The 70,264-nt window shown below is 41.9% G+C and overlaps 2 protein-coding genes and 1 long non-coding RNA gene across 6 annotated transcripts; 1 reads left to right on the forward strand and 2 right to left on the reverse strand.

Moving 5' to 3' along the window:
* Positions 1 to 3,892: 3,892 nt before the first annotated feature.
* Positions 3,893 to 5,354, reverse strand: LOC142158046 (uncharacterized). The gene is made up of 4 exons (XR_012692713.1): positions 5,296 to 5,354; positions 5,145 to 5,216; positions 4,978 to 5,028; positions 3,893 to 3,948 (listed from the first exon to the last, which is right to left on the reverse strand). It is a non-coding gene; the product is annotated as an uncharacterized LOC142158046 (long non-coding RNA).
* Positions 5,355 to 25,558: 20,204 nt separating this feature from the next.
* Positions 25,559 to 60,621, reverse strand: OPLAH (5-oxoprolinase, ATP-hydrolysing). 4 transcript variants are annotated; one of them, XM_075211631.1, is made up of 28 exons: positions 60,461 to 60,621; positions 56,126 to 56,188; positions 53,979 to 54,166; positions 52,678 to 52,869; positions 51,952 to 52,066; positions 50,749 to 50,872; positions 49,388 to 49,583; positions 48,320 to 48,485; positions 46,493 to 46,631; positions 46,066 to 46,133; positions 45,382 to 45,647; positions 44,573 to 44,685; positions 43,959 to 44,129; positions 42,818 to 42,955; positions 42,181 to 42,319; positions 41,815 to 41,927; positions 40,637 to 40,788; positions 38,972 to 39,132; positions 38,620 to 38,721; positions 37,272 to 37,446; positions 34,609 to 34,793; positions 34,066 to 34,212; positions 32,278 to 32,412; positions 32,033 to 32,182; positions 30,224 to 30,381; positions 27,977 to 28,137; positions 27,790 to 27,887; positions 25,559 to 26,902 (listed from the first exon to the last, which is right to left on the reverse strand). In XM_075211631.1, exons 3-28 carry the CDS (start codon positions 54,144 to 54,146, stop codon positions 26,753 to 26,755), a joined length of 3,882 nt encoding a protein of 1,293 aa, XP_075067732.1. In that variant the 5' UTR covers positions 54,147 to 54,166; positions 56,126 to 56,188; positions 60,461 to 60,621; the 3' UTR covers positions 25,559 to 26,752. The 4 variants fall into 4 exon arrangements, with proteins under 4 accessions (XP_075067732.1, XP_075067730.1, XP_075067733.1 ...); XM_075211629.1 differs by lacking the exon at positions 60,461 to 60,621 and adding an exon at positions 60,151 to 60,395; XM_075211632.1 differs by lacking the exon at positions 56,126 to 56,188.
* A 3,302-nt stretch (positions 60,622 to 63,923) lies between these two features.
* Positions 63,924 to 69,993, forward strand: EXOSC4 (exosome component 4). The gene is made up of 3 exons (XM_075211207.1): positions 63,924 to 64,195; positions 66,513 to 66,719; positions 69,221 to 69,993. Exons 1-3 carry the CDS (start codon positions 64,025 to 64,027, stop codon positions 69,590 to 69,592), a joined length of 750 nt encoding a protein of 249 aa, XP_075067308.1. The 5' UTR covers positions 63,924 to 64,024; the 3' UTR covers positions 69,593 to 69,993.
* Positions 69,994 to 70,264: the final 271 nt, after the last annotated feature.

The following is a 70,264-nucleotide window of genomic DNA, read 5'->3' on the forward strand; positions in this document are numbered from 1 at the left end:
CTGATATTGACCTAATTTTTTCTTTTCTAAGATCTCCTACAAACAAAGCAACATGGATCATTTGGATATTGGACTGAAAAATATTACGCAGAGAGAAGCAGTGTGGTGTCCACTAGAATTTTTTTTTTTTCCTATGACAATACACAATGAAATAAAAACTACCTATTCGAAAATGTATTCATATATAAGTTTCAAAAAGTGATCACTGCAGTACCTTTCTGAATAATCATTCAATAAAAGTGACTTAGGTTTGAAATCTGGTTTGCCTTTTTTTTTTTGTTATCAATAAAAAAATTTTTTTGGGGCGATAGGCACTATAGCAGGGGAAGAGAAACGCAGTTTGGGTCCCACTGGCATAATTACTAAACAACCACAGACTGTTAAGTGCTGCCCTTGATTCCCTAGTGAGTGGTGTCCTCTGAAAAATGTAAGCGCGCCCCCCCCCCCCCCCCCCCCCTAGGGACACCCAGCCCAGTGCTGATAGCACTAGGGCTCTTTCTAATACCCCTGGCCTGTGGCTATTAGTGTAATAAATGGGGATTTTTTATGAGAGAAAAAAACAAAACATTTTGATTTGTGGAACTACAGGTTCCAGCCAGGCATGTTTTCTTTAATCCCATTGAAAATTAACACTGCAGATAGAAGTTTGAGATAAACATTCAACTCTTTCCTTGAAAGTTAATTAAATAATACTATTTCTTACCTAAGGACTACTACTTTTTTTTTAAAATTTAATAAATTATTATGTATGTAAATTTAACCTCTAATGAGTATATATCAGAGTAGGACTAATTACACCCTTCATACATGTATCAAAAAGTTTAGGGTACATGCAAAAATGTAATGTCTATTCTCTCTATTGTCATGTGCTGCATTTATTTATAAAAAAAAAGGATGCAGTACTACACAGTTAACAAGTGTACAACATCCTAAAATTTTTAAAATGGAAATACTATACCCAAAAAATATTGTGTATGTAACTGAATTTGATGAAGGTGTATCTATCTAATAAATAAAGAAACAATAAATTAAAAAGTTAAATTTTATTGTACAAAATACATAATAAAAATTTTAATATATTTTTCTACAGTTCAGTCAGTCCCTTGGATTTTCAAGCTGTTTCTTTAAAATGACATCCACCAATTCCATCCGAACATCTGCAAGAATTTTTTTTTATTAAAAGCTTATCTGTGAAATTAGTATTCCATTTCATATCTAAATACTGGAACATTGATAGTGCTAATGTTGATAAGGACACAATATATCCTATTGTTGTAATCTTGATAAGTAGATAAACTATATGTATACATTCAAATTTTTGACTGCCTTAACAATGTATGTCTAAGTCAATAGTTCTATAGTTTATTACCTGAAAACTCTAGTTATGGCTGTAATTTTCGATTCCATATTCGTGAAAGTTGTATCCAGCCAATATTTGGGTGCAATCTTAAAAAATTAAAAAGAAAGAAGTGTATGGGAAACCTGTATTTTTATACAAAATACAAACATAACTTTTGAAACAAGGAAGGATCAGTATGGACTGGAATATAAAATTTATATTTCATTGTCCATGTCACATATTATCCCTTACATTCTGGGAAAAAAAAAAAAAAGGTTACATTACAAATATAAAAAAGAATAAACTGAAACAAACTCACCGAATATTTAACATTGCTGATCATTCCTGATGTTGAAAGGTCTTTACATTTCACTTTTTTCTGTGTTATCATGATAAAAGAGTAAAAATATGATTACTTAAATCTTCTAAAGTATAAAAAAAATATATATATACATACACACACACACACAAACACACGAGGAGACTCACACTCACGGAGACTCAGACATACATCCTAGAAAGAAAGAAATAAATACCAAATAACATTGTAACGTAATGCTTTTGGATGATGTTATCCTCTTGCTTTCACTTTCTACGCATTTTGATCCACGATGCTTTGGTTTACCTAGAATTGAACGTAAAACATAGAAATTAGGATACATTCACATTCATATAAGAAACTAAAAAAAAATAAAAAATTAACAAGTCACATTTCTCACAAATATGCATTTTTAATCCTGAAAAGTAGACATTACTGTACATATGACATATTTATGTTTTAATGTCACTAACCTATTATGACTTATATACGGTTTTTTTAAAAAAATTACTTTCTTACCCTTCTTCCTCAGATGAGACGGGGTTGATGATTTCCTCTTCTGGATCTTCCTGTAACAATCTTCTCCTTGCTGACTCCGGTCTTCTTACTTCCACCACGGGGGTGTGGAGTGCAGATGACGTCCTCTGCTGGGGTGTTGGTGGAACAAATCCAGAAATGTTCCAATCGGGTAATGGGAGTGAAACATTACCCTGTACTCGCCGGACTCTCAGCTCTTCACTGATATTCATGACACGCATTGACAGCATTTGCAGATGCATTGTCTGTTGTTGTTGTTGCATATGCATCTGTGCCATGGATTGATTCATCTGGTAATACACTGCTGTATTCTGCTCCATTGCAACAGCCATTCTCGCTTAAATGTTGTTATTTACTTGAATAGATGCAGATATTTCATTGTGCACTGTGATGAGTCGCTCCAGTAACGAATTGTTGGTATTACGGGAGCTTCGTACCTCTTCCACAACAGACGTCAAACGGTCTACCGAGTCACCAATTCTCTGGACTCTCTCTTCCATATTTCGGCGAGATGTTTCCTGCCTACCTTCCATCTTTCTGGCAAAGTCTGTGATGGAATGAAACCGAGTGCGTTCTTCTGGCAGACTGTGCACCAGTTGTGTTGGAAGACTGGTGCCTGTGGAGGGTACCCTTGCTTGAGATGGACCTTCCCCTTCGGTGGTTGGAACTTGAAGGTTGGGGAAGGCTTCCTGTAGCATCTCAAATCTTGTTGCAGCATCTTCGTGGACCAAACTGTCAGCTGGAGAAAATGTCAGTGATTCACAGTTATGTTCTAATCGCTCTGTAAAACAAAAAAATATTTACATCAATTATTCAGATATTACATTATATGATTTTCATGTTTAAAATTAATTGAGAAATGCATCTATTCTGTTAAAACAAGTAAAAAAAATAATTATTCACCGGTTACTGAGCCGACAGGAGATGTTATTTCTTACATGGCAGCTTGAGAATAAAAGGTGGATACTGTGTTACCACCTGTTCCCTTGGGATGATGGATTCTAAAACATACAATAATAAAAAAAATAAAAAATATTGTCAATTAAATATAACAAACAAACATGTGAGACATTTCATTATCTAAAATGATACATATGTCCAATAAAAATTTGTATATTCCTATGGATCGGTAAAAAAACAAAAGAGAGAAAATATTGCTAGATGGTTATGTACACACAATTTTTCACATCTTCATACCTTCTGGACTATATATATATAGTATATATATTTATAGAGAGCGAGAGAGTTAGATAGGTAAAAAAAAAAATTACACATTAAAAAAAAAGTTTGCTAAGACCAAACAAAAAATGAATTCTGTGTAAACATTACCTGGCTGTACATTAGCAACAGGTTCTTCAGATGTGTACCTCAGTCACTCTTCTTCTCTTGTGAGCTGTAAGTTAATTTTAAAATACTATTAGATGCTATTATTAATTTTTTGCCAGGATTTAAATAGTGATCAAGAGTGACACACAGGAATAGCGAGTGAGAGAGTGTGATAGTGAAAGGGAAGGATAGAGAGAGATAAAGCAATATTAAGATAAAAAGAGGGAGAGTGACAGTGAAAGAGAGAGAGAGTGAAAGAGAGAGAGAGACATTGATAGACCTAAGAGCGACAGTGATAACGAGAGAGAGTTATAGTAAAAGAGAGAGATGGAGATATATGCATATTGTTTTACAATGCAAATATAATTACCTTTTTTAATTGGTTCCACACTTTTGGCAGGATGAGTAGACTTGGTTAAACGGCTTTCTTTTTCTGTAACAAATAATTATAATAAGCTTTGCAAAATGTACTATATTTAAAATATATTATATCAACTTGATCACAATTTATACCTTGATTGGAAGCCGTTCTCGCTACTTCCACTGCGTCTTGGCATAAGCAATGTCACACCTATAATAAAAATAAAATTTATTTTTATTTATATAGAAGCAATAACATTACATTTTAGTTTTTTGTCGATTCTATGGAAATATTGCATTCATTGCATACAGATAGCACCAAAAATATCAAATTACATTTTACATTGTAAGAATATTTTTTTGATAGATATTAATTGCATGCAATAATAATAGTAACAAGTGTAACATCAATTCCTGGTATTATAAGACAAATGATATACATTTCTATCTCACTATTACCAAATTATAAACATGTAAATATGTATGTGTATATGTAGATATATATGAGAAAATATATATATATATATATATATATATATATATATATATATATATATATATATATATATATATATATAGGAATTGACCCTAGTGTCTGTGTGTGTATATTAGTGAATTTAGACTGTAAGCTCCAATGGGGCAGGGACTGATGTGAGTGATTTCTCTGTACAGTGCTGCGGAATCTGTGGCACTATATAAAAAAATGGTGATGATGATGTATGTACATACATACATACATACACAAATATGTTTGATTAAATTTTGGTGTAAAACATTTAGAAAATAATAAACAAATTTCGGTAACACTTAAATAAAAAACAAAATCTTGTTCTATAACATAGGGGATATTTTTCATAAAAACTGTTATGTGTGAATAATATTGCTTTAGTTTCTAAAAGGTTAAGGGCTAGATTTACTAAGCTGTGGATTGGAAAAATTGGGGATGTTGCCTATAGCAATAGGCAACATCCACACTTTTGCTAACCCGCAGCTTAGTAAATCTAGCACTAAAGTGTTATCTGGGTGTAATGTGTAGTGTAAAATATGTAATCTATGGAGCATGTATACATGCATGTGTGCATCTTTAATATCATACCTTCTCCTTCTACTCTCCTCTGGCCCTTGTGTCCTTGAGAATAACCCAAATCTAAAATACATTAAAAGAAACATTTTTTAGTACATCTGTATATAAGATTTTAGCAAGGCAAGTAAAAAAAAAATAAAAATAAAACATTTATTCATTATTATACATTTGCCATTTACCTCCTGATTTGGATTTTCTCTTCCGGGGTACTGCTTCACTTTCATGTCTTCTCCTTTGTGCTGCATCTTGTTCTGCAAAATTGTCAAAAAAAATTTAGAAATTATTTTAAATTTAAGTCACATCATTACTTTTATAGACAATTATACATACCTCGTGGCTGGAAGGTGGATGGATCAAGGGTGTCCACTGTCCCTTTCACTCCTTCCACAAGATCAGCACTGAGAATTTGCCGCATCTTCTTCTCCCAAGGCTTAAATTGTAGGCGCAGTGGCTTGCCACCACAGGTTCTCCTGGAATGACGGGCAACGACTGCCATCTTCGCCTTCGTGGTGCGCTTGCAGTCCCGAAAGCATTTCATGCAAACCGCAACTGATCTGACTCGAACACCTACTGCGGACACAGCAGAGGCAATCTGGGACCAAATCTTCTGCTTATGCTTGAAGGACGCCTTCAGCGATTGGGCACCCTTCAGTGTCTCGTAATGTTGCAGTACCCCAGCGACAAGGACTTCATTCTCCTCAAGTGTGAAGCGCCTGGATCGTGTTACAGATGGTCCTTCGTCATCAGATCCACTCTCTGTAAGATGTTGCTGCTGGGTGCTTGTGCTGGCTTGCACGCTGCTCACAAACTGCTGCCGCCTTCTTTCTTCTTGGCGCTCCTCAGGACGGTCTCTCCATTCCTCGCCACTGCTGACAATTTCTTCTTGGGTTCCCTGTGTAGAAGAAGAAGAAGAATCCCTACGCTCCCTAGACATGGCTACTCTAATAAATTTTACTTGCTAAAACAAATAAAAACTATTGACTATTTAACAACACTTGCCTAAGGTTACAGTACACTAGTATGTTATAAATATACTACTACTATAATACACTAGTAATAACAATTAATTAAACTACACAAGTACTTGACAAAAAAAAATATGCAGTTGTATTGAAAATAAATTATAATATAATTTTTAAGGGACCGAACTAGGTTCAATACAATCTATGTAAACTACAGAAAAGTAAATGCTAACTAATTACATTTATTCAAGAAAAAAAGGACAATAATGCAATTGTAGAAATACAGGAAAAAAAATAATCTAACACTAATGAAAATATATGCAGTTGTATTTAAAATAAATTATTATATAATTTTTAAGCGACCAAAGTAGGTTCAATATAATCTATATAGACTACAATTAAGTAAATGCTAACTAATTTAATTTATCCAAAAAAAAAGGACAATACTGCAATTGTGAAAATACAGGAGAAAAAAACAAAAAACCAATACAAATATTTTTATGTGTGTAAATATATATATATATATATATATATATATATATATATATATATATATATATATATATATATATATATATATATATATATATATGTAGATATATATATATATGTAGATATATATGTGTGTGTGGTGGGTGCAATTTAATAAGTGTGGTATGTCTGTAGTATATTCTTGTGTGTATTTGTCAGTATTTTAAAAAATATATGATTATTATAAATGTAATTTTTTATAAAAGTTAGTTTTATGTGTGTGTAGTGCAGTGTACAGTCACCTCACTAATCCAATATCGAAGATTAAAGCAATGGAGAGCAGTGAGGAGTCACAAGCCTCAGGAGTCACAAGCCACAGCAGTCACCAACCAAGTCAGCCAACAGCTATCAGCAAATGACAGTTTGCTGATGGCTGCATTAATTTTTAATACTGAACTGGCTGCCTAAACCACTCCCTAGATTTCAAACTCGCTAGGACCAATAGTAGAGCGCGAGGGGGAGGATCCAAACTTAACATTTGAATTGAGCGACTTTGTTTTTAAAACGAGCGCTCGAACTGCAAAAAACGAGCGCAAAATTTTAACGCGTCTCGCAAACAATTGAATACGCCCCTAAGTATCTCCAGAGCATGAACTACTAACTGTCAGGAAACTGCAGCCAATCACCTACTCTGATAGTCAGAGTGGAATTTGTGAAAGGATATTACTGCCACCAGTACCCAGAACAACCATAAACAGTGATACAAGATTACGGTTAACGCTACTATGGGGAAAACAATAAAAAAAAAAAATAGGCCTCTAATATACAGATAAAAAGGAGAGATTGATGGATAGAACCAAGAATTATTGTGTGTGATAATCAGCATATCTTATGACAATCCTAGACTTCTGAGGAAATTACTGAGGTTATGGAAAACCATCAAGCTCAATTATTAATGTGTTTCTGACCGAGCTTCCCAGGGATGCTGCTAATACTAATCAATCAGGAATCTCTAATTTATAAGGAGAACTTCAGACAGAGCGCCGTTATTCTGAGGAGTCTAACAATGGGTTGTCTGTGCAATGGGGTCTCAGTGGGACCACGGCAATGTGATGGTGCAATATAAATATATGATTATAATAATAATTCATAATATTATTATTAATTTGGCTGGTAATTGTGCTGGGTAATTGCACTGGTCTGCTGGATCAATATTTACTATGCAGGGGGCACATTAATGATTTCTGGCCAGGACCCCATATTTAATAAAACAAGCCTTAGAGGTAATGTAGGGGTAGCGGAGTGAGACTTAGGAGTTGATATGTGTACATGAAATATCTGCATGATTTGGTTGTGTGTGAGGGTTATTTGTATGTCACCCTCTGCACCCCTCCCCTTATCTCTGCTCAATAAACTTCCTGTCTGAATTTCTCATAGACATGATGAGTATGAACAGATTGTTCTCACCTATTTCTTCATCGGGACAGCTCTGAGCCAGACCAAGGAATCCGAGCAGAGCCAAAGCCACCAGCAGATCCATTCTGGATGAAACAGAGTAATGTAGAGAATCAAGAGATTGTCATTAATTCCATCAAATGTGCAACAACACTGGAAATGAGATATTTACCACAGCAAGCTATGGGCCAGACTGTAAAATTCTCTTATAGTTTAAGTTAAATGATTTCAGCATTTATTTGATCGGTAGAAACACAGAGGTATGATGGGAGATAAAGCCCAATTGTTTGTTATTCATGTTTATTATTATTATTATTATTAATTTGTTACATGCATCCACCACTCTATCAGGATGACATTACTTGGTGGGATCCTTAGACATTCCAGTTCTGGAGTCAGCCAGGCGGGTACGGTGCCAGTACTGGGGTGGTCAGATCCAGTGAATATTTTGAAGTGTTCCTGGGCTACACATTATACTGACCCTTCTTTTCCCAGTCAGTGAGTTTATTGGACATGTTCAAATGAAAAACAAGATACATAATGAATGAAAAGACATAAATTTGCTGCTCGTTCATCTATTCAGACGACCAATGTTTAAAACATTTACTAAATAACCCCCAATCTGTTTATAGATCGGTGGTCCGACAGATTCTGAAGAAAAAGTATGAAAATGAAGATGAAAGAACAATCAAGGAAGTTGGAGATAAAGTAATAAAAATACATTGGTCCTGATTCATCTTCAGACATGGCGTGGTGCATCTTGCATGAAATAGCTCTGCGCATGCGCCAGAAAGGGAATTACGCCAGTGAACGCAAATGACATTTACGACTGCCTAAGACTTGAAGAGAGGAACAGGGGTGAGAAGAGGAGGACGGATGTAGGCAACAGTGGCGGAACAACCATTGTTGCAGCAGGTGCGGTGCACCGGGCCCTTGGAGATAATGGGGCCCGCTGCACGGAGAACTAGTGAACTGTGGGCCTTGGTTCCCTCCTCCCAGTGTCCCTGCAGCGGGGCCCACAGCTCGCCAGTTCCGCCTCTGCAATGTACAGTGAGAGCGTGCCCAGGGTGTGCCCAGGGTGTGCCTACAAAGATGTGACCGATTCAAGTTCAGGTCATCTCTTAAGTAAGTGTTTTTTAGCTGTATAATTCGCACCAGCTATAGGGCAGGTGTAAGTGCCGACTGATAGTGATGACTACACGTATGTATGCCAGAACATGTATTTGTAAGTAAGAGAAACTATACGAATGCGTTTTATGTACAGTATACATTAAGAACATCCTGATTTATGTATCTAATGAAATAAAAGATACAAAAACATTGATTGGACTTTATGTAGCACATATACATGTACGTATCCTGCAGTCTGTCTACATAACGGCCAGTAACGTATAACCAGCCAGACCGTACTTATACCCAGATTCTTATGAAAATGTGTATTTGAGATAGATACATATATATATATATATATATATATATATATATATATATATATATATATGTTGCGTGCCGGCTTTTTAAACACAAGTTGTGTTCATTTTGAGTTCGGGCCCATAGTGTAGGGAAATGGTACAAAGATATGAAAGTGATTGGATATTACATTAAGCATCAATAATGAACAAGTGTAATCTGCATCACACAAAACATTCCCTGAGAAAGACAACAAGAAACAATGACTCTGGGCCAAACCAACAAAGGTGTCACCCAAGAATGTAAAGGAGCATCTTGCAGACAGACACTTTTTTCATAACCCTATTGAGAATCTGGGGCTCAGTTTGATCATTGCTGTCCACAATCACTGTACAAGAGGAAGATACGTGGAACGGTTTACCAGCAGATACAGCGGGGGAGGGCTGGCAGACTTTAGCCCAGGGAGCAAGCACACAGCACTGGCCCATAAGTAGCAGCCCATCCTTAATGGGTGGTTTTTGGTACAATATATATTTATCTATATAAAAAGAGGCTATTTTAGTGTTGCTTAATCCATATATACATTTATGCTCAGGCCCAGAGCTGGATTAAGGCTCTGGGGGGCCTGGGCACTTTAGATAGGGTAACGCACTGTGATGTAACGTGGTTATCATTTTAGACAAATACACAGGCAATACTGTGTGCACTACTGTTAGGTGAGACAGTTCTGCCTTCAGGAGCAGTACACGGTGAAGCGGGACATACCTTCCAACTGTCCTAAGCAAAACAGTCACCCAAATTCACTACTGCCCCACTAGATTCAGGACAGTTGGCAGACTGTCCTGCTCTCTCCTACCTGTGCTTGTCACTGTCACCACTTGTGCCTGCAATTTTCTTTAGCTCATTTGCTGCTTGTCTGGATCCTGGAATATTGGAGGCCCTATTTGGAGAAAAAAATGGGCACATGAAATTTAGAAAACTCCAACCAATAATAGTATTTACATTTGATAAATAGACCTATTTCCCTCCAGCTAACCCTGACATTAAATTTAATAGTATTCCCATTTAATAGATAAACCTATTTCCCTCCCTCCAAACAGCCCCAGCAATAAATTAAATAGCATTTACATTTAATAAATAGAACAATTTTCCACAACCATCCCAGGCATTAAATAATTCATAATCACTTTTAATAAATAGACCTCATTTTCCCCAAACAGCGCTACATTCAATTAATAGATCACAAACTACCCCAGCATTAAATTAAAGGTCCAATCACACCATCTTAACTTCATAGGCCCCACTATTAAATTAAATTGCCCCACCATCAACACAAATAAAATTGCAATACACACACAATACACTGGCCCCTCACATACACATAGTATATATGCCCCTCTCACACACACACACACACACTATATATGCCACACACACACAGTATATATGCCGCTCACACACACACAGTATATATGCCCCTCACACACACACACAGTATATATGCCCCTCACACACACACACAGTATATATACACCTCTCTCACACACACAGATAATATGCCCCTCTCACACACAGTATATATGCCCCTCTCAAACACACAGTATATATGCACCTCTCACACACACACACACACAGTATATATGCCCCTCTCACACACACACAGTATATATGCACCTCTCTCTCACACACACACACACACAGTATATATGCCCCTCTCACACACACACACAGTATATATGCCCCTCTCACACACACACAGTATATATGCCCCTCTCAAACACACAGTATATATGCACCTCTCAAACACACAGTATATATGCACCTCTCACACACACACACACACTATATATGCCCCTCTCACACACACACACAGTATATATGCCCCTCTCACACACACACACAGTATATATGCCCCTCTCAAACACACAGTATATATGCACCTCTCAAACACACAGTAAATATGCACCTCTCACACACAGTATATATGCACCTCTCACACACACACACAGTATATATGCACCTCTCACACACACAGTTTATATGCACCTCTCACACACACAGTTTATATGCACCTCTCACACACACAGTTTATATGCACCTCTCACACACACAGTATATATGCCCCTCTCACACACACACAGAGAGTATATATACCCCTCACACACACACACAGTATATATGCACCTCGAACACACACACACACACACAGTATATATGCACCTCGAACACACACACACAGTATATATGCCCCTCTCACACACACAGTATATATGCACCTCTCACACACACACAGTATATATGCCCCTCTCACACACACAGTATATATGCCCCTCTCACACACACACACACACAGTATATATGCCCCTCTCACACACACACAGTATATATGCCCCTCTCACACACACACAGTATATATGCCCCTCTCACACACACACAGTATATATGCCCCTCTTACACACACACAGTATATATGCCCCTCTTACACACACACACAGTATATATGCCCCTCTCAAACACACAGTATATATGCACCTCTCACACACACACACACAGTATATATGCCCCTCTCACACACACAGTATATATGCCCCTCTCACACACACACACACACAGTATATATGCCCCTCTCACACACACACACAGTATATATGCCCCTCTCAAACACACAGTATATATACACCTCTCACACGCACACAGTATATATGCCCCTCTCAAACACACAGTAAATATGCACCTCTCACACACAGTATATATGCACCTCTCACACACACACACAGTATATATGCACCTCTCACACACACAGTTTATATGCACCTCTCACACACAGTATATATGCCCCTCTCACACACACACACACACAGAGTATATATACCCCTCACACACACACACAGTATATATGCACCTTGAACACACACACACAGTATATATGCACCTCGAACACACACACACACACACACAGTATATATGCCCCTCTCACACACACAGTATATATGCACCTCTCACACACACACAGTATATATGCCCCTCTCACACACACACACAGTATATATGCCCCTCTCACACACACACAGTATATATGCCCCTCTCACACACACACACACACAGTATATATGCCTCTCTCAAACACACAGTATATATGCACCTCTCACACGCACACAGTATATATGCCCCTCTCAAACACACAGTGAATATGCACCTCTCACACACACACAGTATATATGCACCTCTCACACACACAGTTTATATGCACCTCTCTCACACACACACACACACACACACAGTATATATGGCCCTCTCACACACACAGTATATATGCCCCTCTCACACACACACACACACACACACACACACACACACACACACACAGTATATATGCACCTCACACACACACAGTATATATGCACCACACACACAATATATATATGCCCCTCTCACACACACAGTATATATGCCCCTCTCACACAATATATATGCACCTCATACACACACACAGTATATATGCCCCTCTCAAACACACAGTATATATGCACCTCTCAAACACACAGTATATATGCACCTCTCACACACACACACACACAGTATATATGCCCCTCTCACACACACAGTATATATGCCCCTCTCACACACACACAGTATATATGCCCCTCTCACACACACACACAGTATATATGCCCCTCTCAAACACACAGTATATATGCATCTCTCACACGCACACAGTATATATGCCCCTCTCAAACACATAGTATATATACACCTCTCACACGCACACAGTATATATGCCCCTCTCAAACACACAGTAAATATGCACCTCTCACACACAGTATATATGCACCTCTCACACACACACACAGTATATATGCACCTCTCACACACACAGTTTATATGCACCTCTCACACACAGTATATATGCCCCTCTCACACACACACACACAGAGTATATATACCCCTCACACACACACACAGTATATATGCACCTCGAACACACACACACACACAGTATATATGCACCTCGAACACACACACACACACAGTATATATGCCCCTCTCACACACACAGTATATATGCACCTCACACACACACACACAGTATATATGCCCCTCACACACACAGTATATATGCCCCTCTCACACACACACACACACACAGTATATATGCCTCTCTCAAACACACAGTATATATGCACCTCTCACACGCACACAGTATATATGCCCCTCTCAAACACACAGTAAATATGCACCTCTCACACACACACAGTATATATGCACCTCTCACACACACAGTTTATATGCACCTCTCACACACACACACACACACACACAGTATATATGCCTCTCTCACACACACAGTATATATGCACCTCTCACACACACAGTATATATGCACCTCTCACACACAGTATATATAAACCTCACACACACACAGTATATATAAACCTCTTACACACACACACAGTATATATGCCCCTCTCACACACAGTATATATACACCTCACACACACACACAGTATATATGCCCCTCTCACACACACAGTATATATGCACCTCTCACACACACAGTATATATGCACCTCTCACACACACAGTATATATGCACCTCTCACACACACAGTATATATGCACCTCTCACACACAGTATATATAAACCTCACACACACACAGTATATATAAACCTCTTACACACACACACAGTATATATGCCCCTCTCACACACACAGTATATATACACCTCACACACACACACAGTATATATGCCCCTCTCACACACACAGTATATATGCACCTCTCACACACACAATATATATGCACCTCACACACACACACACACACACACAGTATATATACACCTCTCTCACACACAGTATATATACAACACACACACACACAGTATATATGCCCCTCTCACACACACACACACACAGTATATATGCACCTCTCACACGCACACAGTATATATGCCCCTCTCAAACACACAGTATATATGCACCTCTCACACACACACAGTATATATGCATCTCACACACACACACACAGTATATATGCACCTCTCACACACACAGTATATATGCCCCTCTCACACACACACAGAGTATATATACCCCTCACACACACACACAGTATATATGCCCCTCTCACACACACAGTATATATGCACCTCTCACACACACACAGTATATATGCCCCTCTCACACACACACACAGTATATATGCCCCTCTCACACACACACAGTATATATGCCCCTCTCACACACACACACACACAGTATATATGCCTCTCTCAAACACACAGTATATATGCACCTCTCACACGCACACAGTATATATGCCCCTCTCAAACACACAGTGAATATGCACCTCTCACACACACACAGTATATATGCACCTCTCACACACACAGTTTATATGCACCTCTCTCACACACACACACACACACACAGTATATATGGCCCTCTCACACACACAGTATATATGCCCCTCACACACACACACACACACACACACACACACACACACACACACACAGTATATATGCACCTCACACACACACAGTATATATGCACCACACACACAATATATATATGCCCCTCTCACACACACAGTATATATGCCCCTCTCACACAATATATATGCACCTCATACACACACACAGTATATATGCCCCTCTCAAACACACAGTATATATGCACCTCTCAAACACACAGTATATATGCACCTCTCACACACACACACACACAGTATATATGCCCCTCTCACACACACAGTATATATGCCCCTCTCACACACACACAGTATATATGCCCCTCTCACACACACACACAGTATATATGCCCCTCTCAAACACACAGTATATATGCATCTCTCACACGCACACAGTATATATGCCCCTCTCAAACACATAGTATATATACACCTCTCACACGCACACAGTATATATGCCCCTCTCAAACACACAGTAAATATGCACCTCTCACACACAGTATATATGCACCTCTCACACACACACACAGTATATATGCACCTCTCACACACACAGTTTATATGCACCTCTCACACACAGTATATATGCCCCTCTCACACACACACACACAGAGTATATATACCCCTCACACACACACACAGTATATATGCACCTCGAACACACACACACACACACACACACAGTATATATGCACCTCGAACACACACACACACACAGTATATATGCCCCTCTCACACACACAGTATATATGCACCTCACACACACACACACACAGTATATATGCCCCTCACACACACAGTATATATGCCCCTCTCACACACACACACACACACACAGTATATATGCCTCTCTCAAACACACAGTATATATGCACCTCTCACACGCACACAGTATATATGCCCCTCTCAAACACACAGTAAATATGCACCTCTCACACACACACAGTATATATGCACCTCTCACACACACAGTTTATATGCACCTCTCACACACACACACACACACAGTATATATGCCTCTCTCACACACACAGTATATATGCACCTCTCACACACACAGTATATATGCACCTCTCACACACAGTATATATAAACCTCACACACACACAGTATATATAAACCTCTTACACACACACACAGTATATATGCCCCTCTCACACACAGTATATATACACCTCACACACACACACACAGTATATATGCCCCTCTCACACACACAGTATATATGCACCTCTCACACACACAGTATATATGCACCTCTCACACACACAGTATATATGCACCTCTCACACACACAGTATATATGCACCTCTCACACACAGTATATATAAACCTCACACACACACAGTATATATAAACCTCTTACACACACACACAGTATATATGCCCCTCTCACACACACAGTATATATACACCTCACACACACACACAGTATATATGCCCCTCTCACACACACAGTATATATGCACCTCTCACACACACAATATATATGCACCTCACACACACACACACACACACACAGTATATATACACCTCTCTCACACACAGTATATATACAACACACACACACACAGTATATATGCCCCTCTCACACACACACACACACAGTATATATGCACCTCTCACACGCACACAGTATATATGCCCCTCTCAAACACACAGTATATATGCACCTCTCACACACACACAGTATATATGCATCTCACACACACACACAGTATATATGCACCTCTCACACACACAGTATATATGCCCCTCTCACACACACACAGAGTATATATACCCCTCACACACACACACAGTATATATGCCCCTCTCACACACACACACACACACACACAGTATATATGCCCCTCTCACACACACAGTATATATAAACCTCACACACACACACACACACAGTATATATGCACCTCACACACACACACAGATAATATGCCCCTCTCACACACACAGTATATATGCCCCTCTCACACACACATACAGTAAATATGCCCTTCTCACACACACACACACACAGTAAATATGCCCCTCTCACACATACACACACACACACACACACACACAGTATATATGCCCCTCTCACACACAGTAAGTAACCTTCCTCTTCTTTCTTCATCCTCTTGCTGGGCACCGCCATCAGGAAACTCTTCAGCCCCTCCAGGGGCACAGCCATTGCTGGGATCTTCGCACTCTTCACGGGCACCGGCTCCAGGGCTCCCGGGGACATCTCCACAGGAAAGTAAAGCAAAAAAATTAGTAACTTTTCACCTTGACAAAACTATGTTACATTGGAGGGGGAGGTAAATTTAAAATGTGGGGATAGATTTATAATTGGGGTAGGGCATGTACAAGATCAACTTAAATGTCAGTGTAAAAATAAAGTAATCATTTGAATTCAAGTATTTGTTTCCTAAATAAAAAAACAGTCAGTATTTTCCATATGTACAAAATAATAAACTAATTTGCACCTTTTGGATTGCAACATTGTTTTGTGAGTTGCAAAGTTACAATTTTTTTTAGCTTTCCTTTCCTTAATGAATCAGGCTATATATATATATATATATATATATATATATATATATATATATATATATATATATATATATATATATATATATATATATATATATATATATATATAAAATTGACATTTTATTATAAAATTTAAGCCAGAAACTGTTTGATTATATAACAAATTAAAAAAAATAAGCAGCTATGTGGTCACCAAAACCATAAAAGCTGTTTGGTTTATCTTTATTCTGATATTTTATACTTAGTTTTATCTGCAGAACGTGATACATTACGCTCTGGGTTTATAAGTGTTTCCATTTAGATTCTACGTAACAAATGTATATGTGTAACACCTCTCAGATACATGTTACAAGATCTGAGCTATTCATACTATTCTGTTCTATTGAATATTTTATTTTTTATGTGATCATTAATCAATTTTTGCAATAAATAATTTTGTTATATAAACGTTATTATATGAGATATTGTTTCCAGTCTATATCCTCTGACCGTACTGGCCGCTGAGTGTTTGGAGAATTTTTCCCCTGGTTTCAGCTCTTATCCTTTTGTTTTTTTGTTTCTCTTTAAAATTCCTCTAAGTTACTTTATATTGTAGCGCCATCTCTCTCAGCCTAAAACCTCTTAAAATAAATGAGGAAATTGCCCAGACCCCAGAAAAGAAAAATTATATAATGTTTATATTATATTATCTTTATATTGGTAAATATAACAATGAAAAACACTTTTTTCCCTCCAAACAGAGGAACGGAAAGATCAAACTGAGCCTATAGTTCCTCACATGTGGAAAATATCGCTATTTGTGACTAACTGAATTTCTCCCAAAGAGTTAAAAACATCAGAGTAAAGAGCAGTCACCACTGTCTATAGTATAATTATTCTCTGTAATGGGAGTAGTAATCTTCTCATTGTATCATACCAGACAATACACCCCTCTCCTGTACCCTGCCTGACAGAAAGAGGGGCACATCTCTGTTCTACAACTTCCCAAAACACAACGATTGGTGTCCCCAGTGCAAAGCTGCATTACTGGCAGTAAGGTACCGTCCTTCCTTACATTTACAAGTAACAATCCATAGTAATCGTGATAAACCCTATTACATACAAAGAGTGAATCAACTGTCTACATCCAATAAACTACAACATACTCATAATAACACAAAGAGCCAATTTAGTGTAATAAACATATACAATATAATGTCCAAATAAAGGGGACTTGAGAGCTTTTCTCAGCAGACTTTATTACAAGTGATCCATAGAAATGAGGAATCTCAATAAAGAAAAACACACGTATACATTGTTAAGTTCTGTGATAAACATGAAAATAAGAAATATTATATCATACTCACGTCATGTGAATGAATCCTGGCCTTTCACAACGTGGTTGTGATGAATATTCCTGGATCTCTTAGGGGCATATTTAAGAATGATCACATAATGTGAAAGATAGTTCAATCCTTATCTATGCGATGAGGATTGAAAATTATCTTTCATATTTATTAAAAATCCTCCACAGGAACAGCAGTTCAGAAAAACTGCTGTTCCTGTGAAGTTACTTACCACAGCCTCTTCATTTCCGAAGAAGTTTGCAATCCACGGGGGTCCTCTTCTCACTCCAGTGTACATGCGCTGACTGAAAACCTCGGGCATGCGCACAAACATCCCTGCACTGTACAGTTGTAGAGAGAGCTGTAAGTGACAGGGAGGGATCATGTGATTCCTCCACACATGGTCAGCTCTGCTCTTCAGAGCAGAGCTGAACAGTGTTGAGCTGGCATACATTAGTGTAGGTGTAACAATATTTTACAGGTAGGTGTAACAATATTATCAACAGTTGTTAAATTGCGGTAAATAGCAGTCCCCAAAAAGCTGTCAAATGTGCGAAACAAAGTCTCTAGAAGATGTTGACACCAGGGTCATAGAGTCCTTTGAGCCAAAATCAGCCTTGTCACACTTCTGTGCTCACAAACCCAACGCGTTTTGACTTTTTTTTTATCCTCGTCAAGGTGGTGAGGATTGGCACTCCAATCTCATTATTTAAATGTATAGGCGCCAATCAAAACATTTGAAAATGGTGCCAAAATGATATCATTAAAAATGAATAACATCAGATAAAAACAAAAAGTACATATTGTAATATATTCGGTTTTAAATTCTTTATTTTGCATCAAATAATCCTATAAAAAGACATATTTCATATAATTATAAGCATAAAAAATTCATACATATTGCTGAGAAGTGACAAATTAAAACAGTCTATAATACTTTAACCCAATCAGAACCTGTCATGAAAACAGTGAGCTAATCAGTTTTTGAGTTGCAGCCATCTTACTAAAGGGCAAAAATGGATCCTAGTATCGCATACACTCAGGGACGTAGGAACGAACATTTTCATATGGGGGGGCAAGGACTACTATAGGGATTGGAGCCCCTTTTTGTCGCGTTTGGTATCTTGTTTTACGCCAGTTGTAACAGTGACTGCAGATATACAAAGACTCCCAATCCTATGTTAATTTTATCACTGTTTCAGGGGTTGGCCAACCCCAGTTTCATTGTTTATTTTACTAAAAAATGTATTTATACATTATTAAATAAATATCATTATTAATATTAACTGCCAAATCGCTGTTAGATAGATGAATTCAATAGTTCATCTTAAAATTTACATTTTTCTAGTTCTTTTTATTCAGATTTCGTTGACAGCCTAATCTCATTTGATTGGGAGTATTTTTAAATCTCTAGTCACTGCCTCACTGGTTATGGGATGTTCTATAAATTCAAATTTCTTTATCTTATGTTTGTTACTGGACGCTCCGCATGAAATTCAGGGTAAAAGTAAAGTGAATATTTGTTCATACAGGTTATTTATTAAATGTTTCTAAAGGCAACACTTAAGAGTTTTTTAAATAAACAAATCAATCCATCTGTATTAAATCTATACTAAGGCAATCTATATTAAATAACATTTGTTAGTTATACTAAGACAATGGTGTGGAACCCCCCTAGAATTCCTGCATTTAACCCCTTTATACTGTAGGGGTATATACACTGTAATTGTAGACAGAATAAAATCCATAGAATCAAGCGATTAACTCTCAGAGTTCACACAAGCAGCGTTCATAAGGCCCCTGATAATGTCTATGAAGCCAGAGCACAGACTCTACTTAATGACATCTTGTCTTATCCCTGACCAATTCTTTATCCCAGTGTACCCCGAGAATCTCAGAATCAGACTCATTAAGCTGCAGTGATATTACGCACAATACTGCAGGCAGTGATCATCTACATTATGTTTTATATATTGGGTGATATTTATTTGTCAGTGAATAGTCAGAATCCTTTTCTGTAGCCAGTGTAAAACAATTGACGCCTAAAATCCCAAAATAGCCTTTATTAAATAAAAACAAACATACTGGTCCTAGTAAAGTCAATGAGAAAATGGTCATTTCAAAATACAAGACTTATTCCAAAGAAATTAAAAGGTGAAATAGACATTGGGTTGTGTATTGTGTCCCAGAGTATTTCCTCCAACAAACTGTTTCCAAGATTCAGTCTCGAAAACAGCAATGTGCAATTAATATATAAATAAAGCAGAACTACCACTAAAAATAAACATCTATCGATCTATATAAGGAAATGTAAGCTATTGCCCTCTGCAAGCTTCCATTATATCTGTAAATGGTTCTGATGTAGTCTGGCGTATGGTAAAACATGCCCATGAAGGTGTTATGTGTGTGAGCTCACAGGTAAGTATCTTCAGACTAACATTACCTTTACTGTGAAGGGAGACCTCTCATTTTCTGGATCTGTAGTGAAGTACTCCTGCACGGCAGAGAGACGGTGTTTCCCCAAGCAGAAAAAAAATGGACTGAAGACCAACACGCAATTTAACATAACGAATAACAGCAATTTATTAATCAGCTCCTATTAGTTGCAAGCGGAATATACTCCAAATATATCTGAAAAATTACTGAGTGAGCAACAGGCTTTAAAAAGGCAGGGAAGGGAATCGACCACACTAATATCAAAAAAGCTACGTTTTATATCCTGAAGATACACAAAAATGCTAAACACCCATCGGGGGAGACCTATGGACTGCGAGCCTGGGAACATTTATAACAGCTCTCACATCAAACATAAGGGACATCTTAAATGTACTTACCAAAATACAAGATATAGTTCAAATGATTGTCTGGGAACCTGTGATGTGGAATATTTGTACACTAGTATCAAACATGACATTGACTTGAAGGGCACAGAATACTTCCTAAACATGGAAACACCAAATGGCCATAATAGATTTCTCATAAAATTATTAACACTTATACTCACCCAAAACAGCAGGGAATAGCAATGGGCACCACTTGTGCTCCCACATACGCACATCTATTACTCAGATGACGGGAGAAAGAGCAGGTTTTCAAAGAGGAAAACAGCCTTTATACTAACCATATAATACTTTGGTTAAGGCGGCGGTTCCCAAACTGTGCGCCGCGGCTCCCAGGGGTGCTGCGGCGCTGTCACTGGGGTGCCGTGGGCCAGCCATAAAAAAAAAAAAAAGAACACAGAAACTTACCAATCCGTCGGGCGCCGGGACCCAGCAGCCTCCTCTCTCCCGCAGCTGTCACTGAATATCGTCGTCAGTAACAAGCTGCGGGAGAGAGGAGGCTGCTGGGTCCCGGCACCCAACGGATTGGTAAGTTTCTGTGGCTTTTTTTTAAGGCTGGCGCCTGGCGCGGGACAGAGTGAGAGGGATCGCGACAGCGGGGCAGAGGATGGTGACAGTGGGGCAGAGGAGGGGGACAGCGGGGCAGAGGAGGGGGACAGAGCAGAGGAGGGGCACAGCGTGAGAGGGGCAGTGGAGGGGACAGCATGTGAGAGGGCAGAGGAGGGGGACATTGTGAGAGAGGGCAGAGGAGGTGGGACAGAGGGCAGAGGGGGCAGTGTGAGAGAGGGCAGAGTGTCTGGATGCAGAGGGGGCAGTGTGTCTGGATGCAGAGGGGGCAGTGTGTCTGGATGCAGAGGGGGCAGTGTGTCTGGATGCCCTCAGGCACCCTGCCCCCTCTGCATCCAGACACACTGCCCCCTCTGCATCCAGACACTCTGCCCTCAGGCACTCTGCCCCCTCTGCAGAGTGTCTGGATGCAGAGGGGGCATTTTTTGCATACAATTAAATAAGTATTTCTGTCCTGACCTAAATACTTATTACAATTTTTTGACCCAACTACTTCTAAAACAGGACTGCTCAATAATTATTTTGGAGGGGTGCCTTGAAAAAATTTGGAGACTCTAAGGGTGCCGCGAACTGCAAAAGTTTGGGAACCACTGGGTTAAGGTATAGAGATTACATTTTGATTTTATTGGATGGGAACAGAGCACTATTTCAAGAATTTATGAATACAACTAAATGATAACAAATTCAATCGGAGATGGACCGGTGAGATCAGTAAAACTCAGGTCAATTTTCTATATTTGACCATATACAATAACCACAGACATGTACCGTAAAAAAATGCTACCAATAGCATTTTACATTTCTCTAGTTCTCATTTCCCATCCACCCTGAGAAATATATGTAAAGGAGAACTTCTGAAAACAAATAGAAACTGCTCAGAAGTAGGAACTTTCAAACAAAGTTAGGGAAGTTAAATCTAGATTAAATGCCAGAGAGTACAGTGATTCACTAAGAGACTCATACTGAATGCAAAGTGTGTTTGTTTTACATCACCAGTGAATCTGGTATGTATACACCCGAATTCAAGGAGCAGATGTGAAGATACATGTGGTGATGAATACGGGTGTAAGTCTGCTCTGCTGTACTACACGAGACACTGCAGGATTCATCCAATACATATGAGAAATAAAAATTAACAAAAGAATGCAGAGAAAAAAAACTATTCAATTAATGTCCCCTGGTAATAATATAATAAGCATTGATGGATTTACGTGAAAAATGTAAAAAAAAAAGTTTGTTTTTTTAATTTTGTTTTTTTGATGAAAAACATTTAATAGGCTGTTCTTAATGTCTACTGTACATAACATATATTGTTACGGGTGCTAGTGACTGCAAACACATGTTTTAGCAGGCATGTTCGCTGTCATCACCAGTACTCAGGACTTAGACTAGACCCCTAGCTGGAGCAAGAGATACGACTGGAAATCATCGCAATTCTGTGTGTGCCTGAGGTTGACGTTTCTGAATGGGAACGGTCTTAGGGGCATATTTAATTGTCCGTGGTTTTCGCCGCATTAAAACTATTACCAGTATAGCTCCCTGATCACTGTCTGGGTGATATATAAATAAATAGGATAAAACGCTACCAATATATGAATATCTAGGGAATCTTTGTTAGTATATCACTGTGGGCACACACAAAAAAAAGGCATTCAGTTTGAACAAAGTAGCAATGGTCTTTATCCCAAACAAAAAATAGATGGGTACCAGATGTCCCAATTCTACTTGAAGCTCAACACACTCAAAACCGAGCTAATCTTCTTCCACTGCAGTGACGTAAACCGACCTCTAGTTTCTCTCTGTTTACAACATCACTCTCTCCAGTCCCCCATTAGTCCACTGCCTTGATGCCATCCGCGACCACGCCAACACCTTCACAATACACATCCAGTTACTTACACTGTCGTATTGTCTCCTCCTTCGAAATATTGCCAGTATATGCCCTTCTCTCACTCAGAATGTTACGAAAACCCTTATCCATTCTCTGATCAACTCCCACCTTGACAACTTGACTATTTTTTAAATCCTCGCTATTAAAATCCCATTATTTAAATTGATCAAAATTTGCTTGATTTAGGAATAAAATCACTATTTAATATGTGACCCCCCTGTCACTGTGTGTATTGTGTGGTGCAAAGGGTACAGAGTGCACCTCCTTCTCAAGCCCTGGCTAGCTGATGGGCATGGGTGTAAATGATCAGGGGGTCCCGGCACATGCAGGTGTTTCTCTGTAGTTAGTGGGACACAGGGGATGTCACTATGGTGCAGTGTAATAAAAGTCACAATAATTTGGGCGCCAGACCATCTCTATAACAAACTCAACTCTTTATTTACACTCCTCTTCCTCCAGCACGATAATCATAATGGCTGCAGCAATAAAGAAAAAAAAATATATATATAGCTCCTTACTCCTCCTGCACAGTTCTTAATGTTATCCAGATGTTATATAACATAAATCACATGTCTCTTACACTCCATACTCACTGCAGATCACCCTTTCTGCAGGGGCACTCACATGGATGCTAACAGGCAGGCAGCTTCTCCTCCATGCAGCTCTGACACACGCTGTGTACCTCTCAACTGCAGCTCACCCCTCCTCTGCGGGATGATGTCTCCTGTCGGCTCTGACACTTCACTGTGTACTCCCAGCCTCAGGCTATGACAATACAGCTACCATGCCTCTTGTTGCAACCCTACTCCAGGGTCTCTTCCATGCGAAGTGTCCCCCTCTCTTTTGGGTTCTCTATAGTGACATCGAGTTCTCCCCCTCATCCAGGACACACATTCCTTGCCCTGGCTCAGTCACCACGCTCAGACTTCCAGGCAATGCTGGGGGAGCCTGGGAGCTTCCACCCCACTCTCTCCCAGGTCCCCAGCTACCATCTCTCCTCTCCTCTGTCTCTCTCTCTCTATCTCCTTTCGGCTCTCTTCTCTTAATGACAGCCCCTCCTTCCTTTCACTCAGTCTCACAGGCTGGGCTGGGTTATCACCATGATAACCAGTTTATGTAACTTTTTATAAACTTCTAGCTTACCCTCTAGGTGACCCCTCCTGTATTCACTGAAGTGCAGGGTTTTACTAGAACAACACTAGGGGGGTGTTACAAATATATTTGTTAAATAATATATTTTGGTCAATTATTATGGGGTTTGGTGAAGGATTATTTGATGGTTATCATGGACATTTTGGTTGATATGAAACTGTTGAATACAGTCGCCCTTTACTAGATTCCCGTCAAAGTCTCAGTGAGTTGGTGTCTTGCAATATGTTCAAAATTCGTCACAGTCCCTGTATCAGTCCGACCGTCTGCTTCCTCTCGGTCCTCTAGTTTCTTCCCACACTACAAAAACATACTGTTAGGACTGGGCCAAGGACTGTGAGGTCTGAATAAGGTTCTCTGATTGTACAACACTGTGGAATGTGTTGGTGCTATAGCCAGAAAAGGATAATGGTAATAATAATAAAAACAGACAGTGACCAGAGAGGTATTTTTACATCCCCAACATTCACAGGTTATCGTAAATTAACAACAGTAAATAAATAATCCAGTGAATTATAGAATTCAAAATATTTTTTAATGAGTGTCTATTATTATATTTGATGTTACAGAATGAGGACGTGTAGATATATCAGCACACATTTTCATTATCGCTGTTAGCATTTTAAAAAAGAAAAGAGGAGGTGTTGCCCTTAGCAACCAATCAGGTTCTTAGACACTTGGAATGTCCTACAATCATTTTAAAGTTCGCAGCCATTTTGTGGGATGAATAAGTACTGAACCGACCAATTCACTAGGAATTAGCGATATTCCTGAGGCGTAACTCACTAGCAATAGTAGAGCCAAGTATAAATATCACATCCTTAGGGTGTATGTGATTTATTGCAGGCCACAAATCTACAGTAGGACAAGATTTCAGGACTTCTGTATCTCTTTGTTACACCACCATCCCTACAACACCCATCTACCTACCCTGGGGACAGGTATTTTGACCTGAACCGATATTTATCCTATCAGTTCACTAGGAACTATTACCACCACTGAGGCAGGAGGCACACAATGCCACTAGTTCCTTGTTTATTGATAGGCTGCATTCTCACAAATATTGGTTTACCTCACAAAATGGCTCCCTCCACTTTAGTTCAAGTGATCTTGTCACACAGACAGTCAGACAAACTAAGCAAAGTTTCACAGGTAGGGGAACAAGATGATCTCCTCTAGGGGAATTTCTGCAAACTCTTTGGGGAAAACTAATACAACAGTTCAGGGAATTAATGAATTGTACTTTGAGGTGGAAGACAATAGACTTTGCAGGGAATGTTTATTCCTTCCGATTCAGTGAAAGAAGAGATTGAGATACATGACGGGTTTATTTCACGCGACTCAAACCTATACCTAAAAAAAATATCTATTTCTGAGAGGGCCAATTATAATAACTAATGTGTTTTGTTTTTTTTAATTTATACTTTTTGTTCTAGACCATTTTGCTACCTAAGCCGTTTTCATAACCGTATCATAGAGTCTTAATGAAGATCTCTGCTGCAAATCCGTATTAGTGGGTATTATTAACCTGATGTAACAGAGAGACAGTGACCAGTTTTACAACAGTTTATAGTAGACAAGTCCTTGGAATGTCGCTACTTTTATGAAACCTGTTCATCAATCCTTTATTCTCCTGGACCCCCCTCTGTATACTGCAGCTTCCTTGGTCATGTAATTTAGGCACAAGCTCAGCTATTGCGCACTTTGTCACACAGTCTCCTGAGCCATGCGGTAATCAAACACGCTTCCCCGCTCCGCAAAGCTGCGATTGTGACTCTTGATGCGCATTGGTACATTATCTCCATCTTTGTGATCACCATATCCGCCCCCGCCAGGAGTGTGTAGGGTGAATGTGTCCTATAAGAGGGAAATAAGACATTATCCTTAAGACTGGTAATCTGAACAAGTGACTCCATTCTCAGGCAGGTGGCTTTTAAACATTCTCAAGTTCAAAGCCATAATCTTTGAGCCAAATTGGAACATTTGTATTTGTTATTAGCTTCGAGATGTAGCAAGTGTCTGTGTGCTAAGGGCCTAACTTAGTCTATTTGTGGGATGTAAGTATACACATTCCCGTACTGTGCATACATGCTAAAATTAGTCTGTATTTAAATTTGAGTGTATCTTAGGCTTACGAGAGAACGGGTGCCTCACTCCCCCTAGAGACACGACCCAATGAAATTTGGATACATTCCCAGATACGCTTATTCGGAGGCGTTTCTTTGGTGGGTAGAGGAAGTGAAGATGATGATGGTGCGACCCATTAACATAACAGCTGTACTATGCCAAGTTGTACAAGTGTATTCAGGATTTCTTATTTGTCATACCCATTTGGACTACTGCAGGAAAGAAGATTCTCATGATGGATGTGGTGTTTGGATTTTACTGCATTTTATATGTAAAATACAATTTTCATTACTAATGAATATTGTATATGACCCCTCGCTATATTGTGTACTAATAGGGTAACTCGACTTTCAAATTTATAACTGATGGTGTCAAGCTGAGCCTAATTTTTGCAACAGAATTTGTACGTGTACATACGGGGGACACAAAAGTGCGCCAATCTCTAAGTTAGGCCCTATAACTCCAGGATGTACTGGAATCTTCTTAAAAAAATTCTTAGTATATATTCAAATTCCAAACTAATGCCTGATATTTGCATATATAGTTTATAATATTAGAGTTATAGTTTATAACCAGCTGCCTTTCACTCCATTTAGTAAACGAGACAACCCTCTTACCCCAGGTTCAAGAGGCACCGATGTCTTCCCTCCCAAATTAATGGTTCTCCCATCACATCGATGTAGGAGGTTTAGCCCAGCAGCTCCAGGAGATCCCTCTAAAATAAAAGAGACATAAAATATTGAGTAAATGAGTGTGAGTGACGGGACCGTTACACGTTGCAGGACAATGATATGGTCCTATCACCGTGGAGGCCGTAGGGTCGGAACACTCTTCGTTCAGTGAGAACGGACAAGATGATCTGTTCTCTAAACAGCAGCTCCCGGATGACTCCATCACCTCCGCAGAACCTTCCCTCACCTCCGGACCCCGGGCGCAACTGAAAGCTTTTCAGAACCACTGGGTACCTAGAGGAGAAAGGACGCTGGTTGTAAGAAGAAGCTCCGTCATTATCACAAGCTATTAGTGGGAGCAAATATTACCCAACATGACTCACAGGAATTCTGTCTCGCTCTCATAAAGGTCACTACTTCTGAGCCTATATCTTATGTACAGAAGTGTAACACTTGAATTAAACCTTGATTTTCACCATTACCTACAATTATCATCCTCATTATCTTACAATACTTTCGTATCCTGCTACAGAACATCTCTTCCATTATATGTTCTTTGATGTAGCTCAGCTGTGAAATGAATGAAAGGGGCCTGTCCATGAATAGCCAATCAGAGCAGCTTGTCTGTGATTGGCTGGAGTGTGAGAAAACCGCTCCGATTGGCTACTCATCCTCTTTGCGAAGCCGCAATGAAATAAATGAGAATAAATGAGTGTTTATTTCTAATGAAGATATTTAGTTTAAAAGTGTGTTTATATCCATAAGTGTGGAACTACAGGATGCGGCTTCCAGGACTTGCTGAGACTTGTAGCTCCACATTATAAACAAATGTTTTACTAACTCATTACCCCAACCAACACCAGCCAGAGGGGTTGGGAAGAGCCCCAGTGTTATTTAGCACAGGACTGGATTTCCTCTAGAAGGGGGAGGCCAGATCGCCTAAGGGAATTCACCTCTGTGTTGACAAGGCTGTGGTTGGTTCCCACTATGACAGGTGGACCTCATCTGCATTGCTAGGTGCTGGTTGTGGCTTCTATACTTTGAGCTGCACGGCTCTTAAGAAATAGAATTAAAATTAGAGACGCTCAAAGAGTTTATTTATTGTAAGGCACAGCCGTACACAGCAATATGTTTAGACATCTTGGCATACAGAATAGAGTTGTGTGTAGAGTAATATGAGCCAACTGATGTGGGTCAGGTCAACCTACTTTTATGCAAGATTTAGGAGGGTGATGTGACGGTAGTGGGAAGGAAGTAGATGTCGCAATGCGGGGGATGGGGATGGGGATTATCCAAGAAAACAATTATAGAGGAAGGCACTGGTCTGAGTAGGTCATGTTGAGAAGAGAAGCCCCAGGTAAAGTGTAGAACCCAAGCTTCCCAGATCTTACAGAAAGAGTTATTTAGGATGGAGGTCTAACATTCCAATATTACAAACAAGATTTTATTTTGCAGATCAAACTTATTAAAATGAGATAGAGTAAGCACATTTTTAGGAGTATTCATTGCTTTGTGGAAGGAGAACACAGCTTAAAGACAGTCCACAAGACCCCACTCATGTTTACTATATATTGTAAATGTGGTTTCACCGAGCAGTATTTTAGGAAAAAAAACACAAAACTTTAATTTAATTTCAGGAGGTTGGACTGTGATGTTTATGTAGACTAAAAAGCACCATGAAATGCGTTGGGTGGATAATGTAGGCGCAGTGGTTCTTTGTAAGTGAGGTCTATAGAGGTCTTTCAATGCTCCAATAACACTCATGTCTTCAACAAGCATATACTGTGACCCTGTAATTACTCCCCTTTTTATCCAGAACTTTTCCCACCGCTGACACCATACAGTGCATGTTCATCACCTCTTGCTTCTGTCCCTTTAGATCTTAAGGTCTTTTGAGCAGGGTTCTCACTCCTATAGTAACTCTATTATATTGTAACATTTACACATCCATAATGGGTATAATGATCTGTATATTCTTTTACTTTATCAATATCTCCTGGGTCACTGTGGACTTTATAAACCAATAAAAAGATAATGATAAAAAACAAGTCTGAGTGACGTAAAGGAAACATGATGAAAAATCTTTAGAGCATTGACTAAGGAATTGGCGGAAAAAATTGCAATCTGGAATGAAAACGATGGAAGTTACTGTTGCCATTACCTGTTAAATCTCTACTTAGGACTAATATTGACCATTGACAAGACCAAGAGATCCACCATTGTCCCCATACCTATGTAAGTCTTCCTCAAAATATAGGATATCGACTGAACTATTTTTCGTGTTTCATAAACATTCCTATCTCAGTGAAATATTTTTGCACAATATAAATAGATAATAAGATCATACATGTAATGCACAATTGACATGTCACACGCATACCGTTTCTCTAGAATCTCCGGGTCTGTAATGCGGGTGTTGGTCATGTGACTGTGAATCCCGCTTCTCCCATCCCAGTGCGGCCCGGCCCCAGCACCCCCGGCCACTGTCTCATAGTAACAAATGTTCTGGTTACCAAAGGTGATGTTGTTCATACAGCCCTGCAGGAAAGGACATTTGTATAGGTGTCTCTTCGCTCAAGTGAGAATCAGACAACCGTGAGCCATGGCTTCACATCAGCCATCATAACCCATTCTGGTCAACGATGGCACCAGTAGCAGAAGGCCCCCAGAGAACACATATGATTTTAAATGCTCTACAATTTTTACATTTTGTGTAAGACTCCCCCAAGGTTTAGGATAAAAATTAAGTTCAGACTAAATAAACTGGTAACACACACTGCCATGTGTTTAAGTACACACAGATACTTTACACACATACAACACACACACTAGCATATCATGTGCCCATATGGACCCCCTGGCTCCAAGCAGGTGCTCAGGAGTAGAGGTGGCCAAAGTGATGCAGACGACACAGAAATTCAAGTGAAGTTCAGAGATTTGAAAAAGGCAAATTAATTTGCTATTCGCCAAGAATTTAGGAAATAAATGGAGAATTGTTCACCCCAGCGGTGATCCAAATCCTTTCCATTATTTATTAATTTCTCTATCTCTACTGTGCCTTATTGCATTCTGCTTTCCTCTTCCGTAATTAATTTTTCTCTACTGTGATAACCTGGTTTATCAGGCTACAAACTCCACAAATCCAGGATCACCTGGTGTAGGCATCAAAAATTCAGATCCTTACCTTGCTCTTCATCCCCTGGATCACTGAGGTTGTTATCAGCACTTGGCTGCGGGATTCTTTTTCCAAGGTCAGGTGGAAGCTCAATGCTGCATTGGCTGATCCTTTGTCTTGTCATCTTCTTTGATTGTTGCTTTTATGAGCCACCCTTTGGACACCAACCCCTTCTTCTAATAGGGGAGACAGGAAGGTTCCCCTGGGTTGCGTACTAAAACCCGATGACGGACAGCCTAACATAAGTTACCCAGACATTTTCAGTGTGAAGTGTGGGATCCCCGACATAGTGTTCATATAGACTCTTTAAAAAAATGACTCCTAATAATTCCGAAGCTTTAACATGCAGGCAGCAGGAAATGACGTTACTTTCAACACCGACACTAATCTTCCTGCACTTAAAGGCGCAATAGAAACAGGCAAAGCCTCTGTATTATAGAAGCCTTCCTACAAAACATTGTAGAGGTGGTTCCTGTTTCCATTGCGCCTTTAAGTGCAGGAAGATTAGTATCGGTGTTGAAAGTAACGTCATTTCCTGCTGCCTGCATGTTAAAGCTTCGGAATTATTAGGAGTCATTTTTTTAAAGAGTCTATATGAACACTATGTCGGGGATCCCACACTTCACACTGAAAATGTCGGGGTAACTCATGTCGGGCTGTCCATCATCAGGGATATGAGTACCACAGGTTCCCATGCAGGTTCTCCCTGCTCCACTTGGATCTTGAGGTTTTTTTTTTTCTACCTTGACCCCAATTGCATGGAGTAGGTTGAGGAATGGCTCAGAAGTTGTCCCCTAGATCTGAATTACTGAAGGCCACAAGTAGGAGACTGAAGCTCATGACACACAGACACGTTCTCTCACTTCCACAGTAAGATGGCAAATGTTCAGGATACGCCTTTATGCTACCACCCTGACCAGAGCTACCTTAGGCATGAGCCTAGTTAGTCTATCTGGTAAACAAAGTCACTGTTCTACACGTGTCCATATTCACACAGCTTTACGTTTGTCTCACCTGTGAGGCTGCACAGACTTGAAAGGCCTTGAAGATGACATCTACAATTCTCTGTGACGTTAGTACATTGCCCCCAACAACAGCAGCATCAGGAGAGGGATCCAGGATAGATCCTTTGGGAATAATAACTTGGATGGGCACCAGGCACCCCTGAAGAGATTACACAACATATTGAAGGTGATATATTGGAGAGTTTTTTCTCCATTTATTTTTTTTGTTAATACAGAGAAGAGTTTGAAACCTACCTGATTCAGGGGAATATCTTGGCCGACCATGCAGCGTAGGCAGTAAATCAGGGCAGAGAGGGTGATTGCACGAGGGGCATTAGAGTTTCCAAATACTTCATGCCCAGAGCCAGTAAAATCAAACACAGCGCTGCCCTGTAAGTATAGAGTTGACACAGGTTAATATAGCCAATGAGCGACAGTATAACCTTCCTCCAGGCTGAATTAATTGATGAGAAGGGTGTTTTTACATTAATTAACTCAGCTGTGGCAGATGCAAAAGTGGGAGTATGCGGGAGGTTCAGAAGCAGAACATTTTGTATGGGGCGAAATGCGTCATGTTATTGGATAAGGTGCCATAATCTCTGGTTACAGCCTGAGGTCGCACAATGTAGTGGACGGACACCAGTCAACAGGATTTTGCTGGTTAGTTTCAGCGCTCACCATCAGCAGCAGAAGTTTGCTCCTCTTCCCAGCGACCTCTTGCCACAATAATAGCAGCATGTCCATAAAACAGACATAGGGAATTCACTTAGGTTAAATGCAAAAATGCATCTCTTGTGTAGAACAAAAATGTGACCTTGCACTTAGGTTTCTGCAGCTATATTTTGAGTTGCACATATCTTAAGGCTTTCAATCTACAGGGTAGATGCATCCACTGCGAAAATGCGTTCATAATCAGTTCGCAAACTTGCATCAGGTCTGTGGGACACATAAATATACACCTCCTAAATGGCGTCTGTTAAAGAGACATGTAAATCAAAATCACACCTTTGCTGTACGGAACTTAAACCTTAATGCTCTGGATCCACCTCTCCAAGTGCAAGGGGGTGCACGAGCAAGATACACGCACCTCAAAATACGAAGTTATGCATAGTGATAAATGTACGCAAGTCTCATTTTTGTATAGGACAGATGATACAGTAATTTTTGTTCTTATGAATTGGCAGCCTTCATGTCTAAATCACCTGAAGAATAATTGTTATCAGCATCTGCCAGCAAGATAATCTCACAGCAAAACTGCTTTCCTGGGAGTGTAATGCAGGGATTTGGACTATCACTTGATTCCCTAAGGACTATCATCTGCCGTCTATTGGATCTCATTACTGTTAATTACCCTGTAACTGTGATATTACATTTTTATGCATTAAAGGTATTTTAGATTAACGTTGCTCCTGTGTGTTTTCATTTAAATCCTTTTCCCATATAAATCTCTCCAACATTGTTAACAATACCACCATCTCTTCTGTCCTCCAACTCCGCTGCCTGGGCGTCACCCTTGACGCCTCCCTGTCTTTTGCCCCCCCACATTCAATTCCTTGCCCAATTCTGTCGCTTTCAACTTCGCAACAACGCCCACATCCGGCCTTTCCTATCTCAGGATGCCACTAAAACAAGTATCCATGCACTCTTCATTTCCCGTCTTGACTACTGTAACCTTCTCCTCACCGACCTCCCCTACTTCACCCACTTCTATACTCAAAGCAGCAGCGCGTCTTATCTTCCTTTCATGCCGCTCCTCCTCCTCTGCCTTCCCGCTCTGCCTTGCCTTACACTGGCTCCCTTACCCCTACAGAATCCTTTCCAAACTCCTTACCCTCACCTACAAGGCCCTCTCCCACTCCACTGCCCCATATATCTCCTCCTTAATCTCCTCTCCAATCACACTCACGCCCGTTCCCTGCGCTCGGCGAATGACCATCGCCTTTCCTCCAATCTGTTCTAGGTTTAGTGTGTTAATTGGTTTAATAATCCCAGCTAAAACCTTTGTGCATAGTACAGCCCAGTTTAAAAAGGTGATTGTGTTACCTCTTCCTTGTTAATCTGCACCTTCAGCTTGATTGGTGATCCATCATCCATGTAATCCACAGACTCCACCTCCAGCGCTCCTGTCTGACGCTCCCATTGCTCCGCAAACTCCCGCAGCATGTCCCTCACCGCCACCTCTGCGTTAGCCTGAGTAGGAGAAACCCCAATCGTGCGAGGTGTCACATGTCAAATGTAAGTCATGTGATACGCCCGCCTACTACACCAAAACCATAAAACAGTTACATTTAGTTAATAAAATAATAAAAGACCACCGGATTTGACTTCCTGGCAATATGTTGCCGGGATCGCTCCCCAAATGACGTTATCTAATAGCTATAGTAACCTAGAACAGACTCATCTACATATAGAAAACTCATAAAATGTAAGTAAATGCTTAAAGCAAGTTTTGCTGTAACCATAAGAAAGTATGTGGAGTATGAACGGTTACAGTTTTTGAATCCCCGAAAATTAATATTTGTGGTGTATACAATGTCACCAACTGCAGTGTGTCCACAGCAAAGACCAATGACGGACAACGGTCACCTGGATATGGGCCATGTAGGCCTGTACCACCTCCAGCCCGTAGACATCAATTAACTCGTTCACCAGCTGGATGCCCTTCTGATTGGCTGCCACCTGTGCTCGCAAGTCAGATATATTGTCGTGGAGATTACGTGTCCCGCTGCTGCCAGGGATTAGACCCGGGGCCATCAGAGACTCGGTGACAGCTGTGAGAGGACATAGAGGTCATCAGTAGGGACACAGAGGTCATCAATAGGGACACAGAGGTCATCAGTCGGGACATAGAGGGCATCAGTAGGGACATAGAAGTCATCAGTAGGGACACAGAGGTTATCAGTAGGGACACAGAGGTCATCAGTAGGGACACAGAGGTCATCAGTAGGCAGACACACATCATTAGGAACATACATGTCATCAGTAGGGAGTTACACGTCAAGACATGTTCTACATGTAAGAGAAATATACAGGGTAACCACGCTTACATTCTATATAAAAACAAGATCATGAAGAGCAGGGGGCTGCAGTCATTTAAAATGTGTAAACAAGTACTTTATAAATTAACCCAAATTCTAGCTTAGATTTAATGGTATCCAAAAAGTCTACTTATATCATTCACAAATATAGGTAAATAAGGCTGTAGGAGAAACTGGAAATAAGGGAAAGATTTTTCTATGCAGGCAGACTTCCTAGATCAGCATTTAATATATTTTGCATATAATGCATGAAATGTGTTATACGGCTACACTAACAAGGCATAGAAAGCAGACATCTCACCGCATCAAATTAGCTGACACCTATCTCTATATCAGAAGACTGAAAAACACAGTAGTTACCTGAACGTTGTCCGATGGTGGGGAAAAAAAATTAGCTTTTTTCATACAAAATGTCAACTAGTGAGCACCTTGCTCAACAGCTGATAGTCTTCTAAAAAAATAGTAACAAATGTGCAGATTGAGGAGGTAACAGGACGACATAAGCATTTAGCACTTTTTGGGATTTGTTTTGCTATTTTACTATACATATTGCACTATTTTGCCTGGGGATCACCAGACAAACAATAAATATTATTTGAAAGAGGGGATCTACTCTTTCAAGTGATGAACCAATACCGGGATGATCAAGGCTCTTAGAGTCTCCCCATCCCTAGGCTTTTTGTCTATGACAGACAATGTATCTACCAAGAGGCACCACTGTCTGAAAGCTGTGACTCTCCACTTTCCAATGAGGGCACCTCTTGCATGTAGGAGCCAGGATGATGGAGAATGAGGCTCTGTTATTTTCTGGAGTAGTGGGTGTGGGCCAGACACTCCGTGATGCTATCATGCTCCACCGCTTTTCCTTATGGTGCCCTGAAGAAGTTCTAACTAAACCTGTGGCACTTGACTGGTGACTCTGAACCCAATGCCTCGCTGAGGATGAGTGGGACTTTCCTTAGCAGAATTTCTGTAGGAGTCTCGCTTGTCCTTAGTAGTGGAGGGGATAAAAGCATATAGACACTGTGGGAAAGAATCCTGGTTACAACAGTGACCCCCAGTGGACAATGTGGGTTATGGGCACACGTCCAAACTATCCGATTTAGGTGGCACAGTGTTCATTTAAGGGCTCTGTCCCACCCACACACAGCTGCAGTGAATTCAGTCACCCATGCTAATGGAAATAAAGGGCGGTTTGCAAGGGGTCCGGGAGCAGACCGGCACTCAAAAGAGATCTTTGGTGGTGCATGACTATGCCCTCATCCCGTGCGCACATGACTGCATATTCTACCGATTCCCCAAGTTGCTAGGTATAGTTATGGGGACACCATGCCAGATTAGTATGCAAGGTACAGTGTCTCCTACCTATAACCAGCCAAAATAATAATATAACGGGTTAGCAGGTGAGAGAATGCAATTACATTTCCCTGATTTGCAGCCCATAATTTGGCCCCTATGGGAAGGGTCCCAGCGGTCTATACAATGACTGCCCTCACTTCCACATGCTCGGGACGGTGAGCTTATACAAGATTCCAGCTCTCCAACACTGCCCCGAATCACAGAAATAACAGCTTGACAGAAGCGGATGGCATGAGGAGAGCGGCAGATCACCTAGCTACCTAAGGGGCATGAAGTGGTGCGGCAGTTCTCTGTCGGGAATATTACGCCATCAGTGACGGGCTCCATGTGTCTCCTACCAAGATGTGACTCGGGATTCCTCCAGGTAAGGCAGGAAGGAGAATGTTTTGGGTCAATGATCGAGAGAGCCACAATTACAAGTGGCAGCAGGGGACGCCCAGTGCAGTCCTGGCAGATCGCTAGAGCTGCACCCAAATGTATTTCTGTATATATCCTACCAACATTGCAGGATGTATACAGGATATTAGTGGATAGTGACATCTGGTCTGCTGCATGTCTAGCTATTCCCTTTACCCCTCAGTGTATGGGAATATTTACATATAAATTATACAATCACTGTTATGTCACTCTATATAGAAAGGAATCTGTATTTTAGGTTTAGTGATTCTTTACATCTAAAGAGCTTTGTAGACAAAATAGTAAAAGTAACTACTGGAGACATCAGTTTCCTAATTTACAGTAGACAGTTTCCTATCAGGGGAAATGAAGGACCACGGAGTCCCTAAAGGTAATATTTTATTGTGTATATAGTACTTTATATCATTACCAACCTCCGTCCACAGCCTCACTCACCTTCCTCTTGGAACACTCCCTCTTTCACCAGTTTGAAGGACGTGAAGACGGCTCCTTCCTCTTTCAAGGACTTGGAATGAGGTGGCATGGAGCCTGGTGTAATACCACCAATGTCAGCATGGTGCCCACGGGATGCCACAAAGAACACCGGACGTGGGGCCTCTACCCGAAACACCTGCAGGATAACAGAGAAAGAGGTTTATTTACAGAGATGTGTATTACACTGTGTTCAGTGTAACATGTCTGGGAGGACACTATATAGTCAAGATAAGATATGATGATGGAACGCAAGCAGGTCATTCAGTCTACTATTATACAGGTGAAAGGACCCAGCCTCGGTCCTTCTTACATTAACTGGTCTGCGGTGTCCAGTACATAGAACGTCAGACCACAGAACACCAGGGTTTGATACATGAACTCTTGGAATACATCCAGAACACTTAGTTTTCCCTACAATGTTCAACCTTCTGCCTCACACACATCTCCACCATCTATAGGCAGATAGCTGGGGACTTCTGTATTCAGGGACGTGGACAGAGTGGGCACTGCCCTGGGCAATGTACCTAAATATGCCTTAAATAATTAGTTGTGCACCCAGATGCTGATGTCCCTCTATCCAACACCAATGGTTTGAAAGGATATGTCCAGTTAGAAACTAGCATCTTCCAGCAAATATAATCAACCCAAACATACATATTTTTTAATACAATAAGGTCCCTTTTATATTTAATTTAGAAGACACAACAATGCCTGCTCTGCTGGTAGCAATATAGTTTATGTTGGTGGCTCTGGGTAACAGACACTCTATGCAGTCTTGGGACTGTATGACCCACTTCATCAATCTGCATCTTGTATTTTCTCTGCAGAGGTTAGCTCTCTGCAACCATGCTAAAGACTACTTGGTGATTATGTCACAGGGGAGTTTAGTGCTGCTATTGGACGCCTGCATCTAATGATGGCTGATGGGAGTTGAAGCTTATTGCCCCCTCCCTCCCTTCATCATGAAGAAGCTACTGCAAACAGTATTTATGGGGTCTTTAGAATAAAAGCACAGGCACATTTTATTAGGCAAATATTAGATTTATGATAGATAATGTATACAAATTTAATTATTCTTTAATAAAGACCAAGCAAAAAGCCCAAAACAAAGACAAGTAGTAAAGGAACATAAAACAATTTTTATGTTACCCCTTGAACAGCGGTTCCATAGACATGTGTCTGTTTGGTAAACACATCCCGGCCTATACTATATACAATATAATGTAATAATAATATGGCATAGATAATAAAATACATTTTCTGCTACAACAGTTCTGAGCTGACTACAGAGCGCACAGGGGCCACTTACTGGGGTAATAACGGTGAGGTCAGGTAGGTGACTGCCTCCGGCACAAGGGTGATTGCTCAGAATAACATCTCCTTCTTGCAGGTCATCCTGCAAGTTTTTAATCTATGGTAGAAAATAATAATTAACAATTACATCAATAACCTCCTGTTATGCTAAAATCTATCTGTTCGTCATCAGGGTTTGTGTATTTCAATTAAATTCCTGCATATATTAGGCCAAATGTTGGCCGATCTGTTGGAAATGTTCCGCGATGGGAAGAAATGCTCAAGGTTTAAAAATAAATTAAGTTAAAACCTAAAACTACACAGAATTATGTGTGGGATTGTCAGGTATATCCCGGACCTGGGCTCACCTGGAATTGGACCGTCTCCTGCATGGCTCCCAGGTGGACAGGGATGTGGGGGGCGTTAGACACCAAACCCCCGTCAGGACCAAACAGAGCACAGGAGAAGTCCAGACGCTCCTTGATGTTGGTGGAGATGGCTGTTCTCTGCAGGATACGACCCATTTGTTCTGTGTAGAAGGAAGATGGGTCAAGAGAAGATAAGATAGAGAAGATATAATGAGGGTCATTCGTTCAGCTTTTATACAGGTGAAAGATATTCAGCCTTAGACCTATTTACATCAACAGGTCAGTGGTATCTGATACATACAGCCACAACATTACACCACTGACAAGTGAAGTGAATAACACTGATTATCTTGTTACAATGACACCTGTCATGGATGTGGGATATTAGGCAGCAAATGAACAGTCAGTTCTTGAAGTTTATGTGTTGGAAGCAAGTAAAATGGACAAGCGTATGGTTCTGAGCGACTTTGACAAGGGCCAATCTGTGATGGTTAAACAATTAGGTCAGAGCATCTTCAAAAAAGCAGGTCTTGTGGGGTGTTCCCGGTATGCAGTGGTTGGTACCTACCAAAAGTGGTCCAAGGATGGGCAACCGGTGAACAGGCAACAGGGTCATGTGTGCCCAAGATTCACTGATGCATGTGGGGAGCGAAGGCTAGGCCGTCTGGTCCAATCCCACAGATGAGCTACTGTAGCACAAATTGCTGAAAAAGTTAATGTTGGCTATGATAGAAAGGTGTCAGAACACACAGTGCATCGTAGCTTGCTGCGTATGGGGCTACGCAGCTGCAGACCAGTCAGAATTCCCATGCTGTTCGCCACCAAAAGCGCCTAAAAGGGGCACGTGAGCAACAGAACTGGACCATGGAGCAATGGAGGAAGGTGGCCTGGTCTGATGAATCCTCTTTTACATCATGTGAACGGTTGGGTGCGTGAGCGTCATTTACCTGGGGAAGAGATGGCACCAGGATGCACTATGGGAAGACAGCAAGCTGGCGGAGGCAGTGTGATGCTCTGGGCAATGTTCTGCTGGGAAACCTTGGGTCCTGGCATTCATGTAGATGTCAGTTTGACACATACCACCTACCTAAACATTGTTGCTGACCAACTACATCCCTTCATGGCAGCGGTATTCCCTGACGGCAGTTTGAGGAACATGACAAAGTGTTCAAAGTGTTAACTTGGCCTCCAAATTCCCCAGATTTCAATCTGATGGAGCATCTCTGGGATGTGCTGGAAAAACAAGTCCGGGCCACGGAGGCCCCACCTCGCAAGTTACAGGACTTAAAGGATTTGCTGCAAACGTCCTAATTCCAGATACCACAGGACACCTTAACAGGTCTTGTGGAGTCCATGCCTTGATGGGTCAGAGCTGTTTTGGCGGCACGAGGGGGACCTATACAATATTAAGTAGGTGGTTTTAATGTTGTGGCTGTTTGGTGTATAAAGTCAGACAAAAGAATATCAGGGTTTAGCTTTTGGAAAACATTCATAACACTTAACATTTTCCTTATAATGTCTACAGACGATGCTGCCCTGGGCATTGAAAGAAAATAAGCCTTAGATAATTAGTTGTGCACCCCACTCCTTCGTTAGTGTCACAATGTATCCGAGTGCCATGATAATTAGTGTTCTAATACATGAAGGAGGCTGCAAGGACCCGACCTGCAATGCTCATAAATCGGTGGGAGAATATGGACAACTGGATCGTGTCCAGCTCTGGTCCGATCACCTGCTGCTTCCCGCTGCCGACCACGATCTGCACATCTCCGTATTCAGTAATAGAGGCCGCGCAGTCCGGCTCTACCAGTATAGTGCTGAAAAACACCAACATGTCCTTATTATAACATAAGCATTTCAACAACCGCTTCGTTATCGGTGAAGTATATAGCGGTAGAACACTCTGCACTGAAAACATATACAGTAATAAAACAAGTCAGACAGAGGTTTAAGAGCGTCCTGCTCGCAAGCTTATAATCTATGGGACAATGGGAGTTTGACACATGACGTTAACTGCTACATATTGCATATTGGTTCAGCCAGAATGAGAAAAATGTGGGGATGTAAGTTCCATTTACCCAGCAATGTTGGTTTGGGCAGCATTAAATGTCTGATGAAAGAGGAGAAGTAGAAACGGTGATTATCACAGTTACAAACCCTTTAAAACAATTGACCTATTATCACTGTGAGTAAAAATAATTCTTTAATCATTTTTAGCCTCTGGAACTTCCCAAATTTAAAACAATAAACTGCTTGTTTCAGTTATAGAGGAAAACGCTTCATAGATATTTTACAACCTATAAAGTATTGTGCTGTAGATAACGTCGCTCAGAGGATTAATATTGTGTTTCAATAATTCCAGAAACCTTTTCTAGAGTGTTAGGAAATCAGATCTGTAACTTGTACGGCTAAGATACAGCTTCAGTAAGTGGCGCAGTAAAAGGATCATCATCATCAGCAGCTATTTATATAGCGCCACTAATTCCGCAGCGCTGTACATAGAACTCACTCACATCAGTCCCTGCCCCATTGGAGCTTACAGTCTAAATTCCCTAATATACACACACACACAGACAGACAGACAGACACACCGACTAGGGTCAATTTAATAGCAGCTAATTAACCTACTAGTATGTATTGGAGTGTGGGAGGAAACCAGAGCACCCGGAGGAAACCCACGCAAACACGGAGAGAACATACAAACTCCAAACAGATAAGGCCATGGTCGGGAATCGAACTCATGACCCCAGCGCTGTGAGGCAGAAGGGCTAACCGAGGGCTAGTTACCGACACTGAGGGGTGGAAACATGTTACACAGAGCCCATTACTGGGACCTACCGCACCTGTTCTTATCAATGATGATGGCGGGTCCGGAGATGGTGTGGTCACAGGACAGATCTTCCAGAAGATACACATTGGTGTCCTTGTATCCTCCCTCAAAGTAGCATTTAGTCACCTGTGTACAGATCAATGAAGATTAATGAGCTAAGTGTTGTGTGTGAGCAATGAGCAGAAATACAGGTTCAAGCCCCGACCGAGTGGAGGGAATGGGCACAGAATGGACACTGAAAAAAAAAATGATTGAATGAATATGCACAGAGGAAAAACACAGAGCAACAGGGGGGGAGGAGGGGGGGGGGGCAGAGAATGAAAGTGGTCACTGGCAGAGAGCCAATGGCACCAGGCAATGGCCGCGTACATTCACTTACATTCTCTACACGAGCCGGATGACCGCTTGGTTTGATACTCCTCTCACAACGGATACCGGTGCTGCCCGTCCCTCGTACACGGATATCATCCACTACAATACCCCGGGCTGGGATGGTGAATCCAAACTCCTTCATATACCTATAGCGGGACATCTCTTTATTGATTTATGGGCTACCGCGTTCATGTTCTCACCCTCTACCTCTCAAAGTCTGATTCTTAGAGTATGGGAGATTATATTTAAATAATATGTACATATTCTTCATTTCTTGTCGTTTTATCATGACCTTTCTTTCTTTTTACACAACCAGATTGCTGCTGAATTTGCCTCCTGCTCATGTAATCTTGTAAGAAAAAATATCTTGTGGAGGTTGAAAATTTCAAATATGATATAGTGAAAAGTAAAAGGGGAGTGTTTATAAAAGATAAAACAAAAAACAAAACACAATTAGGCACCACGCAGGCTATGGTCAAGGTAACACACGTGTTTATGTACACACAACGCACACATATATAATGTACCGGATAATGTCCATTCAGCACCTCTGTTCTAAGAACATTATATATACACATGACTTTCCTGTGTTTCCCTGACTCCTATATGTCTCCAATCCCCCGATGTGTCCTCCCCGGTCTCACCTCTCAGTAAACGCCTTCTTAAAGTCCCCCGCGCGGCATGAGTCCGGGTTCCCCGGGTATCCCCTCGCCGAGCACATGAGAGCGCAGTCTGTACGCTCATAGCGGAGATGTAGGAACGGCTCAGTGTCAATCTGCGACCTAGGGGAGGATTCATAATAATCACTTCTACTGATACGGGGTATTTACTAACATTACACTGAGCAGAAACTGCAGCAGCTGTAACTAAAGGTAAATTATACAGAAATGGGACAAACGCAACAAATGATTAATTGGCGGACCTCAGACAAGTCAGTGCAAACATGTGAAAATGACGCTGCTTATATATAGGGCAGAGGTGCTTAAACCCAGTCCTCAAGAGCTGCCAGCAGGTCATGTTTTCAGGATTTCTTTAATCATACACAGGTGAGTTAATATATTTTTCTAGGTCAGTAAATCTCCCACCTGTTTCTACAGACAGAAATCCTGAAAACATGACCTGTAGAGTTGAGTCAGCATTGTCCTGGGGGAGTGGGGGGACATCCTCAGAGGTGGTGCTACATTATAGGTGTATAATATAATGTCCAGGTCTCATAGTTACATTTTATATATGTTTGTTATATCTACATGTTACATCCTGTACTTTGTTCACTGTAGAATACTGGAAAAAATAGCAATTGTCATGTAATTGTTTCTGTTAAAACACTTTACAAATAAAAATCATGGTATAATAAATAATAGAACAATGTTTGTGTTGTTTGACCGGCAGTAACATAGTTACACCTCCCAGCTGTCCCAAAGCCAGCGCGATAGTCCCGATTTCGAGGAACTGTCCTGCTCAGCCAGAAACTTGTCCCAGTTTGAGAGACAGATGGGAGGTATTTCTAACCTTCACTTCCCTTACATGCTGCGCAGAGGCGAGTGGAGAGGGAGATGGAAGTGGTGGAAAGGTGGCATTGATTTTTAAACATTAGCCACGCCTTTCATAGTGCTAACCACTCCCTCCACAGTGCTAGCCACTCCCTCCACAGTGCTAGCCACACCCCTTTCAGCAGCATGGCACTGCTCACAATAGGCCTTCATAACTATCAGCTGCCCTTAATCTGCATACACACACTGACATTATATTTCACATATGTAGAGATATATGTACGGAGCTCCTCACCGGTGAAATCCCTGCTGCTGGAGCCTCTCCACACATTGTCTCTGCAGGGCTACAATACGTTCCTCTAGGAGAGGGAAGGAATCTGTGTTATACACCACAGAACATGGCTCCTGAGCCTCATGTACCACGTCTGCCAGCGCCATGCCGTACGCAGACAGGATACCGCCATACCTGGATAAGTACAGGACAAGGGTTAGTTTTATGCACTGATATGGACCTGTCGTCACCACTTAAAATCAGATTTTTTCTTTCAGGCTGGTGTAACACAGAAAAGAACAGATGTTATCACATTTTCTGTAAAGCTACATTGACATGGTAAAACTTTGTTTTCAAGCTACCAGAATGTCTGCTCAATCTGCCCCTCTCATATCATTTGTAAACAGAGGTCACTGGCATTATTCAGGAAGCACCAATAGAAAAGAAGCCAATAAGCAAATAGCAGAGAAAAGTCAAGTAAAATGTCTATGAGAAATAGGTAGTAACATGGGGATATAGAATTCACACATGACAGGCAAGAATATTTATATTAAAAGCAATAATACCCAGTCACTTCTAGTAAGCAGACGCCTTTATCTCCAGGTGATAAAATGATTCCTCCGCAATATCGGACTTACTTGTGGATGAACACAGTCTTCATGCCCAGAGAGCGGGCGATGGCGCAGGCGTGCTGACCCCCGGCACCTCCGAAACACGCTAACACATGGCGGGACGTGTCGTGACCTTTAGCCTGTAGAAGATCAGCCGCAAAAACAAAAGATAAATCAAATAACATTGTAAATCAGGATGTGAAGCAAATTAAATATATATTGTAAAGAAATAATGTAAGAAGTAGTTGAAGGGATCAGTAAACAGGGTGGTTTTCATCCACATCCATTGTGCATTTCTTGTAATAAGGATTGAGGATCCTTCCTGTGTATAAATAATGGGAAGCTGAAGTTTTGCTATGTGGCCTCTACTTGGCCACCATCATGACCTCTAGTGGCCACCATCATTATCTCCAGTGGTCACCATCCTGATCTCCAGTGGTCACCATCCTGACCTCCAGTGGTCATTATCATGACCTCCAGTGGTCATCATCATGACCTCCAGTGGTCATCATCATGACCTCCAATGGTCATCATCATGATCTCTAGTGGACACCATCTTGAACTCTAGTGGACATCATACTGAACTCTAGTGGACATCATCCTGAACTCTAGTGGACACTATCATGAAGTGTAGTGGTCATCATCATGACATCTAGTGGACACCATCAGGACCTCTAGTGGACACAATCATGACCTCTAGTGATCACCACTATGAACCAGTCTTAGTACTCAAAGACTGAATACACAAACACTCGGTCCCTTCCAGTTTGAACCTTTTATGACATGGGGAGAACAAAGTGGTAATTGGGGTCAGGTGTGACTATGCGCAAAAGCACCTGAGTGAGTGATCTGATTGGCCGACACATGGCCTCATTGGCCACTCTGATGAAACCCATGGCCACCTCCTCTGCACTGAGCGAACCTTCGCTCCCCGGCCGGCCAGACTGAAATCGGTTAATCTCAGAAGTCAGATCCTGGAACATGCGTGTTGTGTCTTCCTTGGAGAGAGGTTGGTCCTCGGAGGGGCCGAAGATCCGCGGAAAGTAGTCTGGAAGGAGACGGCCCAGGCAGAGATTGGCGTCTGTCACGGTAAGTGGTCCTCCTGCAATAGAAAGCAATCTGTGTCAAGGTCACAGACTTTTCATACAAGTCACATATAAGGTCAAGACACACAAAACATTATCAACTTGAAAACACTAATGCTTAAACTAGGCGGAAATCCTAAACTTCTAAATTCTGTTCTCAGCTTAGTAATCTGAGAGAAAAGCACTGCAAAGAAACGCAAGTATCAAAATACTATTATTGCATCACATATTTATATCACTACAAACATTTAATCTGTGAAAATAGCATTTATTTATGTTCCATTTTTACATTTTTATTTGAGAAACTGATCTACGTTTATAATGCAAACCTCAGACACATCTCGTTAATTTACAGGTTCATACTGTAGGTCGGTATTAGAGTTACAGAGTGACACAATGTCATATTAGTGGACACACTTATCACCATTACGTTACCTTTCCTGTAACAAGCAGGGCCGGGATGGGCCCCCGCAGACTCTGGTCCAACCACAAACAAGCCTGACCTGCAAACATTACATTACTAGAATTATTATATATATATATATATATATATATATATATATATATATATATATATATATAAGGCTGAGTCCTCAGTGTTATGTACATCTTGTCAACAGCGTTCTCAGTCCTACTGAGTGCACCCTAAATATGTTCCACTATTGAAAGCAAAATACAACTATAATCACTTTATACAACAACTGTTTATGTACAAAATATTCCAGCTATAAACATTATGATTGGACGAGATCTTCATTCTCCATCATGGAATTATAATATCCATAATACTTGCTGGATGAAGCATCCCACCACTATCTGACTGTAGTTAGACCCCTCATCCAAGTTCTGTCGTAAAGCCCACCTTAAGAAGAGCATGGACCCCCCTCCTGCAGCCACGGTGTTGACATCCAGCTGTGGGGCCTGTATACTGATCCCGGCTGTGGTGGCTTCAAACACGTGCTCGTACTCCCCGGCGTATCTGCTGACGTCGGTGGAGGTCCCTGTCACAGAGAGAGAGGGGGAGCTGAGCGTACTCACCAGACACAAAATGCTGTCATATATATTCTGCACTTCACGTGTTAAAATATGGACATAGAACAGAAAAAAAAATCTTCATATATGACCTTTACATACATGTACTGCATAAATAATAGTAACAATAACAGTATTCTTTTAGATTTTCCAATGTTGTTATAATTCAGGTAGATAACTGGTGACGCCTTAAACACTTGTACATTTCATTCCCCTCCTCACATCATGTCACTGCCCCTGTCACATACAGCCCTGTCCTCACTAACACATCACTCATCTCCTGATACACTCTGTGCTGCTGGAGGACCCTGCTCCTTTCACTATATAACTCTCAGTCTGTTGCTTCCTGCTGCCTCCATTCCCCTCCTCACATCATGTCACTGCCCCTGTCACATGCAGCCCTGTCCTCACTAACACATCACTCTTCTCCAGATATACTCTGTGCTGCTGGAGGACCCTGCTCCTTTCACTATATAACTCTCAGTCTGTGGCTTCCTGCTGACTCCATTCCCCTCCTCACATCATGAAACCATAGTTGCAGAATGTCTAGGAGACTCCTGCATCCAATAGGGACACGTCGATGACGTGATAGATTGCAAAATTGCGCCATTTCGGCCCAAAACCCCCAGAGCACGATGACACGATTTCGACATTGTACTCACACGGGTGGGCTAACATGACGCAATTCTCAGCACCATGCTCCCTCCACACATGACACTTGACCTCCTCTCTTGGAGGGGAGAGGAGTAAGTATACAAGGAACTGCCCAGTCACATGCAGCTCAGTCCTCACTTATATAATCCCCCGATGCGACAGGTCTCTGACTCCCACATTATCACCACACTCACATCACATTGCTGTGAAGATGATCGGCTATTAAACTGGGCACATAATGGAGAAGCAGGAGATGAAGTCTGAATACAAGAAGGTGCTCAGCCCCTAGTCAAACACATCTTAGATACCCATAAAACAAATACAAATTGGGTAATTTAATGGACAGTTTAGTCCTGCGACATTTTAGAAACAATGAGGAAAGTAAGGCAAAAAAGGAGTAAATGTTCTCAAACCATGTCACAATGCAAGGGGTGGAAATTAGGTTATTATTGTGCACATAAGATAAATACTGGCTGTTTATTTATGCAGCACAGAAATACTCGATAGCTTTATTTTTACACTGAAATTTAAAGTTGATCTAGGACATGTCCTACCCCAAATATAAATTTATCCTCACATTTTAAATTTACCTCCCCCTCCAATGCAACATGGTTTTGCCCATGTGCAAAGTTACTCCCTTTTTATGCTTTGCTGTCCTTAATGATTCAGGCTTATAGGGTTTCAGTAATGAGAAAAAAAAATAAGTTATCAGTTTGTTTTGCTACCTCTAGGTGGCAGCATATGACCACTTATTAGGTGATGTACTGTACACAACTAATCTTTCATTTTTAGTCGCTATATTCCTGTGGAAACATGTGTTATAATCAGTGAGGCAGGTGCTATTTAGTAAACATTTTTGACATATACCATATATTTTAGCTAAATCTAATGTGATGATAAGAAAAATCCCGATACAGAATTCAATTTATAATTTTATCTTGTAAACCCGCAATAAATTAAACACTGTAATTTGCCTGTCATGGGCAATAATCATCAATCTCACCTCCCATATCGAAGCCAATAATGGGCTGGGGATTGTCAGGACGATAGGTAGTAATGGCGTAACCTACCACTCCCCCTGCTGGACCAGACAGGATGGCGCGAGACCCACTAAAGCTTTGCATCGGTGTCAGCCCCCCGTCTGAGCGCATGAAGAGGACCTGCAAATCCTGCAAGAGAAGGAAGCAAAATGCATCAATGTTTGAAACTGTAATAGTGTCACTGTCCAGTAGGGTGCGATGTGATGTAATTAGGTGATCAGTAAAAGCAGGTCGCGGGATGTCAACAATTTGGTTGGAAAAAGTTCAAGCCGGTGTTAGAAGATGCGGTAGTGCCGAGATGCCGCGACTCAGTGCTTTCAGCGTCCCAGCCGTCACCATGACAAACAAGATGTCACTTCCTCTTGTCCCGGCCATCACCTACGCAACAGCCATGACGTTCTCTGCATATCGCCACGTCCCGGTATTAGGGAGCAGCCGGGTGCGTGCGCAGATATAATTAATTATTATTACTCCTGGGGCTGATTCTGTCCCCTGTGTCCCTGCTCTCCTATTGGACAAAGTGAGTATTTAAGGCAGGGAGGGTTTAGCCTCCCTGCTGGTTATAGCATCCTGTCCTACAGAACTTGCTGACCAGCTTTCCTGTTCCACTGTTCATCTTGTTATTCCCAATCTAATTGCCCATTGTGACCTTTGGCATTTCCTTGGACCTCGCTAGAATTCTTGTGCCCCTTGACCTTTGCCAGTATCTTAGATTTCCACGTTTACTACCTGCCTCGACCTTTTGGCCTGTTTATCGTTCTCCACGCCCTTTGACCTGCTCCTGATACCTGCCTTCAGTATTACGGTTTCCTCTACTTTGCTCTGCGGTTTGTTTGTGATAATCTTCTACTACTATAGAGCAAAGTCCTGAGGGCATCCGAGTACCTCCAAACAAACCAGTTCTATGGGGAAGGCGGCTGCTATAGGTGAAGATCTCTACCAGTTAGGTTCTAGAAGCTTTCTAAACAGCCGTTAGCCTTATTATCTGGTCATTAATTAATACAAGTGATATAATATATCCCGTGTCTCACCTTAAGGTGGTTCTGAAAGCCGCTGCGGAACCCGTCCAGATATCTCTGTATACACGGGGTGAGGTAAGCATCGGCACATGCTGTGTACCCCCTGGGCACCATGCGGATCATTGGCATTACCTCTGAAGAGAGTGATACATGGGTGAACCCCATGGAACGCGCCAGTTCTCCTACTTGTTGTTCGTGTGATGACCACCTGAGGGCGATATATTCATGGACAATTATACGTCTGTGGTTCGTTGTCCTGCACAGTATAAGCGGACCTCAAAATAGTCATCTATTTCGACATGAGGAACAATAGCTATACTCACTGGTTGGGCCCTGAATGTGACTTTCTATTCTTCTTATTATGACTTGGAGCTAGTTATAGCACAAGTCTAATCAGCTTAGAAGAAATGGAGGCAGCTATTGATAAGGTTAATATATTTTCTGGGTTATATGGGTTCAATAATCTATATTATTAAATACTGATAGATAATCTGATCCCATACCCGACTTAGTTACTTAATAAAGTAATGGATAATTCTAGCTTCCCAAAAATAAATTTGCTATATCTACAGTGACCAAAGAAACTGCCCCATTTTGTCGTTGGATACAGAAGATAAAGAGGGCGGCAAAGTTATAGCTGCAATAATAACGCCAATGACACCATTTATAATTCATCAAGAACAGGTCAGATTTATGTTCGGTAGATGAGTCAGTGATGGTACAAGGAGATCGGTGGGTTTGATCCACTAGGGAACCACTAATTAACCACATTCTCTGTCCTTTCCCTGGAGGTTGAGGATAAGTTTGATAGAACTTGAGTAACTAAATCTAGTTTTACAGTAAATGGGAGAGGAACTTAGGAGAACCTAGCAAGGAGCCCTGAAATTCTGTGTTTAAGATGACAATTCTACAGAAAATTTTATTTTTTTATTTAAAAAAATCTTCAGATTATTATTCATTTAGGCTTGTTTCTATAAAAGAACTTTCAAAAAATCTGCCTGAGAACAAGATCACATATTATAAATAAATAAATTAATGAACAGGAACGAGGGACTCCACATTTCTAAAGCTGACAGGTGAAATACTGGTTGAATAACCACGTCTATCTGATAAATGGAACCTATTGTATGTTAGATACAACTGCAATAAATGGTATCTAACACCAATAGATGCTGCTATAAAAGCATCACTTTCAAAAAGCGTTAAAGTACCATTATACATTCTAGAATGTTTGATTCCAAATCTTAATATCTAGACCGATGTAGGGAATGAGATTACAATATCTTCACAGTAATGATAAATTAATGTATTTTGAACAGGTTGTGACTGAATTAATCCCCCTAGGACAGCGCCCCCTGCAGTCCCCCACTCACGTGTACGAGTGCATAAGAACCACGGCCAGGCTGTGAATCCCCCGGGACAGCGCCCCCTGCAGCTTGATCTTCAGATGCTCCAGGTTGATTGGCTCCCAGACCTCAAGCGTATCCCCTGTAGAACCTGAAAACAGAACACTTTTCAGGATGCTTCCTGCACCAGGCTGATACACAGCAGTGTGTGATGAGAGAAGAACGAGCCGGACAGGTTCTAACCAGTGATACTCCCAATGACAGGATACCAACACTTCAACGCTGCAGTACCTCTTTTTTCCTTATAAACAGACATGGGACGACCAAGAGAAAACACTACATTGCCATAAATCTAACTGGATTCTTACATATGTATTATCAGGGACAATGGAAATACACAAATGCACAAAGAGCCACCAGGGGGTAAATGCATCAAGCTGAGAGTTCTCCGGCGGGTTTGAAAAGTTGAGATGTTGCATGTAGCAACCAATCAGATTCTAGCTTTCATTTTGTAGAATGCACTAAATAAATGATAGCTAGAATCTGATTGGTTTTTCAAACCCGCCCGAAACTCTCAGCTTGATACATTTACCCCCAGGACTGAAAATAAAGAAGAGACATTGCAGGAATTATTGCGCTGTAAGGGACTCCGCACTCCATTTATAGTGTATCCTGCAGCGCCATTTAGGTTGCGCAAATGCACCTATTTGTGTACATATCGCATACATGGGTTGTAGACTTAGATCTTGTGGGTCCACATGGTGAATGGAGTAGAATCATCACTTCACCAGTGAAGCCCCAACCCCTTATATATACTCATCTTCCCTGTAAATGCCCTCTGTCCAGTCCTTATATCTTATTTATACACTGAGTGCAATACAAGGCACATACCTACACTATTTCCAGCATGCAATGCCCAATCCTTCCAGTTCTTCCCATCAGAAGATCCTAAATTTTGCCCCCCTGCAATCAGAGCCATCTTACCCCGCACATTCATGCACTTACCTGTATAAATGGGCTGATTCACACAATAGGCATAACTGCAAGTCCCCTTTATAGCGTCTCTAAGTTTGTTTAACTTAGACATCTCAGGGAAGCAGCGATAGAAGCAGAGAGACAACTGCACTATTCCCTCAGACATGTAACATGATTTATGGGGGATAGATGAGGACACGGCAGTGCTGTGCTCCCAGTCATTCATTACACTTACATCCACAGCGCACGTCTCACCTATGAATGTCCTCAGAGAAGGGTCCTTGGCGAGACGACAGCCATCTTGTTGTAGAACAACTCTCTCTTCCACCTCTATGACCTCTTCATACAGCACCTCCGGCATCTGAACCTCCTGCAATATGAACCACAGACACGTTCTCCTGAAGGTGTCCTGCAGGCCATTTATACAGGATAACCTTTCTGTAACTGATGTGGAGTGGATTCTATATATAGCTTGACCCAAATAAAGATCAGTGGTTCCCTGAGACATCAAAATACAACATGCAGAAATGGATATTTATTATGTATAACTGAATCAGATCATGTCCAGTCACAATGTATGTAGATATTATATTTAGTCTCAATGACAGATAAGAAGACCAATTCTTTGAGAAGAAGACACTAAGTAACTATTTGCAGAATCGTGGTCCTGCAGTAACTCTGCAGGAACTAAATGTAGCAATTTCAAGCTACATCTAACTTCTTGTTAGTACAGATATAGGACATACTATCTGGAATCTTTAGGGGTTTCTAGATATAGAATTTGGAGCATCATGACAAACATTTCTCCACACTGTCTCCACAATCCTCCTCTTCATTGAATCTGTTAGCAGAGCTCCTAGCAGTGATTATAGGAGAAGGCGCTTGGTGTATGTTTGTATGTATGTATGTATGTATGTATGTGAATGAACAAACAGCAGGAATAACATCCCATCATATCTGTCATTGAGCATGTGGACTTGCCAGGTCGAAGATCTTGGGTCGAGCCTGGTTCCCGATATGGAGCAGGTCCCTGAAGCCTTTTGTGATCAGCAGAGCGATCCGTTCCCCCTTCCTCTCCAGCAGGGCATTGGTGGCCACAGTGGTCCCCATCCGAATCCATTCAATCCGCTTTGTGTCCAAAGGACGGTCCTGGGGGGACACGCAACCCGACTCCTGCAGGACACACAATGGGAACAGAGACGTCGTACCCTCAAATCAACAGGTACGTTACTGGTTTTATTTATCAACACGGCTATCTATAGAGCCAGCCTACTGGGGAGCGCTTCACAATGGCCGTTTACCAATATTTACCCTTTGGCCGACATTGAAAACTATGCAGTAAATTCATTAAAAAGTGAAAATCCTACTGCTACTGAAAACAGCATCTTTTCACTTCGCCCTATATATTGGGGGTTACGCCTGGTTTGGTTTGGTGGCCCCTTATCCACACAGGGAATCATTTCCTCCTCTCCCCCCCTTTGAATTGTGTCACTGACTGGTTAATTGTACCATTGGTTTAATGACAATTATAATGATCATGTTTTGCATTCCTGACACTGATTGAATAAGAATGATTGGATTGTGCTCTGTTAGTAATAAGTCACAGCCCAGGTTTAGTTGCACCCACCTAAGCCTGGTAATAGGACCAGGGGTGACCCTGGCAGAGAGCTGTTGGTATAGTTGGGTTATAACTTGCATCATGGGTTCATCCTGTGCTGACAGCTCACTGCTTGGGGAGATACAGTCCTCACCCAGGAGCAGTGTTTGTACTTGGGTTTGGTTGGTGTCTGGTTGCCTAGGCTTGTGGATGAGGTCTGAGCACAAGTGAAGCATTCATAGTATTATCTGCTGGTCTAACAAATGCTCAGACACCCAGCTGCTGCCATTGTTCCTATCTCAGTGGCCTGAGTGTAAACCTGAAAGCAGATCCAGGTTATCCCAACGTCACAAGTCTCCATCATCAGCGAGTATTTGTATTCACCTCCTAACAGGTGTATATGGGTTCCTACAGGTCAGCCGGAGCCGTATTTGCATGAATGCACCTTTATTCTATTCTGTCTGTGTTTCACGCCCCTTCTCTCTCACATCTGGCTTCTCCAGGGACAGGCGTATAAGTGCCGGACTCACGCAACTTTGTATAGGAGCCACTTTTTAGGCACAGAGCAAGTTCACACAAGCTATGTAAACTGGCCTACACCCCATTGTGCACCAGCCCCTGTGAGTCTATAAAAGGGACTGAATGGTTAATTAGAAGAAACAAATTGCAGTTCTGCGTCACTCACCTCTTCCAGGATCCGTCGGATGCCCTCGGTGGGGGCATCCTGGTAGTTGGCTGGGTCCTCAGACAACAATTTCATCACACGAACCTTTCCCCCCGGACACCGGGCAAACACATCGGTGAATGTCCCACCGCGGTCTATGGCAAACTGGAACTTTTCTAGGTCCCCCATTATTTGTCGGACGTCGCTTGCTGGAGACGGGACAAACATGAGAAGATACAAAGTGATCAATAAGTTACAATATAAAATGTTATCTTTAAAATAGAATTTCTCTTTATGTGCATCGGTGATTGTGATTCCAACAGTCATTGTTTGTTATAAAGTTCCTTCTCTTTACTACAGTGTTATCTGCCTTTTACAACTAACCAAATCTATTCATAGACAGCGGCAGTGATTCTATCCAGCTGAGCTAACATTCCTCTTTCTGTCTCTATGTAGGATCTTGTTCAAAGCGATTTGCATTTCTGCTAAATAAGGGAACACTGCTCAGGGGGTAGATTTATGAAGTCCGGAAACAAACGCCTCTAGAAGATACCCTGAGTGTAAATGTAACACAAACAAAACAATATCATTCTGTATCTGCACTTATAGAGGTGTTTCAGTGTTCTCCACCCGGTTAGTTTTACTAGCCACCCGGCTCTTGGGGCCCAACAGAGTCCTATTATAATAGAATAAACCATTGTTTCTCCTATTAGAACAGGCACTATGTGAGTACTACAGTCAGCAGTGTGTGTGTTAGACTACCAGCCTGACCAGTCCTGGCAGGTGTGTGCAATAATCTCCTAAATTTGACAATCAGCCCCACCCGGCTCATTCTTAATGCCACCCGGCTGCCAAAAGTTTCTGATGAGAACACTGTGTTTACTCTGCGTTTAGCAAATGACCTGGATTTTTTCCTATAGTTTAAAACAGCCTCCAGCAATGTTGCTGTACAGAGTATGCTGGTACTTGTAGTCCATCAACAGCCGGAGAGGTACAGGCTTTCCACCTTTGGAGTACGATTAATGCGCAGGATGGTGTCTGGGTAAAGACCTTACACAGCAGATATCTCCCACATTCCTCTAAGACAATCATTACCCCTGCGCTCGTAGATTTGTACAGAGCTGCAGGAACATTTCATGGTTCATGTGAGACATAATTTGAGTCCAACGTAGAAGACTTTGTGCTGGATGTGGGAACCGCCTTCCCCCAGGGTTATATAACACAGCTGTTTGGTTATAATGGTTATATAATTATAATTAACCATTAGATGGACAATTTTACTTTGTACAAAGGATTATTGAGAAATGTTTAGGAGACAAGAAAGAGTTGATCTTAATTTAATATCCCCGCTCTGGTCTTAAGACCACAAAGCGTTCTGCTGAGCGTGCGCTTGTGCCGAACCTGCGCACAATGAGAAGAGGTCCCCGCTCTCCTGTTTTGATAAAGGACCTAGAGCAGAACCTGAGCCCTTATCCAAATTTTGCTATGTAACCGGGACACTTCTCTGCCCATCGATACCATCATGATAGGGGAGGATGCACACACCAGTTGGTCAATACTTCATTACTGTGTTTATGTAAAGGGGTTCTCCATCTATAACAAAAAAAATGACCATGTACTTATTAAATGAGTTGTTTTCACTCCTGTGATCTGGTGACCCTGACAGCTAGGTTCAGATTGTGCAGAAAGAAGACAGTTTGATGTCCCACCGTCCTGCCTACGGCTTGGTCCTATTTCACTATGCAATGCCTTCAGGAGGGAGGAGTCAGAGCTCAGACTTCTATCGTTTCAAATTTGCTTGATACATGTCAGCTAAAATTCTCAGCTCACAAGAAGGTATTTACAGAAAAAAAACTTTAATACAAGTTTATTTTATACCTGTAAAATTAATACAAATAATATAACTACTATATGTTGTTTTAATCTATTTAATATAGTTTAATCATTAAAAGTAACATTTAGCCAATAGAATGCTGAAGAAACTCTCTCCTACGGAAAATTGCTGCCACTAACATTAATGGGCAGATTTAAATAAGCGCGAGGTGCCGCAATGTGTCTCCGAAACAGTCCGCGGAGAGACATGGCGGTGGAGATTTTGCCAAAATCTCTGCTCACGCTGCCGTGCGTCCCATAGAGATGCGAGGGGAAATGAGCATAGATCTTCGTACCGTATTTGCCGGCAAAGTGTGGAGCGTTGTCCGGAGGAACCCCGCGGCCAGTTGAATCTGCCGCTAAGAAGGAAGTAGAGGGGAAAAGTTATGAAATATAAATTGCTGAAATTTTTTTTTTTGAAAAAGACAAATCTCTTCAATAAATGGTATACTTAACGTGAACAGCTGTCGATAAGACAGCCTCGCTGAATTACACACACTGCCAAAAAATATATATGTTATTTTCTAGATAGACCAATGGAGAGACAGTGGTTTATCTAGAAGCTGGCACCTCTCACTGGTGGAGATAACGAAGCTGAGCCATATTCTGCACGAGATGTGTTTGCAGGAAATAATACTATATTTATCATGCCACTGGGAATAATTGTATTTCATTTGTGGTCTTATGGAGACCTTAGATCTTGTGTTTTACTGGGAAACATCAAGGCCAAAAAAAGCGTAAAGATTAATATAATTTCCAGAAGTGTTAGATGTTTACCTCTAACTTGGAGACTGGAACTTTGTATTTATTATTTACACGTCATATTTGCAGATTTTAGGGTATAACAAATGTCACTTTTACCCCTTTCCCAAACCTGCTGAATATTAACCACGAATGGGCAATCTTCCCATTCATTTTAAAAACGGCTAGTCTGAAAAAAATTATTTATTTCATCCCTTAAATATATAGGGAATAGTAAAAAAAATCCCTTTTCGATGACTTGTTCTAAGAGCATACACTTCAATTTCCTCCTTATGTACTATAAGTGTGCTATCATTCCGGTGTGTATGTAGTTATTACAACCTGCTGTGAGGATTGGTACTTGGATGCCAATAAGATCGATTCTGCACTTCCATTAACTTTTCTAGTTGTCTGTATGTACGATACCAATATACGATGTGATGTATTGTAAGTTTTCAATCCTGCCCTTTAAAATATTATCTGTAGTATTTGAATGGTAATTTCTTATCTATTTCTCAAGAACTTTGAGTGTCGGTTTTCCATAAGTAAATTTATATGAATTGTTATATTTTATATTCATTTCTGTATTTAGATTTACACATATTTAATATATTCAATTCATTCATTTATGGTATTTACATCCTATGCTGTATATTAAAGTCATTCAATTATTTTCATAATTTATATTAGTCTTATACAGATCTTTCCAGCTGAATTATTCCATATAAAGTCCCATTTCCAGCAGGAACAAGAGCTCTGGGTAATTATTAGGTATTTATATTGACACAACGCTGTCTTTTAATCCACTTACAGTATTCACATACAATATGACTGTTCGTGTAATTAATCTTTTAATTTTTACATAAATCAGTAATAATTTAATTGAATATTTAATTTCCAGAGTGATTTTGAGAGCTATATTCTACATGTATTCTCCATGTTTATGTCATTAATAATGAACTCATTTTCTTTGCATGAATTTGGTTTCTCACCACTGTACAAGTTCCTGTATTTATTTCTTGGCTGGAGCTGCACTTTTTGTTCTATTACAATCTCTCTCCGGCAGCAGAAATCTCTGATTTCCAGCTCACTGACCTCTCGCTGCTCACGGAGGTGAGAAGTGCTGGCACACAGCTTGTTTGGATTAGATAAACGCTATAATCTGTAGAAGGCAGCCCCTGGCATAGACCCAATGTGTAACTGGTGAAAGAGATTCAGCAAATATATACAGCGATCAGCCACAACATTAACACCACTGACCAGAGAAGTGAATAACATTGATGATCTGGTTACAATGACACCTGTCCAGTTGTGAGATATATTATGCAGCAAGTGAACAATCAGTTCTTGAAGTTGATGTGTTGGAAGCAAGAAAAATGGACAAGCGTAAGGATCTGAGCGACTTTGACAAGGGCCAAATTGTGATGGCTAGAGGACGGGGTCAGAGCAACTCCAAAACGGCAGGTCTTGTAGGGTGACACAATGTCCGCGGAGGGACAACGCGTTTTACCAAAATCTCTGCTCATTTTCCCTCATGTCCCACACAGGTGCGAGGGGAAAATGAGAGGAGAATCTGTCCCATATTAGTCGGCATTGAGGCGATGTCCAGGACAAGTCGCTGCTAACTGAATCCCCCCCTAAGCGGCATATTCAATTAAGATGGCAGATTGCAGTTGCGCGGAGCTGCGCACATAAAGTGCCAATATGGTACCGCAACATCGCATGTACTGGGGTGCAAATAGGACCACAAATGTGACCTTTAAATGTTGCCCCTTTCATAAATTATTATTGGCCCGGTTATCAATGAAATAATATTTCTCCCATAATATAATTATAAAATAATATTGCACTCTTAATATAATCACACTTTTATTTTGCACCCCTATTATATGCATACAATAATTTTGCTCCAAGTACTACAAGTGCCAGCATGCCAAAACGCTTAATGGCAGCCTGGGCATGCTGGGACCAATAGTGCACCATGGACTAGTGCTGCGGGTTTCCCTGGTGTAGTGTCGTCAGCCCCGGCTGACGGCACTATATGTAAATTCGTGGGAACACCAAGATTTCTGTCCCCTGAATTTTGCCTCCACCTACATTTACGATTCTGGTGTTAGTGTAAATTGTGTCCTGCTCTACATAAGCCCCTCTGTCTTTCTCATACTTTGCTGTCCATCTCAGTGCGCTCTCTCTGTCTTCTGGCTCTCAAACTCTGCTCTCTCATAACCTGCTCTGCCGTCCCTCTCACACTCTGCCATCTCTTTCTGTACAGTTCTGACTCTTTCACAATCTACTGTGCTGGATCTCTCACAGAATACCGTCCCTCTCACAGAATACCCTGCCGCGTCCCTCTCACGCCGTACCCTGCCGCGTCCCTCTCACGCCGTACCCTGCCGACCCTTCTCACGCCCTACCCTGCCGTCAGTTCTCACGCCGTACCCTGCCGCGTCCCTCTCACGCCGTACCCTGCCGACCCTTCTCACGCCCTACCCTGCCGTCAGTTCTCACGCCGTACCCTGCCGCCGTCCCTCTCACGCCGTACCCTGCCGTCGGTTCTCACGCCATACCCTGCCCTCGGTTCTCACGCCGTACCCTGCCGCCGTCCCTCTCACGCCGTACCCTGCCGTCGGTTCTCACGCCATACCCTGCCCTCGGTTCTCACGCCGTACCCTGCCATCGGGTTCTCACGCCGTACCCTGCCATCGGGTTCTCACGCCGTACCCTGCCACCGTCCCTCTCACGCCGTCCCTCTCACGCCGTACCCTGCCCTCGGTTCTCACGCCGTACCCTGCCACCGTCCCTCTCACGCCGTCCCTCTCACTCCGTGCCCCGCCGTCCCTCTCACGCTATACCCTTGCTCACCAAGTGTTTCCTCCTATAGTTACTGTAAGGAGCTCTGCTAAATAATTTAATGAGGAGGGGAATGTCAGGGGCAACTAGTTACAAAGACAAAAATAGCATAATTTATGCACTCTCCAAGTTATGGAAAACACCTTATCAGAAAAACCTCAAGTCCAAAGTTTTGGAGAATAGATTTGTGTTACTTATTATAATACACATGTTTTACTAATGACCACTGAAATGATGACATCATAACTCAAATATATGTGATGGCATCATTTATACAGATATTATTTACAGTTCATACATATATAGGCATCACTTCTGCATTATATTCTACTACTTTCCCGGATGGTGAATCAATACTACCGAGTATTACGTCTTAACATTACCCCTGATAAACGCATGGTCTAGTGTCACCACTTCTCTTCCTATGAAACATACAGACAAATCATATAGCTTGGTGAGCACAGACTGCAAAGGGACAGTGATAGAACGGAGCACAATCAGTGCAAAAACAAAAACAGAGGGTATATATATATATATATATATATATATATATATATATATATATATATATATAATATATATAAAAAGATTTATACGTATATACATTTATTTTTCTTATTTGCAAATCCTCTCAGTTGCCTGTATAAATCCCTTGACTCACACCAGAGAATATAACATACATGTGTACACTGGTTGTATTATGGATCTGCACTGCTGTCAGTGTACATACCCATCTGCTGTACAGCATTCCCCGATTCTGTCCCTGGCTACGTCCTAGTCTCTGGCATTTTCCTGCTCTCCTGGATAGAACACCTGTTTTGCAAGGTCAGTGAGTAGAATTGCTGCCTCCTGATGCAGATCAAGGACAGATAATCCCAGTAATGATCCCAGAAACACTGAGCCACTGATACTAATTACACATTGCTATATGTGCATGGTATCAGACCTTGGTACTTAGCATTGCAGACTGGAATATGCAGCATCACAGCCTAGTGACACCACACCCAGGTGTGCAAGTATGTCCAGGTGAGATATATTACCTGCAGTGTGTATAGACGTCTGTCTGTACTCCTCTCCTGTACACTGAATATTCAGTATATCCACAGCCTGCAGATCTCTCACCTCCAGCTCTTTAGTCTGCTCACTGACATGTCATATAAAGTCTATGCTGCCAGTGTGGCCTTGTCACATGCACTAAAAGAGTTAAAAGCATTCCACAACCAAGGTTTATAGACACGCCTCCCCGGCAGCCAATGATAAGCAAGAAAAGCAAAGCAGCTACATGTGATTGGCTGGAGTTGAAGACAAGCACAGCCCTGCAGTCATTGAGTTATATTGAGGAATAAAGGCACATGTATGCATAGCTGTGTACTGTACATGGGAGCACAGGAAACCGTGTTATACATGACAATCTAATACGTATACACATATGAACTAAATCCAGGGACAGACTCACAAAAAATACTATAAAAAAGTGAATAAATATTATTTCCTGTATATAAATGTGCTTACCTATGTAATGATATATATGACTACTTCCGCTATGGGCTCATTCACAGCGGGAGCTCTTAGAGAGCTAATACCTTGTTGTACACTAAGTCCAGGATCCCTGGGTTCATTACAGATGAAGAGAATACCATTGGTACCATCCTGCATGTAGGTGAGCAATAAAGGTGGGGAATGAGGGCTGCCTAGAGGTGATTTTTGTTTAATTGAATTTATTTTTAAAATTATGTCTTTTTTTTGCTACATTTCTCCCTAGTGCAATAATGGTCCCAGCATTCCTTGGGTGTCAGGGCATGCTGACACTTGTGGTTCACCAAGTGCAGCATGCATTTCATTCATAGAAGTTCGTCAGGGGTAGGGGTAGGAACCCCTTGGCGTAGTTCTAGGAACGAAACGCGTAGGGTCGTCACAGTTTTATGTAAAGATTGCTAGCTGTCTGTCTCTAGCAGTGTCTGGACAGACAGAGTTCTTTCAAGCGGCGTTGGAGCCGCCTTTGACACAGAAAACCGAAGAACCTATCGTTTGGCAGTAATTGTGCAAATAAGGAGAAATTGGATATACACAAATCGATAAGCATCAATTCTTTGTTACAATGTATGCTGCTTTTAATCAGCATATTATTGATGGTGTTTAACTTACTACACTATGGGGGAGATTCAATTCCCTGCATTGTTCTTTAGAACATCGCAGGGCGCCCATCATTACCGTTACTACGGTAATTGATGCACATTATTACCGTCAGTATGGTAATTTCAACGCTGACTTTTGCTCGCAGCTCCATGAGCAGAAATCTGTATTAAAATGACCGTTCTAACGGTAATGTGTCTGCTAGGAGGGGTATGTTCTGCACCCGCTGCAGGTGTCGCTGATGATGACGACGAAAATCAGGCGGATATGCTGCCGCTGCGGACGATCTTGCGATGTGTATTGCTCCGCATATGGATGGAAATACGCTATTTTTCCGTGCTCTTTTTTTTGTGTGAATTAAGTCCATTTTTCCAACAATTCTGTATCAGCTCCTACTAGTAAGAACAATCGTTCACAGTCAACACACCGCGTAGTTATACAATAAAACGATGGCAGATGATCATCTTGACACGTACATAGCGCTCACATGGATAGTAAGAACCCCAGAGATCCCTATCTCACATTACACTACACCTATAATCCTGCTCACACTCCTATATTAAAAGACGGGTCAGAGCATTATCACTTTGGACATGTAACCCTGAGAAGGAATCTTGGAAGGAAACAGTGACTATACTTTGAATTCTAGATCATTGTGAAGTGTGGGGACAACCTGATTATCTTTCCTCATGAGATTGTTCGGCTTGAAACGGGAAATACAAAAATTATGAGTAGCAATCTCGACATATCGGGTGTCTGTTTAAATATTAACCTCCCAATTTACAGATGAACAAGGAACCAGCTCTAGTTTATCATAACCAGTAAGCCAGAACTTCTTATAAATAAATGAATTGCATGTAATCAGACAAATAATTAGCTCAACTGGCGATGCATCTGCTAAGCCCCAAGGCTTCCACTCAACTATTAACCTACTGGATCTGTCATAAGCTCTCAACACAGTAGATCAATCTCTTCTGCTGCAATGACTGCATGGTATTGGCAGAGGGAAAGTAGAACAGTCTGTGTCTGTGGACCTCAATCTTCTATCTTAGGCTCCTGCTTCTCTCGTTCCATACTCCGCCTGTGCCAATTATCCATTCATTTGGCTTTAAATGCCACCTTCATGTAGGGGATACAAAATTCCATCTCTCCTTCATATCAATTGCTAATATCTGGTTGCCTCTGAGCTATTTCAACATAAATGGAAGAATAAGAAGCTACACGAAACATTACCAAATCCGAATCGCTCATCTTGACTCCCAAGCGATCTACATCGATTTTCCGATCACAATCAATAATACATCATATTCCTGATGCTCGGTGTGATAATTATTATTACCGCCAACATATTAAGCAGCGCTGTACATTGAGGGGATCATGATACAAATAGATAATATACACTGGTCTGAAACAATGTAACGATAACCCAATTAATATATATGGACGCAAAATAATAATTGTACGGAAAGGTGGGTAAATTTTCTGTGGTTACCGTAAAACAGAAGCATTATCAATATTAAAGCCGCCATTAGCGATTGGCATCTATGTGCAGCTACCGATGGAGAAATACAGGTTGGGCTGATTAAGAGTAGAAGGTGACTTGAACCAGTCATTGAAAAAATGTCAGGATAATCAGCTGGTAGCAACTATGACTGTCTATCACCAGTTTTCTCAACTGATCCTCCCTATGTTCCTTATGTAATTGTATCCGTATAGCACAGGGGCGCTGCATAAACATACTTCTACATATATAGTACATAGGCTGAGCGTTAGTGCTTATTTGCCAAATTTAGTTACATATAAATAGGAAAAAAAGTGGCTCATTCATTTTCCGTCGTTCTATTTTTGCAGTTTTTTTCTGTGTCACAATTTTATAAATGTCACTCATTGACTTTGATGACTGAAAGGGCCTAACGCTGACCATTGTGATTGTGAAGACAATTCAAATTTTTTTTTTTATTTTTTTTTTAAAGAAACCATTTTCAAAATAAAAAGTGCTTCCACAGTGATGATAAATATAATGTTTTTATTCATGTTAACTATCCACATTTTTTAAGCCTTTTTATACAATTTATTTCAGTTCTAAAAAAAACCTTTTATATAACCACTTCTACAGAAAGGCTTTATGTATATTCTGCTGCAAACATATATATGGGGATAACGTGAGGAGACGGTGTCTGTATAGGTTATATCACATTGTCCCTCTTTATATATGGGGATAACGTGAGGAGACGGTGTCTGTATAGGTTATATCACATTGTCCCTCTTTATATATGGGGATAACGTGAGGAGACGGTGTCTGGATGTACAGTACAATCTCCCGCTTTATCTCATACCGCGGGGTTACAGCGCCACCGTGTGGCAGCAGACTGCGGGGATACAGTCAGTACGGGCATGGTGTCCTACAGGAAGTGACGTCACGCAGACCGCAGGGGTCGCCGGGAGTTGTAGTTCGGCCCCCACGTTGGACGATGGCGGGTCTGGAGTTGCTGTCAGACCAGGGGTACCGGGTGGACGGCAGGAAGGCCGGGGAGCTGCGGAAGATCCAGGCCCGGATGGGAGTGTTCGCCCAGGCGGATGGATCAGCTTATATCGAGCAGGGAAACACCAAGGCCCTGGCTGTGGTGTACGGACCGCACGAGGTGAGGAGTCCGCGTGTTATTAGTGTCCCCACGTTGTGTTCCCGTGTTATTAGTGTCCCCACGTTGTGTTCCCGTGTTATTAGTGTCCCCGTGTTATTAGTGTCCCCGTGTTATTAGTGTCCCCACGTTGTGTCCCCGTGTTATTAGTGTCCCCGTGTTATTAGTGTCCCCGTGTTATTAGTGTCCCCACGTTGTGTCCCCGTGTTATTAGTGTCCCCGTGTTATTAGTGTCCCCGTGTTATTAGTGTCCCCACGTTGTGTCCCCGTGTTATTAGTGTCCCCGTGTTATTAGTGTCCCCGTGTTATTAGTGTCCCCACGTTGTGTCCCCGTGTTATTAGTGTCCCCGTGTTATTAGTGTCCCCACGTTGTGTCCCCGTGTTATTAGTGTCCCCGTGTTATTAGTGTCCCCGTGTTATTAGTGTCCCCGTGTTATTAGTGTCCCCACGTTACTATTGTCCCCACGTTACTATTGTCCCCACGTTACTATTGTCCCCACGTTGTGTCCCTGTGTTATTAGTGTCCCCACGTTGTGTCCCTGTGTTATTAGTGTCCCCACGTTGTGTCCCCGTGTTATTAGTGTCCCCACGTTGTGTTCCCGTGTTATTAGTGTCCCCGTGTTATTAGTGTCCCCGTGTTATTAGTGTCCCCGTGTTATTAGTGTCCCCACGTTGTGTTCCCGTGTTATTAGTGTCCCCGTGTTATTAGTGTCCCCGTGTTATTAGTGTCCCCACGTTGTGTCCCCGTGTTATTAGTGTCCCCGTGTTATTAGTGTCCCCGTGTTATTAGTGTCCCCACGTTGTGTCCCCGTGTTATTAGTGTCCCCGTGTTATTAGTGTCCCCGTGTTATTAGTGTCCCCACGTTGTGTCCCCGTGTTATTAGTGTCCCCGTGTTATTAGTGTCCCCACGTTGTGTCCCCGTGTTATTAGTGTCCCCGTGTTATTAGTGTCCCCACGTTACTATTGTCCCCACGTTACTATTGTCCCCACGTTACTATTGTCCCCACGTTACTATTGTCCCCACGTTGTGTCCCTGTGTTATTAGTGTCCCCACGTTGTGTCCCTGTGTTATTAGTGTCCCCACGTTGTGTCCCCGTGTTATTAGTGTCCCCACGTTGTGTCCCCGTGTTATTAGTGTCCCCGTGTTATTAGTGTCCCCACGTTGTGTCCCCGTGTTATTAGTGTCCCCGTGTTATTAGTGTCCCCACGTTGTGTCCCCATGTTGTGTCCCCGTGTTTAGTGTCCCCACGTTGTGTCCCCACGTTGTGGCCCCGTGTTATTAGTGTCCCCGTGTTATTAGTGTCCCCATGTTGTGTCCCCGTGTTATTAGTGTCCCCGTGTTATTAGTGTCCCCGTTTATTAGTGTCCCCGTGTTATTAGTGTCCCCACATTGTGTCCCCGAGTTATTAGTGTCCCCGTGTTATTAGTGTCCCCGTGTTATTAGTGTCCCCGTGTTATTAGTGTCCCCGTGTTATTAGTGTCCCCGTGTTATTAGTGTCCCCACGTTACTATTGTCCCCACGTTACTATTGTCCCCACGTTACTATTGTCCCCACGTTACTATTGTCCCCACGTTGTGTCCCCGTGTTATTAGTGTCCCCGTGTTATTAGTGTCCCCGTGTTATTAGTGTCCCCACGTTGTGTCCCCGAGTTATTAGTGTCCCCACGTTGTGTCCCCGTGTTATTAGTGTCCCCGTGTTATTAGTGTCCCCACGTTACTATTGTCCCCACGTTGTGTCCCCGAGTTATTAGTGTCCCCGAGTTATTAGTGTCCCCGAGTTATTAGTGTCCCCATGTTATTAGTGTCCCCACGTTGTGACCCCGTGTTATTAGTGTCCCCACGTTGTGTCCCCGTGTTATTAGTGTCCCCACGTTGTGTCCCTGTGTTATTAGTGTCCCTGTGTTATTAGTGTCCCTGTGTTATTAGTGTCCCCGTGTTATTAGTGTCCCCGTGTTATTAGTGTCCCCGTGTTATTAGTGTCCCCGAGTTATTAGTGTCCCCGTGTTATTAGTGTCCCCACGTTGTGACCCCGTGTTATTAGTGTCCCCACGTTGTGTCCCCGTGTTATTAGTGTCCCCACGTTGTGTCCCTGTGTTATTAGTGTCCCCGTGTTATTAGTGTCCCCACGTTGTGTCCCTGTGTTATTAGTGTCCCTGTATTGGTGTCCCCACGTGTTGTGGTGTCGCCACGTGTCGTGGTGTCCCCAAGTATTAGTGTCCCCACGTGTTGTGGTGTCCCCGCGTTGAGTCTCCGCGTGGTGGTGTTGTCCGCGCATTGTGTCCCCGTGGTGACGCTGTCTTACATGCTTCCTCTTGATAGATCCGGGGGTCTCGCAGTAAAACCCTCCATGACCGCGCGGTGGTGAACTGCCAGTACAGTATGGCCACTTTCAGCACCGGAGAAAGGAAACGCCGTCCGCATGGGGACCGCAGATCCAGCGAGATGACCCTGCACCTGAAGCAGACGTTCGAGGCGGCCATCCTCACCCAGCTGTACCCGCGCTCTCAGATAGACATCTACGTACAGGTACAGAGGAGACGTACGTCCTAACACCATCCACTCTTCTGTTGTCTTCCCTCATCATCCGAAATTAAATATAAATAAACAGCTGTCAACCAATAATTAAAGGTTATGTTCATACAATTCACACCATTTATTATTAACATTTATATAACGTTGCATCTCCCGACATTCACCTCAATATAGAATAAAACATACATGTGAATCAGCAGCCCATCACACCCTATGTACAGATATTGGGGAGCCATCATACGTGGAGTGGGACAGAGGGTAGATGTGGGTAGACATCAACTGTGTATGTGGCTCCATTAACTCTGGAACTTTTACGTTTGCCCCATATGCCCAGTCTGACGGGGGCTCGGCTGACGACCCTCCGGATCAGCCAGTGTATGACCAGCTGGAGTCTGAATCTGTAACAAAGTATCTGCAGTAACTGCAGCCAGTTTGGCACATACCAGAGTGGCACAAACATTTCTGGTTTATGGTAAATGAAGTTATGTGGTGACGATCCTCAGTGCAACGTGTTCAGCTTACAGTGATTCTGTCATCTTTCCATCTACTCGCACATCTTGCTGTCATCCACAAATGTTTTCATTACATCTCTTACTGGGAGCTGACGTGCACTCGTTGTATATTCTGCCTGAGCTGCAGTCACTGCTATGTGAACAGCTGTCAAAATACAGATAATCGCTGTAGTTGTACGTGGTACACGCTGGCACCTCCCTGAACGCTTCATTATCCACGAATTGAACAGACAACCGCTGCTCAGGCTGAACGTACCATCCGTGTGTGAGCCTTTAATCTGCAGTCTTGAGGAGAGTAATAACTTCATTTATAGACAACAATAAAGTGGTTAATTGGAAGTGAATTATTAATAAATTGCCAAAATAGGCTCAACATAAGGGTAAAAATAAAAAATATTGAATTATTTTATGCAAAATTCATTGTGTATGTTAAGAGTATGGGAACCTTAATGTGATATAACTATCCACCATACCACCTAGGGTCATGGCAGATAGGTCTGGCTAATATTGTGTATTAGAACCAATGCATGCATGCCAATCTCTGGATATATCTCCCCTTTTAGACGCTAGGTACATTGGGTTTAATGTCTAACCCAGTGGTTCCCAAACTTTTGCAGTTCGCGGCACCCTTAGAGTCTCCAAATTTTTTCAAGGCACCCCTCCAAAATAATAACTGAGCAGTAGTTGTAGTTGAAGTAGTTGGGTCAAAAAAATGTAACAAGTATTTAGGTCACGACAGAAATACTTATTTAGTTGTATGCAAAAATGCCCCTCTGCATCCAGGCACTCTGCCCCCTCTGCATCCAGGCACTCTGCCCCCTCTGCATCCAGGCACTCTGCCCCCTCTGCATCCAGGCACTCTGCCCCCTCTGCATCCAGGCACTCTGCATCCAGGCACTCTGCCCCCTCTGCATCCAGGCACTCTGCCCCCTCTGCATCCAGGCACTCTGCCCCCTCTGCATCCAGGCACTCTGCCCCCTCTGCATCCAGGCACTCTGCCCCCTCTGCATCCAGGCACTCTGCATCCAGGCACTCTGCAACCGGGCACACTGCCCCCTCTGCATCCGGGCACTCTGCCCCCTCTGCAACCGGGCACTCTGCCCCCTCTGCAACCGGGCACTCTGCCCCCTCTGCAACCGGGCACACTGCCCCCTCTGCAACCGGGCACACAGCCCTCTCTCACGTTGCCTCCTCTGCCCTCTGTCACGCTGTCCCCCTCCTCTGCCCTCTATCACCCTCCTCTGCCTTCTCTCACGCTGCCCTCCTCCTCTGCCATCTGCCCCCCTCCTCTGCCCTCTGTCCCCCTCCTCTGCCCTCTGTCCCCCTCCTCTGCCCTCTGTCCCCCCTCCTCTGCCCTCTGTCCCCCCTCCTCTGCCCTCTGTCCCCCCTCCTCTGTCCCCCCTCCTCTGCCCTCTGTCCCCCCTCCTCTGCCCTCTGTCCCCCTCCTCTGCCCCGCGCCAGGCGCCAGCTATAGAAATAAAGAAAGCAAACGGAGACTTACCAATCCGTGCGGCGCTAGGACCCTGCAGCCTCCTCTCTCGCGCAGCTGTCACTGACGTCGAGAGAGGAGGCTGCTGGGTCCTAGCGCCGCGCGGATTGGTAAGTTTCTGTTTGCTTTCTTTTTTCTAGGGCTGGCCCGCGGCACTCCTGGGAGCCGCAGCGCACACTTTGGGAACCGCCGGTCTAACCCCTTCTCTGCTAAGACATTTGTATTTATTGTCCATGTTTTATCAGATGCTCTTTTTTAGACTAATACAGAAATCCAGATAGTTCACAAACTTTCTCACAACTGTACAAAGTGATGCTCCGCACCCTTAATTCCCCAAATGTATGGAAAAGTGCTCCACTGCTGTAACTGGCCAATGTTATAACATACTCTGCAACATAGCTATGTAATATATCATGGAATAGTGATGTTAACGATCACAGGTAATAATGAGTTTATAAACTTTCATGAGATGTAAATGTTATCTCTGTCCTTAGATCCTGCAAGCGGATGGCGGTAATTACTCTACGTGTGTAAACGCGGCCACGCTGGCAGTGATTGATGCCGGGATCCCTATGCGGGACTATGTGTGCGCCGCCTCAGCTGGTTTCATCGAGGACACCCCGCTGGCAGACTTGAGCTACGTGGAGGAGGCGGCCGGAGGACCCCAGCTGGAGCTGGCTCTGTTACCAAAGTCTGACCAGATAGCGTTGCTGGAGATGAACTCGCGGCTGCACGAGGATCACCTGGAGCGTGTGATGGACGCGGCCAGTAAAGCTTGTAAGGACGTGTATGTCGTGCTGGACCAGGCTGTGCGGGACCACTTGCAGGAGGTCACAGCGCTGGTGGGAGATCACGCATCAGCATAAAGACTGCTTCATACGGATACTTACGGCGCTTCTAGGAGCTGACGTCTCCTGGCTTCTACCACGTGTTTCACAAAGCTCTGAAGGGGTGAAGATTGGAGCCAGATCCTAGATAATATTACTGGCTAAACATAAGTCACCTGATAAACTAACAGGACCTTATAATGGACAACGAACTGATAAAATGTGAATAAAAATCTCATGAACAGAATTTTATACAGAAATGTTCCCCATTTTTCTATGTCGGGTTTAATAAACAAGCGGTTTTGGTAAAAGAAGAACTAAACATTTTATGTCTTGAGTTACTTTTCAATGTGAGTGAGGCAGAATAGTTTAATGAATTTATGTGGAAATTTGTTTTTGTTGCTGTTCTCATAATAAACTTTCTGTGGGGTTGCAGTGAACAGTGGATTGTAGTCTGTCAGAAGACCAGTCATTAGTATGGCTAGACCAAAAGAAGTTTTATTGACACTGTTTCCCTCCAAATATTTGTCTCAAGAATCCCTTTTATGTAATTTGATTTAGATACAGGGTAATACAGTGGATCCCAAACTTTCTCAGTTCAAGGCACCCTTAGGCTCTCCATACTTTTGTTTATGCACCTCTAATGCCAAATAATACAAGTAGTTCCCCTTTGTGCTCACCTCTGGCCCTTGGCTGCTGCACCCCTGTGAG

The sequence above is a fragment of the Mixophyes fleayi genome, chromosome 5, assembly GCF_038048845.1.
Source record: "Mixophyes fleayi isolate aMixFle1 chromosome 5, aMixFle1.hap1, whole genome shotgun sequence".
In the NCBI taxonomy this organism is placed as follows: domain Eukaryota; kingdom Metazoa; phylum Chordata; class Amphibia; order Anura; family Limnodynastidae; genus Mixophyes; species Mixophyes fleayi.

Coding starts and splice junctions, on each gene's coding strand:
- OPLAH (XM_075211629.1), bottom strand. Junction 44,130..44,572: donor AAGACTGTGTTCATCCACAA/GTAAGTCCGATA, acceptor GTACTTATCCAG/GTATGGCGGTATCCTGTCTG. Junction 28,138..30,223: donor CCGGAGATTCTAGAGAAACG/GTATGCGTGTGA, acceptor TTTCTCCTCTAG/GTACCCAGTGGTTCTGAAAA.
- EXOSC4 (XM_075211207.1), top strand. CDS start 64,025: ATGGCGGGTCTGGAGTTGCTGTCAGACCAGGGGTACCGGGTGGACGGC. Junction 64,196..66,512: donor TGGTGTACGGACCGCACGAG/GTGAGGAGTCCG, acceptor TCCTCTTGATAG/ATCCGGGGGTCTCGCAGTAA. Junction 66,720..69,220: donor AGATAGACATCTACGTACAG/GTACAGAGGAGA, acceptor CTCTGTCCTTAG/ATCCTGCAAGCGGATGGCGG.